Source organism: Haliotis rubra, unplaced genomic scaffold (genome assembly GCF_003918875.1).
Source record: "Haliotis rubra isolate DU_JTF1 unplaced genomic scaffold, ASM391887v1 Scf298, whole genome shotgun sequence".
Lineage (NCBI taxonomy): Eukaryota > Metazoa > Mollusca > Gastropoda > Lepetellida > Haliotidae > Haliotis > Haliotis rubra.
The window spans coordinates 703,612-764,559 of NW_025766966.1; the positions used below are offsets into that span (position 1 = coordinate 703,612).

The following is a 60,948-nucleotide window of genomic DNA, read 5'->3' on the forward strand; positions in this document are numbered from 1 at the left end:
TTTTGTGGATTTCTACTAATCCACAGAAAATACCATCTCTCTCGACAATATTTGCTCTGTGAGTGACTCCTGCTCCACCATGAGATGACCAACTCATCTTCAAGCTTCATGGTTTCATTAAGATATTTCTTCCTAAATCCTGTTTGTATGAAGCAATTTTCACAGCAGACCTATTGTGTTTCCTTAATTGGCCAGAGAATGTTTCAGTTTTCCCAGGACAAGATTGCCAACTCTCTCTAAACTACAAGAATCCTAACAATCTTAAAGTGTAAAGCTCTTGTCAGTGTTCTGGAAATATTTACCGTTAATGTAAAGGAACATTTCTGTGAAAATTAGGAATGAACTTTATGAGGAAAAAATGTGCCACACAAATTTGGCGCTGTGAGACAAAAGGCCAGATTTTCATGTGATGAGTTGTTTTCACTGCTAATTTGCCTGATGTGCCAAGTGGAATTTGTTTTAGGGATAACAGGAGCAGGTTATCCTCTGCTCCTGACATTTTATATTTACTTATATTTATAGTTACACTATCTCGACACTATACAGAGGTATCTACTTTCATGGGTCCTTTTCACTCTCACAAAAACTTGACAATAACGTTGCCGTCTGACAATCCTTCCCTTGTTGGAGGCCTTGACAAGTTTGTTTGAATACAACAGAATCTATAATGTGATTAAAACCTCAAAGGATCTTTAAAATTCTTCAAGGCTTTTAATTTTGTTTTGGTACTGAAAGTCTTTATGAAAAGGGGACATTTAAAACCCATCTACACTTTTCTTCATGATTCTCTGCTGGAACAATACACTGTCTCAAACGAAGATACATCTTCTATTACAGACTTCTTAGTTTTAAAGGATTTTAGCAATGTTTTATGTTGATGATATAATACAAACAAATTCATATCATACAAGGATGATTAGTTTTTTTATCATTTTCAGCAACATTTCAACCACTAAAACATTGATCTGGACCAAACAAACCAGTGATTGATATTGTAAGCAACACTCCATGCAGCTGGGCTACACATAGCTTAGAATATCATTTAAACTACCAAGTGCAATATGTTGCCACTTTCACATTCACACACATACAGAGACACTTTTGCTCTACTCTTCTGATTCAATTTCAAATGATAATATCATAAGTTTAAACAGCTTAGAATATCATTTAAACTACCAAGTGCAATATGTTGCCACTTTCACATTCACATTTAAACTAACAATTTTACGGTCTGCTGTACTGATGTAATCAAATATTAGCTCAGTTCAAATATCAGTCAAGTTCACTTTGCCTATGTATAAACACAAATATTGATGTCATACACTTCAGGCCGTTGTTGATCAATGTTTCCCCTTGCAGTTACAGTTATGTAAATCTCTGTCTAAAAATTACAACATTTTTTAGGTCAACTACATATTTTTAAACATGAAGAACCTTGTGACCTATTGTGAATATGCAGAGAATGAGAATTTCTCATATTTCAGGTTCTCTGTCAGAAAGATATGATAATAGTATTTGACATAACAGGAACGTTTTGAACATTTGAAAACTTTATGTTCTCGTTGTCATAGTTGAGTGGAGAGAATGGACTCAACTGTATTTGAAGTATATCGCAAATGCTGGTGATGTTTGCTCTGTGAAGTCATAAAAGAAATAAACATAATAAAAATGTATTTACAATTGTGTGTTGAGATCATGATGTTAAGTATAGAATAATGCCCTCCCATGTATTAATGGTTTATGTATAAACTAATATTCATATACTGGTCTTAAATTCACAAAGTTTTTACCAGATGAAGATCTGGTTAGAATTTGTCTTCAGAAACACATGCTTGTGTAAGAGGCGAATAACAGGATCGGGTTGGTCAGGCTTGCTGATGTGGTTGACACATGTCATTGAATCCATATTGCATAGTTCGATGCTCATGCTGTTGGTCACCAGATTGTCTGGTCCAGACTCTATTATTTACACACATTGCCATATAGTTGGAATATTGCTGAGTGGAGCATTAAAAAACAACCCACAAACTAATTTACATGACATTGTCATACACATTCCCACAGAACATTCAAGAACAGGGGGAAATTTGTGGGTGTCAACTTCTTCATTGGGATTGATTGATTGATTGATTGATTGATTGTTGTTTAATGCTGCACTCAGCACCAGACAGCAACAGCATGAGCATCAATCTTTGCATGTGGGAACTGATGACATGTGTCAACCAAGTCAGCGAGCCTGACCACCCGATTCCGTTAGTTGCCTCTTATGACAAGCATGGGTTACTGAAGACCAATTCAAACCACGATCTTCTCGGGTTCTTCATTAAGAACACAGTGTTTCAGAGCATTTGCTTATGCCTTCATGAATAACTGAATTATAAACAATAAAGACATAAAATGGTACTGCACAATGTTATCCATCTTTTCAAGTATGCATTCTTTCCCAAGTTAATACATATATGACATATATTTGCAGAAATAATATACATGTATATTCTTGTTAACTAGATAGATGGTGAATTTCAACCCTGTTTGAATCATACATCATGATTTACAACAAAATCCTTGTAATCTTCTGCAAGGAGCCACTAAGAAAAGAAATTGAAGTTCGCATTCCTAAAGCTGCAATGCCCTCCTTGAGGATAATTGAGTTTTGTCATCAGCCAAAATGGGGTGTTACATCTGGCACTGTCCAACAGGAAGTGAAGACGAGACAGGGATTGTGGGTAATTCTTTCATCTGAGAGACACAGAGGGTGCAATGTGCAGTTCTCTCCCAAACTGGTAAAGCCCTGTTACTACTGGTTGCAAATCTTTTAAACACTTCCTATCTGTCTTTAAGCATTAATTAGTTTCAAGTGTAATTGAAACAATTAAGCAGTGATCTGCAGTTTTGAAGTCCTGATTCCCTTAATCACTTGCTAAATCTCCACCCTATCTGTCCAGTTCTAAAATCTGTAGTTTTAAAACTCTGCAAGTTGGTTCAAAGTGATGCTTTTGTCTCGATGGGGATAAAAATCAAAGTGGATGCTTTTGTTGTGATGGGGAATGCAATTTTTTAAAAATGTTTGTGCATTAAAAGCAGAAGGAAAAGCACTGTCCCTTTCATCTGAATGCCACAACAATCTCTCCAATTGTTCACAAATATTTTAAACTCACTGTTTCTCGCTGCACTGTATTAGGTATCAAGTGAGTGAATTTTTATACCACTTTTCACAGCATTTCTGTTACAGCACCTCAGCTTTAAGAGCAAATGAGTGAGTGAGTGAGTGAGTGAGTGAGTGAGTGAGTGAGTGAGTGAGTGAGTGAGTGAGTGAGTGAGTGAGTGAGTGAGTGAGTGAGTGAGTGAGTGAGTGAGTGGTAGCGAGTGAGTGAGTCAATATGTTTTATGCTGCTTATAGCAATCTTCCAGCAAGATCATGGTGGGGACTTCACACATTGTACCCATGTTGGGATTCGAACCTGAGTCTTTAGTGTGATGAGCAAACACTGTAACCACTATGTTACCCCACCACACCTTAAGTGGAAGCAGAATGATGCTTATGAGTTTAGTGTAACATAAGCATATGATACATACCTAGGGATTTGAACCCATTATCATAGAATCCTGGTATACATAAGGGACATAGCTGTGTACAGTAAATAGTGGGGACCGAGACATCCTTCCCAGTTTTCAATGTTTAAACCAAGACAATTCCACAGCAGAAAACCTTTTGAAACTTTAATGCATAATATGACATCTTCTTGGAGTAAATACATTCCATATAAGCATAAAGTTCCAAGCTTCTAGCTGCCTTACAAAGAAACTAAATACACATCCAATAAATGACCTTGACTCTCAATTTGAGCCAATCACAACCTGGATCATTTCCAGTTGAAACATGGGTGTATATGTTCTTATGAACATCTGATATAAACACAGACGGTTGGTTAACTACACAATGCAGAACTACCAGACCATTCCAGAGAAGTTGAATTTCAGTGAAGGTCAGAAGTGAAGCCGTTCAGTAATTCAACCTAAATGAATAATATATACATGTACTCCCTTTTCTGTGGTCTGTGGAGTGCAATTCACTTGAGGGAGATTCCAGTTTGTTACACTCAGATAATCCTGTATAATCCTATGTGGATTATACCATAACTGATCTTTAGTCAACAACTAAAGTCATCTCTTAAAATTGTTTATGAATTTTTACACTCCTTGGTAGGGGACTTACACCATTTATTCCCCCGGGGCAGTTTTGGGGGGCTTCTTGAAGGTCATTGGTTTTTCTCAGAAAATTATATTGGTAAATCCTAAAGGTCAAATTTGAAATCTGCATTCCACAATTAAACATTTTCCGGGTGATAAATATTTGGAGATTTTTCGTTTCCGTTTCTGCATTTTCTGACATAATGCATTATTGCACACAGGTCTGCCAGGCCATTTAGTGTTTGATCGAAAGAGGGGGTGATTTGACCAAAACATATGGTAACCTGAAGGGGAGTTAGGTTTGCATACTTAATTTTTGTCTGAATGTTGAATTTGGAAATTTGCCTGAAGTTGTAGGGGGTGCTGAACTACTGTTAATTTTTGGTGGTAATTTTTCAGTTTATGTGTTTTTGGGTGTGTTTTTTTGTATTGGAACTTGTTGGTCATGTGGGATTATATGCAGCCTAGAAGGTCAGTTTGGATTAGAAATGTACCTAACATTTTCCTGTTATATTAACGGAATATATACTGAAACACTTGTGTCTGAACAACAATCAAATATAACAATCAAACATAACACCTGACAGGTGGGCAGTATTGGCACGTATCACCTGTCACCTGTCAACTTATCCTGCCCTGTTATCACTAATCAGATTGACCACCGCAGGGACTAGCCAAATACTTACAACATGCTACTTACCTACTTGAGATATCTACTGACCAGCGGTATATCACGTGCTTCCCTCCAACATGTGCAAACAAACAGCATGTCCATGTACGTCATCTCTCACTTGAGTGATAACAGTTGGAGATATCTGAAAATATAACTGCAGAGAGGAAATACTTTAACTTCTTAAAAGGTACTTCACATTGATATAACAGACTAAGTAACCTTTATCTGATGACGAAATTTATTGGCTTTACTTTAACACTACAACAGCAGGGTAAACAAATATGCATTTGTAAAGTGCTAAATCCTTTACTGAAATGCATGTCTCCCATATAATTCTCAGCTCCATGGGGACCATACAACTCAGCTTATATAAAGTTGCTGATGCAGGTTTTTCTTTGAAGAAAAAGCAGTCGAGACACTTTGCTTTCACATTTTATATATAGTAGTAGAATGTTTGTGTTCACTTTACTCTTTAATATTTCATACTGCCGGGTACCCATTAAATGCTGGATAATCAAAGGTACAAGGAATAATAGTTATAAAGAAATGAAATGATACATAGAGAAATGACCTTTCAACATTATGTCATCCATGTTATATTTTAGTTGTAAACATATGTTGTGATGATGCTAGTATTAAGAGGACATGACCGTGATAGCTGTCAGAATGTAGGTTTACTGTTTGATTAACACTGACAAGGCTTCAGAGCACTAAGAGTCAGATTTGGTCACGCCACACACATACCTATAGTACTCTGTAACCTGTGTAGCTGTCAAAACTGGAATATTATATAAAGGGCCTGTAGCTCACCTATCTTCGTATTTCAATGATCTCTATAAATCAGATTCCATGTTGTTACTCTATGACATAAAACACTTAAAATGCTATTATTGTAGGGTTAGTACCCTGCTAATATGTACTGATATTGTTTTGTCAACTTTGTACTTTTAATGTATGCTTGTTTTTTTGCATGACCAAAAAAAAAGCAATATTCAAGCTATATTACATAAAAATGAAGAAAGTCTCAGGGGTCCTTATCAATATATTTTATTTTTATTTCTTTGAACTTTCTTTCTGTAAAATATGTTCATTTCAGAGACTAGATGTTAGTCTATATAGTGACAGTAAGTGAATAGTTGAGTCAAGGCAAGATGAACTATGATTGGACAAGCAGTATCCCCCTGTATCAGTATTTTAGCAATATTCCAGCCATATCTCAGCGGGGACGCCAGAAATGGGCTTCACACATTGTACCTGTGTGCAGAATCGAACCCGGGTCTTTGGCTTGATGATCAAATGCTTTAACCACTAGGCTACCCCACCGCCCCTTCAGTATGATGAAACACAATCTGCCAGGTCATTGGGTCTGACCATCCATTCCTCATCCTAATCACCTCCTACAGCTGCCTTTTCTTTCTCAGAATCACCAGGTATGGTGCTGTTAAGAAACTATTCAATGCTGAACTTGGTTTTCCCAAACTCAGATCTGCAGTGGAAATAATTAATGCTTATATTTAATACAGAAACTGCAAAGCTGTTGTACAAAGAGTAACCAGAACCGGGTTGGTCTTCAGCAACCCATGCTTGTCGTAAGAGGCGACTAACGGGAACGGATGGTCAGGCACTTGGTTGACACATGTCATCGTATCCCAAGTGCACAAATTGATGCTCATGATGTTGATCACTGGATTGTTTGGTCCAGGCTCAATTATATACAGACCACCGCCATATAGCTGGAATATTGCTGAGCAGGGCATTCAACAACAAACCAACAAAAAGTAACCAGAATTACTACAAAATCAATCGAATCATAAAGCAGTACATGTTAATTGTCTTACATATTCTCCTGACTCAGAATAATGAAACGAAGAAGATAGGAATCAGCCAAGATCAGGATTCAGTCAACTGGAAACTGAAGTGTGCACCATAAGAGTGATTGCACACACAATGTGTTTCAAGTAGACTTCACTAACACTGCACACATGGTAATATATTTACAGAACTTTCTGACAAAAAAAGTAATATAGACTGACATTGATTGTTTATTATTATTTGTTTATTTTGAAATAAATGCTTGGTCTGAATGACCTCTATGATTGAGAATTAATGTTTTATATAACTGACATAACAAAATAAAGTAAATAGACAGGTGATAAAACCTCCACTCACAAATGACCATGATGTCAGAGTGATGACGAGGTGTTTGTGGAACAGTTGAGTGACCTGCCCATCATGAGTGAAGGTCAAGGTCATGGCACAGGCAGTACGAAAACCTTGGGGCTATTTAGGCAATTTTTGCTGAAGTTAGTAAAACAAAGTAAATTTATATAAAAACCATTGTTAAAGTCAATGTCAGAGATCACCATAAGAAGAGCATTTGTATCCACTTAGGTTTGTGTTTAGCAAGGCACCCAGAAATATAAAAGTTTGATGAGGCCAGACCAATTTTATGTCTTGTTTTACGGATTTATGTCCTCAGAAAACCTAAAGGCAGGAGGGAAAAAAAAAATTAAAATTACCAGTCAAAGTAATATTCCTTTAAATTTTAAAAGTGTTTTAAGTTGTTGTAAGTTTACATTTTTGGCCAATAAAAACATTATGATTCTAATTTTTGAGCGGGGAAATTAATTTAATTTTGTTTATTCTTATTATACAACCGGAGGATCCGTAAAACAAAAAATAAAATTGGTCTGGCCTGATGGTGGTTAACAAACCAGTGATTGATGTTGTGAGGAACATGTTATATTGGACTCATGACATGCAAATCAACAGTCACGGAGTCTTCCCTCTCCTGCCATTCAATTAGCATGGATTGCAAGGGTGTATTAAAAAATGGAAATCCTACTGTGTTTGCCTTTTGTAACCGATCACTTTCATTACTAAACATATTCAATAACACTATTCCATTTCAGAAATATGTTCAGGTTTTTCGTATGACAATACAAAAGGACAGATATGAATACACACTGTCAATATATCCCACCCAACCACCTCCCAAGTAGAAACATGTATCAAAGTGGTTTGACATATGTACCTTGTGACTGTATGGTTCATTCAGTTGGAGCATGTTACATATTCATAATACACCACATATTCAGCATACTTCAAACCAGTGACAAGGCTCTGTAGCTCACCTGTGTAATATTCTTGTTATACACAGAGTGTGGCAATGTTCAAAAGAATATATATTCACAAACACTGACATTCAACTAAAGTCTAAACAAATTACCAGACATTAACCCGATCAGATCTCAGACCTCTTACTTCATATCACAAACTTCAAAACAGAATATCTTTATGTAATAAGGCAATTATGAAATTACCATCAAATTTAACCAATGTTACCCTTAGACATTATGCCAATATAAAATTACAGAATATTCTCATGAAATATAATGACAGGCAGATTAAAGTTTGAAACAACTCAGATGACGTAAATGCATGTACTAAAACATTATGGTACTTAATATATACTTAAGCATCATATAAGGGATTTCAAAATGGCTATCAGAGTAGCCATATTGAATATTTTAGCAGAACAACTGGATTGATCTCTGAGGGTACAACATACTGCACTCAATCAGCCAAGTCCCAGAGGTGGAATGACCACACAATTTTCATCACTTTTACAAGTCTTACAAGCATGAGGTGTTGGAAACCAATATGGAAATGGAACCCCAACAGGTGTTTATATTTAAACAGTTTGTTGATCTTTTGACTTCCAAATGATCTATGTTTTGTCAACAGCTGCTAGGATGGAGACCTGGTATGTGGTAGAGTTGCCGTGTAAGAGCTGGAATTGTATTCTTAAGGCTATGAAATGCTCTTATGTATGTACTTTGACCAAGGTGGTAAATACTATAAGTATCAATTTGTTCATAGGCAGAGCCTATTCAAAAGGTATTCTCACTCTGTCACGTGAAGAAGAGTCTTCACAATGACAGAAATCTTCACAAACAAATCACTGCTGGCCAGGTGTTCACAAAACACTGGTCCTCCCTTCCCTGCTTCACCTATGGAGGTCAAGGTCATTGTGTTGTTGACCCTGGAAATAATCTACTATACTCAAAGTCTGGGTAATATTTGTTCTCTCACATAACTTTATGATGGCAACATTTTGAAAGTGTGACATATGCTGAAGTTGAATAATCTTTGGTGTTGGCGGATGGAAAGAAGACAAGAAAACCAGGGAGACATTTGTACAGGCATTGACATAATTAAGGATGAGTGAGTGAGTGAATTTAGTTTTACACCACTTTTATCAATATTCCAGCAATATCATGGCAGGGGACACCGGAAATGGGCTTCACACATTGTACCCATGTGGGGAATCGAACCTGGGTCTTAACTGTGACGAGCAAATTCTTCTCCATTAGGTTACCCCACTGCCCCATGACATTAAGGGCACAACATTGGATTGATATATCGGTGACCACAAATACCCTTTTGGCGATGTGTAGGACTATGTTGACATCTGTTGTTGTCACCTGTCCAAACAAGCGAGTGTGCCAAGGTACATCTGTGTCCTGTTGTGTCATTATCATGAATAATGCAAGGAACCGACATTGGAGGACTATGGTGTCCCCACATTTCAATAGTATAGTTACAGTAAACCTACCCTCAGTAGTGACAAACAGTTGTCATGCACATTATCATAACACTGGAAGGCATGTTCTCGGAGTCATCAATACACATTCCTTTTGAGAAAGTAATCTTACAGAAGAGTATTTGCCGACTGATCTTGGTATTATCAAATGTTCAGTGTGATTTGAAAGACGTTAGGTGTGGTATACTAAGTACAGTAAGTTAACACAAATCCTATTGACAACACGTGCACCGTGTTGAAAAGTGAGATATCCGTATTATGTAAATGTATGCAGGGTGTTACAGTAGTGTGTTTATATACGTGTACAGTCATTACATGTGTGCAGTCGTTATATATGTGTACAGTCGTTATATATGCGTACAGTCCGACACTAACAGTGATGATGCAGTCCGACACTAACAGTGATGATGCAGTCTGACACTAACAGTGATGATGCAGTCCGACACTAACAGGGATGATGCAGTCTGACACTAACACTGATGATGCAGTCCAACACTAACACTGATGATGCAGTCCGACACTAACAGTGATGATGCAGTCTGACACTAACAGTGATGATGCAGTCCGACACTAACAGGGATGATGCAGTCTGACACTAACACTGATGATGCAGTCTGACACTAACACTGATGATGCAGTCTGACACTAACAGTGATGATGCAGTCTGACACTAACAGTGATGATGCAGTCTGACACTAACACTGATGATGCAGTCCGACACTAACAGTGATGATGCAGTCTGACACTAACACTGATGATGCAGTCTGACACTAACAGTGATGATGCAGTCTGACACTAACAGTGATGATGCAGTCCGACACTAAAGGGATGATGCAGTCTGACACTAACACTTATGATGCAGTCTGACACTAACACTGATGATGCAGTCCGACACTAACAGTGATGATGCAGTCTGACACTAACAGTGATGATGCAGTCTGACACTAACAGCGATGATGCAGTCTGACACTAACAGTGATGATGCAGTCTGACACTAACAGCCATGATGCAGTCCGACACTAACAGTGATGATGTAGTCTGACACTAACACTGATGATACCGTCCCGCACTAACACTGATGATGCAGTCCGACACTAACAGTGATGATGCAGTCTGACACTAACAGCGATGATGCAGTCCGACACTAACACTGATGATGCAGTCTGACACTAACACTGATGATGCAGTCTGACACTAACACTGATGATGCAGTCCGACACTAACAGTGATGATGCAGTCTGACACTAACACTGATGATGCAGTCCGACACTAACAGTGATGATGCAGTCCGACACTAACACTGATGATGCAGTCCGACACTAACACTGATGATGCAGTCTGACACTAACAGTGATGATGCAGTCTGACACTAACACTGATGATGCAGTCTGACACTAACACTGATGATGCAGTCCGACACTAACAGCGATGATGCAGTCTGACACTAACACTGATGATGCAGTCTGACACTAACAGTGATGATGCAGTCTGACACTAACAGTGATGATGCAGTCCGACACTAACACTGATGATGCAGTCTGACACTAACACTGATGATGCAGTCTGACACTAACACTGATGATGCAGTCTGACACTAACAGTGATGATGCAGTCTGACACTAACAGTGATGATGCAGTCTGACACTAACAGCGGTGATGCAGTCCGACACAAGCCAACACTCACTAGGTAACAGAGAGCTATTAACTCTCAGTTTGTGTTCCTGTCTATGGCCAAGACCTGCTGAGTAGCACATCAGGCCAACCATATGTGGTCTCTTTTACTAAATGAAGTCTCCAGTCCTGACACTTCCAGACGACCTAATGCCTGCGGTGGAACTAAACCAGTCGAGCCTCCTCCATATTTCCAGTCTCCTGCTAATCCCAGTTCATTTCACTTATGGTGGTCATCCAGACATCATAATATCTGACCTGAAGGCACCATGGACTTAGTCATGACTCGTCTGGGATGGATCAGATGAAAACTGACCATCATGCATTCGTCTTTACATAGGGTCATGGACATCATATGAAAATTGCCCATTCAATCAGTAACTATAATCTCCAAAGACAAAGAGCTCTTTTTGGTATGACCTGCTAATGAAATCGTCTGAAGGGCAATACCATCCAGCAAATTACTTGTACAATCACCAGAAGGTCAAGCTGAAACAAGATGGCCAACGACCCTTTTAGGTGCTCACTAAGTCTTATACGTGATGAAGAAGCACTTTCCCTAATGGCCTAACACAAACCTTATTACACATGTCAAGGCAAATTACTGGACCTTCCAGGAAGCACCAAGCCATCCAAACCCACTTGACTTGTGGTTAGTGTATAATTGGCAGAATAGCAGACGAGGTTGTCCCAGAAAAGCTAATATGGACATCGACCTCCTGATCCCCCTGGACAGAGCAGCCAGCTAATCAATCAGTTATTGATATTTCCTATATGATACCTTGCTGTTTTCCAAAATCCATTAAATATAGAAGGTATTAAATCATTCAGACATGTTGAAGGGGATATGTGAGCTGCTTGGTATCATGACCTATTGTAAGTGTCTGTAGACTGGTCAGGCAACACTATTGCTACCTGAAACTAGTGTCCATGACAACTTCGTCCATTTTCAGAGCAGTCTTGTAACCCAGTGTTTAATGCATTCCCCATAACTCCAAAGTCCCAGGTTTGATTCTCCACACTGGTGCAATGTTTGAAGTCCATTTCTGGTGTCCCATGCCACGAGTATAGCATTAAGTTAAACAGTGTGCTAATAGATCACTTGGAAAGCTTCAAGCACTAACAATCGGATGATAATCCTCGTGAGATGTAAGACATTATCCAGATGGTAGCTTGTTCAGATAACAACATGAGATTTTGTTTTATATTTTGTTATCTTTCGTTGAAACCAGAGAATCAGGAAATGTTACCATAGTTCCAGTTGTACCTCAGCAGAATCAATTTTATAAAGAAAATCATGATCTTTGTTTCAACATTAAAATCAAATGTCATTTTGGGGTATTGAATGAAGTTGAATAATATTCCTTCATTGTTTCAAACCTATTTAATATTCTCCCATCATTTACTGATTCAGAAATGTAGCCTGTCATAAACCAAATACTAAAAGTTTGGAAAATGGATGCTCATGTATGCAGTTTCTAATAGTGAGTGAGTTTAGTTTTATGCTGCTTTTAGCAATATTCCAGCAATATCAAGGCGGGGGACACCAGGAATGGGCTTCACACATTGTATCCATGTGGGAATCGAACCTGGGTCTTCAGCGTGACGAGCGGACGCTTTAACCACTAGGCTACCCCACCGCCCCTATTTTCTAAGAAAATCGACATACAAATACACATGTTTGCAGTTACATTACACAGCATCACTTTGAACTTTCCCAAAACATATAGTCACATGCTGTGTTCTAACCATGATGGGGCAGTGGGAAAGCCTTGTACGTTGAAAACCTGGGTTCAGTTCCCACATGGGTACTATGCGTAAAGCTCATTTCAGGTGTCCCCCTCTGTGATGCTGGAATAGTTCTAAAAGTGGCATAAAACCATACTCACTCACTCCAACTACAATACTGTTCAAATTCAAAGTCTTAGTGATATATCTAGATATGTTAGAATAACATTGATACATCTTCCAGTTTTCCCAGTACCAGACAGAACAAGGGAAAATATTTGGGAGTATTCCAGGTAATTATAACATCAAAGTCAGTTCATCACACATACCTAAGACAGGTATTTAGATTGACAGGACTGCATAAACAAGTCATTGATAACTTTATCATTTTAAAGAGGAACAATTGTGGGTGTGTTTCATTTCATTTTAAAGCCAGACCAACTTTATTTCTTGTTTTAAGGATTTATGTCCTCAGAAAACCTGAAGGCAGGAGGGAAATATTTTTAAAAAAGGATCACCAGTCAAACCCAAAACCCACAGTTTACATGTTAACTCTTTTGGATTGTTCATATCAACTAAAAATAAGTTGAGTGAGTTTAGGTTTCACACTGATTTCAAGGGGGCAGTGGGGTAGCCTAGCGGTTAAAGCAGTCGCTCGTTATGCCGACGACCCGGGTTCAATTCCCTGCATAGGTACAACATGTGGAGCCCATTTCTGGTGTCCCCTACCATGATATTGCTCGAATATTGCTAAAAGTGGCGTTAAACTAAAGTCACTCACTCACTGATTTCCAGAGTATTTCACTTATACCACATTAACATTAAGATTGTATTTGTTGAGCAAGAAAAATTAATGTTTATTTTTTTCCTTATTCTTTAAAAAATATGACTGGCGGATCCGTAAAACAAGAAATATAATTGGTCCGGTCTAAAATAACGAGGCACAAAGTTGCTAAGGTATTGGTCCTGTTACATCTCATATGCACAGTATCTGTATGTGAGATCCTCAGAATCTGCCAATACCTGAAGAAAGATTTCCTAGAATTTGATACAAAGTGTAATATTATTTGGTAGTAGTTCCTAACACGATTGATTGCTTTCCTCAGAGCCCCAAGGGTATTAAATAGGGAAAATACTTAAACAGTGCTTTTGCATTATTCATGGTGTAGATGATTAGAAGACAACACAAAAAGGTCACACAATTGTCCCTGCTTAATGTAACAGAAGATTTTTTGTGTGTCGCTAGTTTGGAAAATTGATTTTTTTTCTTTAAAAACACTGGTTATATCAAAGAAAAATCTCAACAGCATAATAATCAATATAACAAGCTTTGATTTGTGTTATTGAGAAAGAAATAGATTTGAATAAAAAGCCTCTCCATAATGCAGGAGAAGTCTTAAGAGTTTCTCATGGCGTTTATTGGTCTTTGATTCAGTTTTCATGGACATCCCTGATTGGTCGAAATCCATCATCAGAAGACAGGAGGAAATCTTAAGATCCAAATTTCAATTAACTTTTTATCTGTGCAACATCAAACAAGACACTCTCACCAAATCAGGCTTCGTTGTGATCATAATGATATAAATGGACCAATCAGCCGCCTCTGGCAGTCGACCAATAGGCAAGAAGAACCATCACAAATTGCATTTACGTATATCATGACAAATTACGTACAAAAATCAGTGGAGTGTGCAAGATCTCAGTTCACTTAGTGGTTCAGCGAGATCTGGTAATTGGATCAGATCGACCAATAGTGTTTTACATTCGGAATGAACTGCAGATCATTGTCCACAATCCCGGCTTACAGGGAACTAAATACTGCCCTTATAATGGACAAGGTATCATGCTTTTCTTTCCTGCATGAAGTTACTAAAAACCAACTCTCTATGGAAACATTGGCACTCCACTCTATTCCTCACATTTATTGTGTTTGCCGTCTCATCACTACTTAAATCTAGCAGTACGCATGTTTGGCAGGTCAGTGGGTGCGCACATGAAAGTTTCAGTAGTGACAATAAAATGTAGTGAAATTATTTTCAAAAAATTAGTCCTCTTAGTTTTGAAGTCTGAGAAACTTAGTGTTGGTGTTACAGTTAAATTTATAGAATAATCTTCGGATTTTTGTTTCACTTTTGTTTGTTAACATACTCAACAATATTCCAGCTATATGATGGCAGCTTGTATGTACCAGACAATGCATGGGTTGTTGCAATGAGTGAATGAGCGAGTATGGTTTTACACCATCCAGCAATATAACGATGGGGGACAGCAGAAATGGACTTCACACATTGTACCCATGTGGGGAATCAAACCCGGATTTCAGGACGATGATAGATATTATGAGCAGCAACAGCAACAAAATGCCATAGTTCTCATTAGACCATTCTAGTCACAAGTTACGATGATGATCAATAGAAAACTGAGTCATGATTACTAATGGACACCTTACATTATGGGTCTCGCTTGAACTAAGGAAGTAGCACCAATTCTAATGCTCATGCCGTCATGCAGGTTAGCTACTCATGTAGAAGTGCATCATGACTTCCGAGAATATTTTTACTCCAGCCAAGTTTAGAATTCAAACTAACTTCACACATATAAACTTCCAGCTGCATGGGAGCTGTGTTTAGCATGCTTTTAAATATATTCACACGTCATGCTGAGGTGTTCGATTCCCCACATGGATACAATGCGTGAGGCCTCTTACTCATGTCCCCTGCAAGGACGTTGCAGGAATATTTCTAAAAGCAGTGTAAATCCCAACTCACTCACTCACTCAAGTTGTATGCTTGACGTATCTTCTCTTGTAATACAACTGACCCAAGATGTCAAAGGTAAAACAACAAATTCAACAAACAAATGTATTTTCTATTCTGACATATAACAAATATATGTCTGCACATACATTTCATTTAGGGACAGCCAATGACACATAAGCAGATTCTTTAAACATAAAATGAAATATCAATCAGAAATATGTCCCCTGTTGGCTTCTTGGCGGAAGGGGAGAACTACCGGGGTCAAAGGGGCCATTTCATACAGTCTTATAATCAAGGATCACATCATGATCATGCTGTTTCAACATTTATTTTCACTGTCCTGTCCAAATAGACAACAATTTTTGATAAATAACAGTAAACTCTCCAGAGAGCAGTCTCGATTAAGTGATAAAGGAGCATTTATGGAAGTAAACAGTTTAAAGATTCTGCCCCATCTCAGTGTTTGTCCACAGATGAAATCCACCATCAATTATTGATCGAGGGACAATCAAAGATTTCCTGCCAACACCGAGAGCAAACACACCAATACCAAGCACAAGTGTTGACCCATACAACTAGCTCTTGTCGCTGTCCTACCATAAACTGGGACAACCCTGTAGATATATACAAGATTGTGCATATGTCTCATCCTGTTTCAAAGCCAAACAAACACTGCGTGATCCTCTAACCCATAACTTGCCGTAAACGGAGCATACCTATTGAGAGGGGGCCTCTTCAGCAAACACACTGCTTCACTATTGGTGAAAAGGCTTGTCTATACAGACAGGTTGTATTACTGCAATCAGCCGGCCCTTTCCACTGTTGAATAAAGTGTATGGTAATTACCTGACAAGTTCTTAGAACATACTTTAAATAGGCCGGGAGGTACACGAAGAACTTTTTAAAAATCACGAAGGTTTGTGTGTAAAAAACCCACAAGCTCATGTGGATTTACTGACTCACCTGCGTATGACATGACTTAGTGTGAGTGAGTGGGTTGGTGGGTTGGAGACAAGAGAGGAGAAGAGAGAAAAAGAGACTAAGAGATAGAGACTAAGAGAGAAAAAGACTAAGAGAGGGAGAGAAAGGGAGAGTGAGGAAAAAGAAAGAAAGAAGAAAGAGAGAAGGGGAGGAAAAAGAAAGAAAGAAAGAGAGAGACTAAGAGATAGAGACTAAGAGAGGAGAAAGAGAGAGAGAGGTGGAAAAAGAAAGAAGAACGATAGAGAGGGTGGAGGAAAAAGAAAGATAGATAGAGAGAGGAGAGAGAGAGACAGAGAGATGTGTTGAGGGATGATGTATCGACATGGTTGGCATAACTTGGCAAAGAGGGCTGTGTTGTGTCAGTAGCCCCATAGTCTCTGTCAGTTAGGTGTGATGGGCACGTGTGCAAATATAGTTATTCTATATTGCATAATATGGTTACCATGAGCTATGAGAGAGAGAGAAGGCGATATATGGACACAAACAGACAGACAGACAGACAGACAGACAGACAGACAGGCAGGCAGACACTTGGTACAGCCAGTAAGCATGGATATGATGTTGCTAAACAAGGTCCATCATCTAAGCCCTTCTTGGATCCTGAGACCATATAATAGAGACTTATGTGGTCTCTGTTGGATCTAAGCCTACAAAAGCAGATCCTGGTGCACCTAAAGGCCTCAACTCTGCACATGACTCTTGCACTTGAATCATCATTTTCTTCCACTTGCTCTTTGAGTAAAAGATAAGAAAATCGATGGTTTGTAAGATTTATTGTCAGTATAAGGAAGATGAAAAAATGATAATCATTTACAGAAATCTTTGGATCATTGTTGTTTTACCTGCCATTGTAAGATGTTTCAATGAATATCTCATCCACATTGACATATTCAAAAACATATTCGTCACCTAACATCTCACAACATGACAGCATAACTAACAACACACTTTTTAATACATCTTAGGAACACAGTACTTCCGACCTTCCTGAATTAATTATCGAAGAAGTAGACTCAGTGTGAGGCTGGGTCTCCATGACAACCAGAGAACAATCTCTGCCAACAAGTGAATATCAACATTCACACATGGAGCAAGTTCACACATACTTTAGTTCATTAAGTATTCTACCTTACTACAAAGAAATGGTCTCCTGCCTAATTATCCATCTCTGTCTACACAAAGCCATTTTCACACCCCCTCCAACTCCCATCCACTCATCACAGTCCTAACATTTAGCTACTGACCAAGCAGGGACATCTCAACCTATCTGTGTAGGGTTCCATAAACCCCTAACTCAATACCATTGACTTCCCCTGGTTGTAGAACCTACCCTACGTGTAACCCTTTAACTATAAGACCGATATATAGCTAACACGCTGTATAAAACAAGTCCCAAGTGACTGTGAAAAACTGAACCCATTGTATAACACCAAACCCATATGACAGTTATAAAGTAACTCCACTGTACAGCTCCTGTAAGGCTGACCCACTGTATAACACTGAACTCATATGACTGACTGTGACTCTAGACCCTAGTGTGTAACAATGGACCTATATGACTGTGACTCTAGACCCCAGTGTGTAACTATGGACCTATATGACTGTGACTCTAGACCCTAGTGTGTAACTATGGACCTATATGACTGTGACTCTAGACCCCAGCATGTAACTATGGACCTTTATGACTGTAATATGGCTACCCCAGCATGTAACTATGGTCCTTTATGACTGTAATAAGGCTACCCCAGTGTGTAACTATGGACCTATACGACTGTGATATGGCTACCCCAGCATGTAACTATGGTCCTTTATGACTGTGATATGGCTACCCCAGCATGTAACTATGGTCCTTTATGACTGTAATGGCTACCCCAGCATGTAACTATGGTCCTTTATGACTGTAATATGGCTACCCCAGCATGTAACTATGGTCCTATCTGACTGTATATGGCTACCCCAGCATGTAACTATGGTCCTTTACGACTGTAATATGGCTACCCCAGCATGTAACTATGGACCTTTATGACTGTGATATGGCTACCCCAGCATGTAACTATGGTCCTATATGACTGTGATATGGCTACCCCAGCATGTAACTATGGTCCTATATGACTGTGATATCCCCCAGCATGTAACTATGGTCCTTTATGACTGTATATGGCTACCCCAGCATGTAACTATGGACCTTTATATGACTGTAATATGGCTACCCCAGCATGTAACTATGGTCCTATATGACTGTAATATGGCTACCCCAGCATGTAACTATGGTCCTTTATGACTGTGATATGGCTACCCCAGCATGTAACTATGGTCCTATATGACTGTAATATGGCTACCCCAGCATGTAACTATGGTCCTATACGACTGTAATATGGCTACCCCAGCATGTAACTATGGACCTTTATGACTGTGATATGGCTACCCCAGCATGTAACTATGGTCCTATATGACTGTAATATGGCTACCCCAGCATGTAACTATGGTCCTATAGTATATGACTGTGATATGGCTACCCCAGCATGTAACTATGGTCCTTTATGACTGTAATATGGCTACCCCAGCATGTAACTATGGTCCTTTATGACTGTAATATGGCTACCCCAGCATGTAACTATGGTCCTTTATGACTGTAATATGGCTACCCCAGCATGTAACTATGGTCCTTTATGACTGTAATATGGCTACCCCAGCATGTAACTATGGTCCTTTATGACTGTAATATGGCTACCCCAGCATGTAACTATGGTCCTTTATATGACTGTAATATGGCTACCCCAGCATGTAACTATGGTCCTTTATGACTGTAATATGGCTACCCCAGCATGTAACTATGGTCCTTTATGACTGTAATATGGCTACCCCAGCATGTAACTATGGTCCTATAGTATATGACTGTGATATGGCTACCCCAGTGTGTAACTATGGTCCTTTATGACTGTAATATGGCTACCCCAGCATGTAACTATGGTCCTATAGTATATGACTGTGATATGGCTACCCCAGCATGTAACTATGGTCCTTTATGACTGTGATATGGCTACCCCAGCATGTAACTATGGTCCTTTATGATTGTAATATGGCTACCCCAGCATGTAACTATGGTCCTATATGACTGTAATATGGCTACCCCAGCATGTAACTATGGTCCTATATGACTGCAATATGGCTACCCCAGCATGTAACTATGGTCCTATATATATGACTGTAATATGGCTACCCCAGCATGTAACTATGGTCCTATAGTATATGACTGTAATATGGCTACCCCAGCATGTAACTATGGTCCTATAGTATATGACTGTGATATGGCTACCCCAGCATGTAACTATGGTCCTTTATGACTGTGATATGGCTACCCCAGCATGTAACTATGGTCCTATAGTATATGACTGGAATATGGCTACCCCAGCATGTAACTATGGTCCTTTATGACTGTAATATGGCTACCCCAGCATGTAACTATGGTCCTATAGTATATGACTGTGATATGGCTACCCCAGTGTAACTATGGTCCTTTATGACTGTAATATGGCTACCCCAGCATGTAACTATGGTCCTATAGTATATGACTGGAATATGGCTACCCCATACTCTTTACTTATCAGCACTGGTACACAGTATTTTGGAAGGTCAATGTGTACCATCCCTACACAACATTCCAACTCTGTCATTCTATCACATTACTAATGGAATCAATTGGAGTATTTCATTAATATATTTTCTCCCAAACTCAATCACACTTTTTGTTAATAAATTGGAAAAACATAATCTAGCCTCTGCAATAAGAAAATATCCATGACTTGAGCTGCCACTTAAATCAGTTGGTGACAATTTTCCGCTCAGCTTGTCCAATTCCAATATCGCAGGAGTAACTTATTGCACGTCCATCAGTGGCAGCAGACTGCAACATTGGGACGCGGGTGATAAATACCGATATTGCTGTCTGTGCCTGTCACATGACCCATGTCTGTGTGTCTGCTATGTTCAGCTCAAGCCATCCAGTTGCTTCTGTATAACCTCCAACTGAAAGCAGAAAAACAGTGATGCAGGTAAAATTGAAACAAAATGAAGCGGAACATGGAAGATATGTGCCATGAATTCTCTAGCAATGTCTATGATTTACAGATGATAGAACACAATCATCCAGGTTACACAACACAACCTTCTCCTTCCATTGTTCAAATGCAGTGGTGGATCTTGGGAGGGGGTTTCATAGAGTTGGACAAGATCTTTTCACAAAAATTATGTATGGACCCAATGACACAACACCAGTGAAGGTTAGAATTCATCTACAGAAATCCATGCCTGTCGTAAGAGGTGACAAACGGGATAGGGAGGTAATTCTCACTGAATTGGTTGACACATGACATTGTATCCCAACAGCGTAATTCAATACTCATGATGTTAATCACTGGATTGTCTGGTCCAGACGCAATTATTTACATACCTCTATTGCTGAGCACGATGTTAAATAACAAACAACTAAACAATTGACACAAAGATCCAAACTGCTCTCCAAGATTTCCATCTGACAATATCAGCCATGCAGAGGACTTAATGTTCAAGCTATGAACAAAGGTCTAACCATCATTTGCTTGTTCTGAAAATGAACAGCTTCACCGGTGTAGGTAAAAGAGATGACATATGAGACGTCTTACTGCTGGTGTTGACACAACGTTGTTCAAAGGATTTATAACATTTATTCATTGAAAATGTCAACATTTTGGCAATTACTTTAGTGGGAAGGAGGGGATATGTCTCTAAACTGTCACATCAAACTTTTAAACCCAGTGATACTACTTACTGGGGGCAATATCAGGCGATGATGACAACCTAATCAATTGTGAACAGAACAGAGGAAAACATTACAATAACGATCTGTTCAAAAACTGATCTTATGCAAATCTTGAAAATATTCCTCCTAGAAGATGCCAGAACTGTCAAATCTGTTTGCAAAATTCAATAAATACATGCCATATTGGAATTTCTTCTTTAAAAATAACACCCTGCATATTGTGTCAAGTGTACAACAATTCCTAAAACAAAAATAGAGAAACACAACATTTTTTTTCTAAAAGAGGAGAGGCCAAGATGTCAAAACAGTTCATGTTTGTTCCCTCTAGGAAGAATACAGAGCAACACAGACACAATTATCAGTCATTCCGGTACCACCTCGAAACAATAAAATTCTTGTCAAAATTTCTGAAACCCTCTAAACTCATTCAGCTTAAATTGTTGAAGTTTTAAAAATCCTTTCTGCAGAAAAGGATATGGTAAAAACAGGGTGAGTGTATTGTTCTAATCAATCAGAGGTAACTCCGCCCTACCGCTGACATTGCCTTTTGTTTCACCTCCCGTTAAACAACACATCCTAGCCCTGTCGAGCTATGTCCCCTATTGACTAGACAAACGTGGTAATGGATTCACCATGAGGCTGCAGAGACCCTACACCATCTAGTCCTTGCTTCAAGGATAACTGACAACAGGGATGAAGAAATTTCCGAGCAACGGTCGCCACAAAAAAACTTAAGGGAAGTGTGGTACAACAATGGCATCATACACAACTATTTGTCAGGTGCATGCATTCAAGATCCCTTCCTTTGACACGATCCTGATGGCAGGAGAAAGCAAAAACTCTGAAACATCAACATGGCTCCTATTTTCAGGTTATGTGATACGAGATTGTCTCAAACAGGCTGACTTCTTGACAGGTTAACAATAACAGACAGTGAAGCGACTTTGACAGGGAATGATTAGACATGACACGATTAGGTTGCTGATAGCGGCAAAGAAAAGATTTCATTGATGTATGGATTCTGAGATCGATAATGAACATACACCATGAATGTCTGTCTTTCAGAGGATTCAATTCATGAGGGATTCTTCAAGAAAAACGAAGTGTAAACTTTGGGTGTTTTCTGTGAGTGGAGATGCATTTAGAAGCCCTATACTTCAACTGAAACAACAGGTCTAGTGATTGTTCCGTGATTATTTGATGATATTTTATACAGCTTAATTATGCCCTAAAACATCAGCATTATTTCATACGGACTCGGGGATTGCGAGCACTGTCACATTCTATAATATGACACAAATGTTGCTTATAAACGGCATGTGTTGACATAATGAGAAGAAATAAACAACCCTGTATAATGTTCCATGCCTGTGTGTTGTCAACAGTTAAACAATGTGGGTATTCATAAAGTGCACCAAATCCAGACCCTAAAGCATGCTAAAAATGCAAGGTGATTATATTTTAGTCTGTGCGAAAATATTTCAGCCTACTAGTTAAAAGATGCCAATTCGCCTCATCTCCAACAGATGTTGGACTTGATATATTGCCATTTATTGTCAAATTTAATTGGACTGAAGAACATTTACCAAACCAGGGCTTGCGACTGGTGTCTCAAGTCACAGACAGCTATGGCACTAGATGATGGTATTATCTTGACTACAGGCCAACAGCTTTGGATTCCACCTTTTTTGTCAATCTTTAGGAGCTGGTGATATTTTATATGATTTTTTAAAGAATAAATCATAATATCATTCAGTCCATGTCTCGAGTATATGCTTAAAGTCCACACTGCATTTTATACATTACACATGGATAAGCATAGGGCTGATTGACCTCAACATTTTCCTTTGGTATTACCTTTAGCTGAGTGAGTGAGTGAGTTTAGTTTTATGGTGCTTTTAGCAATATTCCAGCAATATCATGGCAGGGACACATGTGGGGAATCGAACCCGGGTCTTCGCATGACGAACCAACACCTTAACCACTGGGCTACCCCACTGCCCCTATTACCTTTTTAAGCAGAAATCATTTTCCACTGGAACCAAATATAATGCAAACTAATCTGCTGTATAATGAGTAAAATTTACTGTTCAATAATATAGCGAAGAAGATACTGATGAATGAAAATTCACATATGTGTGGCCTTAGCCCTCCATTTGATGAGTGCGTATCCTACTAATTGGGCATCCTGTTGTTTCAGAATTTGAAAAATGGATTTCGGTAGCACCAGCAAAAACATGCCAATCTATATGAGCAAGAATGTCTTGAACAAGTTCATCCTCATCCTTGTTCTTTCATGAATCTATTTCTTTAAAAATTATACAAATTGCCTACTTTTGTCAAAAAGCATTCTCAGGGGAAGGATTAATCATGCCACCTACTGGCATGACGACTGCATGGTGGGATGCTATTTGCCATATGACTCACTTTCAATGCATCTTATAAACCTTAGAATAGGGCTTAGCTAACAGAGTGGCAGGTTGTATAATACTACAGATATTTAAACACAGCTATTTCAAACCCAACCACAGATACCTCATATTCAAAATAAACTTAAAGTAAATTTATTGATTTCAGAAAAATATATAATAGCAACAAAAGAGGTAGTTAAAATATTACTGACAGATAATCAATAAAAATAACTTTTGGCAGATGTCTCATAGAGTTCCTAATGTGGAAACTCAGGGCTATGGAAAAATGCTTCCGTCATTAATGCATTAACCACTGAATACTTTCTTAGAAACATCACCATCATATTCTGGTTCAAACACTTCACGCAAACAATGTACATCAATAGAACTCACTACAAGAGCTCAGTATGAAGAACTTGCTTATATCACAGAAGAACGTTTACCTTAATCAGCACCTGCAGAGACTGAAAACAAATTCTTTCAAGGCATAATTCCTATCTATTACTACGATTTATTCTTAAATACCCTACACAAGACAAATACGTAGAAATAAAAAATACATTCAAACCCTTTTTCGAGTATGCTACAAGAATTTCATCCCATCACAGAGAAGTTTCAATGCATTTAGAAAAGTCTCATAACTTCTTTAACAGATCACACTGAATTCATCTCACAGACACTACAAAGTTGAAAAAATAATTAATTTAAAATCTAATTCAGATCACTTATCAGCAATCAATCAAGACCAATATGCTGGAAGTGGGAGCCCTCATTACAGTCAGCAGCATGTTACAGAGGAGGGCGCCAATTAAAACTGGCCTGAAATGATGCATGTTTTGCCTCATCTTTGACAGGGGACTACGTATTGATCAGAATCAACTCGATTCACATGACGAAAATCTAAAGTGTCGCCAAGGCTGCTCATTTCTGTTGGCAATTCTTTCTGCTGAACCTTCCCTGTCTACCTTCCTGGCCAACCTTCCAGCCCAACCCTCCACTGAACCTTCCCACTGAGCGTTCCTGATGAACCTTCCTGCTGAACCTTTCTTAAAAACCTTCAAATGAGCCTTCCTACTGAACCTCTCCCCTTAACCTTCCAGCTGAAACTCCCCCTGAACCCTTCTAATGAAACTTCCCCCTGAACTTTTCCCTTAACCTTCCTGCAGAAACTTCCCCATGAAACATCACCTGAACCTTCCTGCTGAACCTTCCTGCAGAAACTTTCAAATGAGCCTTCCTACTGAACCTCTCCCTTTAACCTCATGAAACTCCCCCTGAACCCTTCTAATGAAACTCCCCCTGAACATTCAAGAACCTAATCTGACTCAGAATAACCATACATGATTACACATGACATCCTGGGATAATATTCTAACCTGAACAAACAAGAATTGGCAGTTAAACAAGCTAGTGATTGATGGCATGATCAGCAAGCCATGTTGTAACCAATGCAGTCAGTCTGGTAACATCATACAGCCACTTCCACAGTCCTCACGAGTTACATTCGATTTTCACCAAATATTTTCAATACTATACCTTAAAAACAATAAGATACAGGAAAGTTTATTCTGAATCCATACCCAACCGTTAATATCAAGACAGCCATCTTTGATTCAGGATCCAAACATATCTACAATTGTGAACAAGCCCTTTGGCAGACTGGTCCTGTACCACCTCAAGGTAGAGAAGTTGGGACATGGAGGCTGAAGGCACATGGTTTTGTACAACTGACAAGCAATTACCACGGTAACTTGAAATTGCAGACAAATACAAAAATGGCTGCCAAGACGGACATTTGCTCCCTGGAAGCTACAGGACTGACGGTATGCCCTTATTGGAGTGATTGGCAGGACTGCAATCAGCTTTTAAAATTGAAGTTTTATGGTCAACATTGCAATGTCAGTCATGATCGTCCTTCGGTAATAATTGAAAAGCAATGAAAAAAAAGAAAATTATTATTGACTCTGGGTTTTTGTGGATTTTGCTGCACAAGGAAATGACTCAAGTGAAAATTGCCAAATAAGACTGAGTGATGGCATCAGCTGAAAAACAGTGTGACATATTGGCCTTTTATGGTTTAATGTGGTACCAGGTGAGCCAGATGGTTTCATCTGGTCACAGTAAAGAACAAGGGTTCTGACTGTCTATGACAAATCATGTCCAACTAAAACACACATGAAGTCCCCTGACTGGAATGTTTAAATTACATACATGTATGTCAAACATGGCTTTGTTGGTTTGTTAGTTGCTTAATGTAGTACTTGACAATAATTCCAGCAATATGACATCGGTCTGTGAATAATCGAGTCGGGACCAGACAGCCCAGTTATTGACCTTGTTAGCACTGATAGACACACTTGGGTGAGTGAGTGAGTGAGTGAGCGTGTGTGTATTGTATAACGCCACTTTTAGCAGTATTCCAGCAATATCACGAAACCTTTCTCTAAACCAAAATCTCGACACATTTTACCTGTTCAACATTACATATACACATATATAATATTTTCATCCTCAGCATTTTGGAAACATCATCTACAAAAAATAATGCTCCTAAATTTCAAGAGTATTAGACAGATATCTGCCACTATAATCTAAGTGTAGAATAATAATCTAGCTATTTTTACCAAAATATCAATAACTCTAAATCTAAACTCTATATCCTAGACCTATTCTATTAAGTTTCTGAACTAATCGGGGGGTTTTTAAGTTTCAATTTTCCAACACCACCATATTAGCATAAAAGCCACAAAAATATATCACTTTATAAAGTGCTAAAGATTACAAAAATAACAGCCTAAATACCTAAAAATATGAAATTACTATTTAATGTAGATTGAACCTAGCTACACCAGATGTGTTATCATGTTTTTCGTACACTGCTTCCACAATAAACAGGTCATTCAGTTGTAGTTCTTTTACTAAACCGTCTATTACTGCCATACAAAGGGCAAACGAAGAGGTGTCATAAAAATCACTTCCGCTCAAAAACAGCAATTTCATTCCAAGGAATTAAAAGCTCTCAGAAGTTTTATTTACGCCTGACAAGGCTTCACACCTGGCTTCACAATAACCAGATCTCAAGATGGCAGCATGCAACACATTTTACCATATGAACACACAGCACTTGACAAGAAATTAATCTTGTTACAAAAAGTAACTTTTTCAACCTGAGTGAATTTGACTCAGGAATATTGGCTCCAGTTTCCAAAGAGGCCGTATCTGTCCTCTTTCGCACTTACGTTTCCACTTGCGCTGGCAAAAAACAGCATTTTAATCGGGGAACTATGCTTCAGCACCATCCATCATGGCCAAGCATGTCAATAACATGAGCCTGGAACTTCCTCTACATTATCTCACTCTTAGGTAAATTAACTGTCATCCCCTACTTGATCAATTCACCAACATGGTGATTTATCATGGAAAACTCTGTCCAATCACCATCACAAACGATACAGAAATGCTTCATGGTCACAGTACGATGTAGTTCTGATTTGTCTACTTAAAGAGCTTTCAGTGTTATTGATGCGACTTAACTTTTGATTAGAATATCCACTGATTCCAGTTGGAGACTGAAAGTCATTGATTACTGGGATATGTTGTCATACCAATAGTATTCATGAAATATTATTGAACTCATACCACCTCAGCTTCATTTTTAAGGCACAAAATCAATGTAAGTACATAAAAGATAATAAAAAGTTGTTCTGTGAGTCATGTAAGTATATTTCAGTATGGTAGTTGATGGAGAACAAGTGTAGTAACATTCTGATATTAGCTTCGAGTTGATAGGTCTGTCGAAAATAGGATATCATATTTCTGCACTGTTGAGACTGGAACAATATGATCTCAAGTGTTGACCATCACATTGACAATAACTTGTGTACCAGCAACAATTGAATAAAAACATTTTTTTAGCAATTTGGATGTTTTACACAATTGTTTCTCTGAAAATGATAACAGGTTACATACATCTATTCAAAATTCAGTTTAACGGATTATCTGTCCTGTGAATGTTTTAAGATTTCCCATAATTTTGGACCAATACATCATTCATTCCTCGATGACATCATCTGTTACTTTCTTGAAAGGTGCTAATTCTCTAAACACCAATTAATAGTTGCTTCTTATTACAGCTGTATACAGAACCATCCCTGCTAACTCTGCTTTGGTTCACCAGTAATGTTTCTGTAAGACCACTTGCTGATTCTGCCCAGCAAATCATAGACACTTTGGTGTACGTAACCTAGCAAGTTTGTATTGTAATAGGTCCCTCAAGAATGGCTCATTTCCTTCAAAACGCTAATGACATAACACTACACTGATAGAATGCATCGTATTCGCCACAGCACCCAGCCCTAGATCGTGGCTTTTGACCAATTTCCGGTCCAGTCTTCACCAAGACAAAAAATTAAATGGCATCTCAATATTTTCCTCGTGTATGTTACATATTTTGTTCATTAAACAGTGAGTGAGTGAGTGAGTGAGTGAGTGAGTGAGTGGGTGAGTGAGTGAGTGAGTGAGTGAGTGAGTGAGTGAGTGAGTGAGTGAGTGAGTGAGTGAGTGAGTGAGTGAGTGAGTGAGTGAGTGAGTGAGTGAGTGAGTGGAGCTTTAAATAACTATGAAGATTATTTCAGTTATGGCATGTCAATCTTGTTGTTGGAGGAAAGATGAAGTGTAGCATGTCAAGTTTACCATAGAAAACGACAGAGAAGAATATAATTTCCAACCACCAACCATCGAAATGGTTTAAGTTTCATTTACATTTGAACTATGGTTGTTCATTACCACTTCCTTTCTGTGTATGACTTTAATAGTCACACTCTTTATCGATTATGTAACTGCCTGGGGCTTATATAATGGCAAATTCAGTATGCTAGAAAGTGCACAAAATTATTTATGATTATTTTCATTAATGTTTCATGTCTGTGCTCACAAGATACATCCATTAAATCTTAAGCACCATTTGTGCTCACAAAATGTTATATGTTGTGAAAAAATAACAAGATTTTGTCACCATAAAATAAGAACACACTCGTAAGAAACAAGTCAAACTGTCATTACAATGGTTCCAGCTGTTGCACTGAGATGAAAATTCATCTGACTAGAACTTGCCATTATTCTAGGGTCATGATAAAATATTGTGCCATGATGCCAGATGTAATCCCCACTGGCTAGCAAAATTTTTTGACATTTGTGTTTGTAAAGTATGATATGAAGCAGCACACTTTTGTACAGACCACGATCTCCAATCACCTAATGGTATTCACCTTTGACACTTTAAATTTCCAAACCAACAACATGTGTTTATTGTGACATACATCAGTATCAGTTAAGCACAGTGTTGAAAACCAAAGGATCATAATCAGACTGAATCTGGGATCCAAACTCAGAATCACTGGATCCTGTCAGTTCCATTATATCTGACAACTGTGCCACCCTATTCTCTCTAGCTCTTTAGACAGCTGGTGAATTACCATGAGTGTCAAACCTAACATACATTCAAAAATAGTATATACATACCGTACAATATGCCCTCAAATATTGTAATACACCCCTGGAAACCACTCCTTCAGAAATGCAAATTATTTTTATAACGATAAATAATTTGAATAGACATCCAGTTTTCATGGTTTTAAGAGGCATTTAGCATCGCTGATAATCTACTCAGCGTAACTGCAAGCTTTATGGAACCAGTTAAATTCTATGTGCCTAATAGAAAATACCAACAATCGATACCACGTCTATCACTTCCGTTTGTCTATCAGCTGGCATCATTTCTGCTGGTTAGTTAGCTATTCACCTCTTCAAAGAGAGGACCGTTCTATATTACATTATACACTAAGGCCATATGTACAGCTTCTTTCAAATAGCCAGCCTCCCAGGCAGTGTTTGAGGATCAATATTAATTGCTGCTATTACACCTCACTTAAATGTCATTTAAACCAATCAGACTAGGTCTTCACACATGGGCTAATTGGATTACCTAGTCATGCCAATCAAACAGAAAAAGGATGAGCAGCTTCACATTAGAAATTCTACTGATAGGAGATTAACATTTCTTTTCTCATATGGTAACTTTTGAAGCAAAGGCCATCAATGAATACAAGGAACCAACAAAACATGTACATTTACATTCTTTAACTACTAATCCATAAAAAGGCTCCAGAAATCAGATCTGTCTGCACATGAATATTGATTTTATCAGGCCAGTTATGAGATAATCAATTACTCATCTTCATCCCTGAGACAACAGTCTCACACTTAGCCTGCCATGCGATCATAAATATACAGACCACCATATGCTGGACTAACAGTGTTGCTCTTAGATTTCATTTCCAGGCCCCTTACCAAAGTTAATTGATTTTTGCAGCTATGCACATTCCATTCAGTTTCTGAAATGCATTGTCAGAAGCCAGCAAGATTGAGGGATTAATTCCCCCTGACTGGCATGGTCAATTTCATAAACAATCAGCTTTTTTTTCTAATTATGTTTATCACTTTTTGAAATCACTATCTAATAACCAATTAATTGACATCTTACCTAAACATATTAATTGTACAGATACGATGCTGGATGGTGGCTTTTGACTAAGATTGTGATCCACTGCCCATTACAAACGCTAATGAGGAACACATCATTACGTGTATGTCATTAGTGAGCTTACCAGTGGAAAATCAATGTGCAATGCTACATAATGGAAAAGAACATCAAAGTGCTGTCAAAATACAGATCACAACAGGGGAGTATGATAAACTGTATGCTGTGAGTCAGAGTAAACTGTTGGCGATCAGAGTAAACTGTAGTCTGTCAGAGTAAACTGTAGGTGATCAGAGTAAACTGTAGGTGATCAGAGTAAACTGTAGTCAATCAGAGTAAACTGTAGTCAATCAGAGTAAACTGTAGGTGATCAGAGTAAACTGTAGGTGATCAGAGTAAACTGTAGGTGATCAGAGTAAACTGTAGGTGATCAGAGTAAACTGTAGGTGATCAGAGTAAACTGTAGGTGATCAGAGTAAACTGTAGTCAATCAGAGTAAACTGTAGTCAATCAGAGTAAACTGTAGTCAATCAGAGTAAACTGTAGGTGATCAGAGTAAACTGTAGTAAACTGTAGTCAATCAGAGTAAACTGTAGGTGATCAGAGTAAACTGTAGGTGATCAGAGTAAACTGTAGTCAATCAGAGTAAACTGTAGGTGATCAGAGTAAACTGTAGGTGATCAGAGTAAACTGTAGTCAATCAGAGTAAACTGTAGGTGAATCAGAGTAAACTGTAGGTGATCAGAGTAAACTGTAGTCGATCAGAGTAAACTGTAGTCAATCAGATAAACAGAGTAAACTGTAGGTGATCAGAGTAAACTGTAGGCAATCAGAGTAAACTGTAATCAATCAGAGAGTAAACTGTAGGTGATCAGAGTAAACTGTAAGGTAAACTGTAGGCAATCAGTAGAGTGATCAGAGTAAACTGTAGTCAATCAGAGTAAACTGTAGTCAATCAGAGTAAACTGTAATAAATCAATCAGAGTAAACTGTAGGCAATCAGAGTAAACTGTAGGCAATCAGAGTAAACTGTAGTCAATCAGAGTCAATCAGAGTAAACTGTAGGCAATCAGAGTAAACTGTAGTCAATCAGAGTAAACTGTAGTCAATCAGAGTAAACTGTAGGCAATCAGAGTAAATTGTAGTCAATCAGAGTAAATTGTAGGCAATCAGAGTAAACTGTAGTCAATCAGAGTAAACTGTAGTCAATCAGAGAGTAAACTGTAGAGTAATCAATCACAGTAAACTAGTCAATCAGAGTAAACAAAGTAAACTGTAGTAAATCAGAGTAAACTGTAGTCAATCAGAGTAAACTGTAGGCAATCAGAGTAAACTGTAGGCAATCAGAGTAAACTGTAGTCAATCAGAGTAAACTGTAGTCAATCAGAGTAAACTGTAGTCAATCAGAGTAAACTGTAGTCAATCAGAGTAAACTGTAGTCAATCAGAGTAAACTGTAGTCAATCAGAGTAAGGTGATCAGAGTAAACTGTAGTCAATCAAGAATCAGAGTAAACTGTAGTCAATCAGAGTAAACTGTAGTCAATCAGAGTAAATTGTAGGCAATCAGAGTAAATTGTAGGCAATCAGAGTAAACTGTAGGCAATCAGAGTAAACTGTAGTCAATCACAGTAAACTGTAGTCAATCACAGTAAACTGTAGGCAATCAGAGTAAACTGTAGGCAATCAGAGTAAACTGTAGGCAATCAGAGTAAACTGTAGTCAATCAGAGTAAACTGTAGGCAATCAGAGTAAACTGTAGGCAATCAGAGTAAACTGTAGGCAATCAGAGTAAACTGTAGGCAATCAGAGTAAACTGTAGTCAATCAGAGTAAACTGTAAAGTGTAGTAAACAATCAGATTAAACTGTAGTCAATCAGAGTAAACTGTAGTCATCAGAGTAGTCAATCAGAGTAAACTGTATGTAGTTATTGAAAGTAAACTGCAGTCAATCTGAACAAGCTGCGGGCAATCTGAGCGAACAACTGCGGATCACACCTGACTGTGATCAGTCAGACTAAACTGCTCCCCTACAATACTATGTCAAAGGCTAATTAGATATACTGACACTAAAGTAATTTCTACTTTGTCTCAAATTCCAAAATTCACTGATATCAGATCAAAAGAGTGTTAGATGCAGATTTTCACATTCATTTTGGATACAATGTCATAACATTTCAACATTCTGAACCATACATATTATTTGAGAAATCTTTTTTAAAATAATTTTCAAATATTGCGTCCATAAGGACACACTGGATTTTCGTTTGGGGGTCCTTCATCAAATTTCTGCGTCCAATACGCAGGAATCCCGCTTCCCGTAAACCCTGCATTCAGTAATCTCACCCACTGCTAGCTAAAAGCACCACATAGCTAAAAGCACAGGAATTGGACACCTACTGATGAAGCATTATCTCCCATTAAAGGTTACAAAAAATGGCATGATTCAAAACATTTGATAAACAAAAACAGCTGAATTCTGAATCCATGTCTTCAACCCTTCCCTGACAAGTCCTGGCAAGAATTGCAAATGATATCAAGTCATGTGTCGTAGCATGACAAGCCCTTTCCAACCAGCAGTCAACACTTTGTCGGAGAGTAGTCCTCAGATGCACATCACCAACAACCTCACACAAGATTGATGGCCTCGTCCAGTAGGATGTGACACCACAAAATTACACCTTTCCCTTTCTAGTGATCTTTTTCCTTACAATTTCACTGATTGCTGTGTCAACTTCTCTATAGTGTGGCGTCACTATGACAATCGACAATTGATGAAAATCCCCAAACTGGCTCTGGCTGGTAAATTATACTGTCATGAGCTCTGCTAATCATTCAATGCAGTTACATTCAGTTTCACAACAAGTTCTTAATGTCTGCCTCTTAACCTGCCTGATGCCATCATGGTCAGACTATCGAAAATTAATGTCAGGGCTTCGGCCAATTGAGGCAGCATTCAAACGTAACTCCTTTTGAAAGGCCATTTTTTTATAGTTCTAACAGAGCACATAACTCCAAATCATTACTTCAAAGAAATTCACAATGTCTTTAAGAATTAAATCAATCCACATGATTCAACCATGTCATCACTTACCAAACATTGTTCAGATATTTTGCTTTCACATCCTACGTTCTGTCACATACACTTTGGTCAGAGTATTACCAGGGTGACCTGAGTGCTAACAGATGTATCATAGTCCCTGTTGCATCCCAGCCCGGTCCCTGTTGCATCCCAGCCCCTGTCCCTGTTGCATCCCAGCCCCTGTCCCTGTTGCATCCCAGCCCCTGTCCCTGTTGCATCCCAGCCCCTGTCCCTGTTGCATCCCAGCCCCTGTCACATCCTAGTCCCAGTTGCATCTCAAGTCCCTATTGCATCCCAGTCCCTATCTCTGTTGAATGCCAGATTCTGTTGCATTCAAGCCCGGTCCCTGTTGCATCCCAGCCCCTGTCCCAGTTGCATCCCAGTTCCTATCTCTGTTACATCCCAGTCCCTATCTCTGTTGCATCCCAGTCCCTGTCACATCCTAGTCCCAGTTGCATCTCAAGTCCCTATTGCATCCCAGTCCCTATCTCTGTTGAATGCCAGATTCTGTTGTATCCCTGTCCCTATCTCTGTTGCATCCCTGTCCCTATCTCTGTTGTATCCCTGTCCCTATCTCTGTTGCATCCCAGTCCCTATCTCTGTTGTATCCCAGTCCCGTATCTCCCTGTTGTATCCCTGTCCCTATCTCTGTTGCATGCCAGTCCCTATCCTGTTGCATGTCCGTTGTATCCCTGTCCCTATCTCTGTTGCATCCCTGTCCCTATCTCTGTTGCATCCCTGTCCCTATCTCTGTTGTATCCCTGTCCCTATCTCTGTTGCATCCCTGTCCCTATCTCTGTTGCATCCCTGTCCCTATCTCTGTTGTATCCCTGTCCCTATCTCTGTTGCATCCCTGTCCCTATCTCTGTTGCATCCCTGTCCCTATCTCTGTTGTATCCCTGTCCCTATCTCTGTTGTATCCCTGTCCCTATCTCTGTTGTATCCCTGTCCCTATCTCTGTTGCATCCCTGTCCCTATCTCTGTTGCATCCTTGTCGTTGTATCCCAGTCCCTATCTCTGTTGCCATCCCAGTCCAGATCTCTGTTGTATCCCTGTCCTATCTCTGTTGCATCCCTGTCCCTATCTCTGTTGCATCCCTGTCCCTATCTCTGTTGCATCCCTGTCCCTATCTCTGTTGCATCCCTGTCCCTATCTCTGTTGCATCCCATGTCCCTATCTCTGTTGCATCCCAGTCCCTATCTCTGTTGCATCCCTGTCCCTATCTCTGTTGTATCCCTGTCCCTATCTCTGTGTTGTATCCCTGTCCCTATCTCTGTTGTATCCCCCTATCTCTGTCCCTATCTCTGTTGTATCCCTGTCCCTATCTCTGTTGAATCCCTGTCCCTATCTCTGTTGTATCCCTGTCCCTATCTCTGTTGTATCCCTGTCCCTATCTCTGTTGTATCCCTGTCCCTATCTCTGTTGTATCCCTGTCCCTATCTCTGTTGAATGCCAGATTCTGTTGTATCCCTGTCCCTATCTCTGTTGCATCCCAGTCTCAGTCCCTGTTGAATGCCAGTCCCTGGGTACATTGGTAGTGCTCATGATGCTGATCACCGGATTGTCTGGTCCGGGCTCGACTACATACAGAACACCATCATATAGTTGGTATATTGCTGAGTGAGGTGTTAAACAACAATCAGATCAGATGAATAATGGATAGCAACTATTACATGGAGACCTATCCACTCCTAGCCATAGCAACTTGCTTGGCAGAACCAGTAACCACAAATCAAATATTGCCTCATTCTGTTTAGTGTCCATGTTGACTTTCCTACTTGGCAATGCAACACATCTCTCTCAGTCTCTCTCTCACTACCATACCTTCCCTGAGTGGCATCAAGAAGTTGGTTTGATGGACAAAGACAAGTTCTCATGGATAAACAACTTATTTAACACAAAATAAGTGACGTGGAAAGACAGCACACTTAAAATTGCCTCAACTGTAATAAAGAAGTCGTTTATCCATAAGTAACTGTATGCAGCTCAGTATTGTGTGTTGCTGCTCAACTCTGCCAAATGATGCTTTGCTAAAAAGTAGATCATGCTTCACATTGTGACAAAACCTACACAATATGAAGTGTGAGGATCTTGGTGGGTGTCACCGGAGTAAGGCTGTGAGTTGGCTTCTAGTGACTTTGTTCAAGAGGCATTTAAACGGAGACATGGCTCTGGACATTTAGCCCAAAGAGTGAGTAAGTGAGTTTAGTTTTACACCGAATTCACCAATATTCCAGCTATATGGCGGAGGTCTGTAAATAATCGAGTCTGGACCAGACAATCCAGTGATCAACAGCACGAGCATCGATCTACACAATTGGGATATGATAACATGCATCAACTAAATCGGCTAGCCTGACCACCTGATCCTGTTAGTTGCCTCTTATGACAAGCATGGGTTGCTGAAGTCCAATTCTAGCCCGGACCTAAATGGGTTAGGGGCTTGCCACTCTCTGGACAGACCCCTGTCCACTAGACCACAATGGCAGTCTGTCTGGCTGTAGATGTGACATAGACAGCAGAGCAATGTCTCAATGTCAAACGCAGCCCTAATTATAACACCTAGCTCTGGACTGATATAGAAGTCTGTGGTCCACAGATTCCCTTTCACAGAGCTAATGATATCCTAAACAACTGATTTGATGCAATTACCTTTCTTTCATATCGATGTGAGCAAACTTCAATACAAGCTGTCATTTCACTGACATTATTCATTCGCTGATCCACCTCAAGAGAAAAACTCCAAATTGAATTAACTTTAATAAGATAAAACATGAACAAATACCATTTCTTCTAAATAACCTTAGTGCTTTAATTTGCTTTGCCATGTTTTAAAATAATTAATATTTTCAATTTCTACAGCAGGATGAAGAAATGCTCAAACCACTGTGATTTCCTGAATAGGATCAAAAGCAACAAGCCAATTTACATCCAATCTCAGCTGATCTTTTCCCAGCTTATCAAAAGCCCCGAAGGCTCCAGTGATTGCTGCAGTTCCATACAGGTGTGCAAATGCCAATTATGTAATCATTCATCATATTCCCAGAAGCACTGATTACGTTTCTCTAGACTGAAAGAAAAGGGGTCTTTCATTCCACTGGATCTGAGGGAGTTGGTGCACAAATTATCACAGCAATATCTCAGATATCTGACAGGCAGATATCAATTTCATCATATCATTATCCTACAACACAATATGTATCTGAACAGGTAATATTTTTCTTTCCCACCTAATGTCCTAAATTGTTCAGACAACATCTTCCAGAATTCAAATTATCCTGGAAATTGCTGGCTTACAATATGTTCTGTTCTGTTTCAGAATGAGGCCATGTTTAACAGGGTAACAATGTTGTGATGTCAAATTTCAATCTGCAGAGAGCCAAATGTGCCTTGCTGCCATGACCAGATATTGATTTCTGGATGGTATCTAACAAATATGTAAATCATTAAGTGATATTAGTATTTCAGATGTATGATATCACTATACAAGCTATTTCTTGTATCTTATCTTGATCAACACATCTGATACATCATATATACATCCCTTTTTCAGCTACATGATATCAGTATATCACCCAAACCATATAAATATTTATGCTATATGATATTGATATCTCAGGTACATATCAATATCTCAGTTTTATGAGGTAAATATCTCAGCCTTATAATATTGATATTAAATGTTAAATGTTATCAGTATATCAGTTATATCTTATTATCTCAGTTCTATTACATTAATATTACAGTTATATGATATAAAAATCTAATGTATATAACATATCAATGTCTCATCAATTTCATATCGGAATCTCAGGTAATCTCAGGTATATCATATGAAAATTTCAGCTATGTGATATGAATATCTGTGCTCTAACATATTAATATCTCAGTTTTATCATATAAATATTACAGCAATTAACAGTAACTAGTGTTGGAATCCATATCATATCATTATATAACTTTATCATATCAGCACGTGGCTTACCATACCAATATATGTGGTACATCATACCTATGTGTGAGCTGTGGCATACCTATGTCTGAGCTTTATCATACCTACATCTGAGCTATATCAAACCTATGTCTAAGCGATGTCATACCTATGTCTGAGCTATATCATACCTATATCTGGGCTATATCATACCTATGTCTGAGCTATATCATACCTATGTCTGAGCTATATCATACCTATGTCTGAGCTATATCATGTCTAAACTATATCATACCTATGTCTAAAGCTAAATCATACCTATGTCTAAGCTAAATCATACCTATGCTAAAAATCATACCTATGTCTGTCTCATAGTCTAAGCTAAATCATACCTATGTCTGAGCTAAATCATACCTATGTCTGAGCTAAATCATACCTATGTCTGAGCTATATCATACCTATGTCTAAGCTAAATCATACCTATGTCTGAGCTAAATCATACCTATGTCTGAGCTATATCATACCTATGTCTGAGCTAAATCATACCTATGTCTGAGCTAAATCATACCTATGTCTAAGCTAAATCATACCTATGTCTAAGCTAAATCATGTCTGAGGCTATGTCATACCCTATGTCTGGCTAAATCATACCTATGTCTAGGCTAAATCATACTAAATCATACCTATATCTAAGCTATATCATACCTATGTCTAAGCTAAATCATACCTATGTCTAAGCTAAATCATACCTATGTCTAAGCTAAATCATACCTATGTCTGAGCTATATCATACCTATGTCTAAGCTAAATCATACCTATGTCTGAGCTAAATCATACCTATGTCTGAGCTAAATCATACCTATGTCTAAGCTAAATCATACCTATGTCTAAGCTAAATCATGCCTATGTCTGCTGGCTATCATACCTATGTCTAAGCTAAATCATACCTATGTCTAAGCTAAATCATGCCTATGTCTGAGGCTAAATCATACCTATCATACCTATGTCTAAAGCTAAATCATACCTATGTCTAAGCTGGAAGCTAAATCATACCTATGTCTGAGCTATGTCATACCTATGTCTAAATCATTTTCTATGTCTATAATCTAAAGCTTCATATCATCCTATGTCTGGCTATATCATGCCTATGTCTAAGCTAAATCATACCTATGTCTGAGCTATATCATACCTATGTCTAAGCTAAATCATGCCTTATCATATATGTCTGAAGCTATATCATACCTATGTCTGAGCTATATCATACCTATGTCTAAACTATAGCATACCTATGTCTGAGCTATATCAAACCTATGTCTAAGCTAAATCATACCTATGTCTGAACTATAGCATACCTATGTCTGAGCTATATCATACCTATATCTGAGCTGTATCATACCTGTGTCTAAACTACATCATGTCTGAGCTATATCATACCTATATCTGAGCTATATCATACCTGTGTCTAAGCTACATCATGTCTAAGCTGATATCATCCTGTGTCTAATACATCATGTCTGAGCTATAGGGCCTGTTGGTCTCAATGTCTATCGCTATTTCTGGTACAAAGCTGGTTCCCATGTCTAAGCTATCCTTTAAGCGCTGGCAACTTGGTCGATATGCGCTAGATGGAGCGTAGCTTACATCCGGATGGATGCGTACCAGATTTCCGGTGACAAGTGTATGTTCAAGAACCAGTTCTGGTTCCAAATTGCACGACCACCAAATAGGACTTTACTAGACCAAGTGTACAACCATGCTTAGCTGTCACAGCTGTTGACAGTCATAATAGTTGGCTAATTTGGGGATGGTTAGATCAGAAATTTGTATCACTGCAAGGATTATCGGTCAACTGACAACCATGAGACCATTCGAAAGGTATGAAACGTTGTTTGTCACTGGAAGTAGTAAGGTCTCACGAAGTGCAGTGACCTACTTGCAGGCCCTATATGGTATCAGTATCTCAACTGTATCAAATCAATACGCCTGATTACTATTTCAGGCATAACTCTTCCATCGAGCAGTGTTTGCATGGATGCGGAAACTGGTTAACACAGTCACTGTGCAGTGTTTGTGTGGATGAGTGTACAATGACAGCTTACTGATAAAACAGACAAGTAAAAACTGTAGTTTGATCACAATCAGCTTCCAGACTGTCAGACATTATTCCCTTTCAACATTCAGTGGCTAATTCACATTATCAGGAAGAGTTAAATTGATTCGAAACCTGTCAAAAGCAGCTTTCTGGAAGAATATATCTTTTTAGATGATTTGTATATTGTCACAATATAATATTGCCACTTACAACATATTTTCAATAGCAGAAGATGCTTGGTACTTTGTCTACACAGAAAGTATACATTTCTTTTTCTGTTTGCTATAAATGTACAATATTGGTCTAAGGGAGGTAACTCTCCCATGAAAGCTTTAAAGGAGCACTGTTGTGCTTTCATAAATCTAAAAGCTAACCTTTTGGATTGACTCTCATAGCAAGTACATACAACACCTATTCACAATATTTCATTATGTAAGAAACAATAGAAAGATATAAATAAATTTTAGTTTCACATGTTTCAAACAGTGTTTAGAAATATCATCTTTATTACCTTACCTTACTGTTCAGTGTCACCCTCAGCTATATTTGAGCTATATTACAAAAGTCTGTCAAAAGTCTGGACCAGACAAACCAGTGATTGATATTATGAGTACCTATTGAGTATCAAGTACATTTTGACATGCTCACAACCAAGTTGGTGCCTGACGACTTGATTCTTTAAGTTGCCTCGAATATATGTGTCAGTGGCTTGTGACCTGAGGTGTGTTCAGACAGGTGTGTTCAGAACTGCGAGTGCCCGCGCTACTGCTTCCCATGAGTGCTCGCATTGGCCCTGAACGGACGCGAGCGCTTGGTTACACTAAACCATTTGTGACCAACTCGTGTTATTCCGGGACAAGCCGAATAGCTTCTTGTCTTCTTGTTAGAGGTTACGGAAAGGGGCGAGTGTTGGCGAATGACATTAAACATGGTCGCCATTTTGGTTCGCTTGGCGAGGCAGCTGTAAGGATGGTTCGCGTGAGCGCGGGTGCTCGAACGGGGACAGGCGTTCAGGATCAAGTGCTCGCTAGCGTTCATGGGCACTCGCGGTTCTGAACATGCTTCTGGTCTCCCCATGGGGCTGGAGCATATTCACCCCATTTTGTACCATGGCAACATTTTATGAGAGGCAAATGTAGAGTTGTACAACTGAGATAGAAGTGGACTGTGAATGACTGTTGTAAGTGAGCACACAACATATTGATGCCTCATGCATGAGTAACTAAGTTCAAGTCTGGATAATGTACACAATATCAGGATAACCTAATCAATGTTTATTTCGTCATTAACCTTCCCACAAAATGTTGAATCTTAGTTGGACAACAAACAGAACATACCTGACTGTAGAACTTGTAAAGTTCATCATGGGAAAATTCTATTCGGATCTTTTCTTTTTCCTGAAATTCAAGCATTCATAATGTTATTCTTGAAATAAACAAATGTTTGAGTTACAGAAATAACAAAACTTGTTAAAATAAAATAAAAAAAACAACAGACAGAAATAAATGATAATTTTGAAAACATATCTACATTTTCTTGCTTATTCTCCCATTCACAATATGTTATCTTATTCACAATATTTCACTTATATTATGGCATATAAGTTTAGAAAAGGAGGAACCCTTGAAATGACTCAGGTTACTTTGGCACACATTTAATGAAACCCATTACCTTGATGCTGCCAACAAACCAAGTATATTCTTCAGTGCAAATATATGTTTCAAACAAATGAGCATAATTAAGCGGAACAAGTCAGTACATCTTATATGAGTTAGCCACCCACTCCTCTGTGAATTATGTTATAGTTCTATCTTTCAGAGATGCTGTGAGGCTACCATCATGGGTTTTAAGATGGTCACATACCGTATATTACCGTAAATAAGCCAACCCTAACTTGACCCTTAAAATCAGTGTCAAAGCGTATGTTTTCGGTGTTAAGCTATCGCGCACGCGCCGCGCGCGAGCATATGCCTTGCGCGACGCGCGCGCCGCGCCGCGCCGCGCCGCGATGCTTGCGCGCGCCCACGCACACACGCCACACACACACACGCACGCCGCGATGGGATCCTAATCGCGGCACGCTCTGACGCACAAGACAACGACGCGCCTGTTACGCGACGCACGCCGGATGTTGACCACAAGAAACAGGCAGTTACCGTCCTGGTTAAACGTATATGTTTGGTGAAAATAGTATCTAATAAAGATTTTACTGACCCATAACGTAGGAACCTGTGTTTGTTTTCTTTTTAATATCATGACGATCACTGATGGTATCAACAACGAGACGGTAATTTTACTCTTAATGTTAAAAATATATTATATTAACTGCAGTGAAATCGTATCCCTCTGATATTTATAACTTCGGCCCACATTATTCACAGCAATCACTTACATACTGCATCTAGCTACTCACTCACGGTACCTACTTGTGAAATGGATCAAGGAATTCTCACAGATTTATGTTACAGATTTAAGGGTAGGTGTAAATATAAGGACATACTATTATTACTTGGTGTCTGACATTGTCATCATCAAAGTAAAAAGATGACAAATAAAGAGCCACTGAAGGATGTGGTTAAGGGTTTTTAAGTTTGAAAATAAAGTCTATTTAAGATCAAGTAAAATTTCATTTTTAAAACTGAATATGGCAAAATAACCAAAATTAACAAAGCTGTATTGAAGTTGTTGAGTACAAGAACTGAAACAAAACAAAATCCAGTCAAAGGGAGATAACTCCTCTTCACACCTTACCTCAGTTGCCTCATCACCAACTTTAAGTTCAAATAAAGCATTTGGTGACTTTAATTTAGTTTTATTTGACTGCGCCATCTGCAAGTTTAGTCGCCAGTTAACAGCCTCAAGCTGAAATGAGACCAAATGAACATTTAAGATACACACATATACCAATTCTATACCAATACCAATCTAATGTATCTAAATATGGGATATTCTTCCCTTGGCAAAAAATGAAGACATAATGTATATCAAATTGACATAGTTACAGATGGCCTCGCACCTGTTTAGGCACCAGAGTTCTCTCCCTTAGCTTCTGTACGGTCTCTTTGGCACAACTTGTCCACTTCTCTACAATGGCCTGAACCTGTAACAAACAGCTCAATGTAATCGCACAGGGTAACCCAGAGGTTAATGATGAAGGCCCAGTTTTGATCAATAGCACAGGTACAATGTGAAGCCCATTTCTGGTGTCCCTTTCCATCATATTGAATTAATATTGTTAAAAGCGTCACTATAGTCAAAGTCAGTCACTCTGATTGGGACATTGTCCATCTCCATGTCCATTTTCCAGAAAGGTGGAGGGGTGCAAACGATGACTTTTTGAGACATATATCAAGCATTTTCCACATTTGGAAGCTATTATGGTGTTTTGGAAACTAAATTTAAACATACTAACAACACTACTTTTTCAAGAAACATACACGACAACTCTAGTAAATCTGCCAAAAACACCCTCTTCATTAACCATTACTAGCAGGGGATTCAAGGAACATGTACATAGGTATTTTAATCAATCATCAGATCTCACCTTGTCATCATCTATCTCCAGCTGCTGCAGCTGGCTTGTGAGGACTGCTGGTTTTGCCGTGTGGTACGCAGCCTGCAAATCAGGAGACACCAATGTTAGAAACAGACACAAGAAAATGATATTTGTTGGTAAAATATCAAAACAATTGTCATGACTGAATCAAACACTGGCTAGATGATCACTGGTGATACTAACATGTATGACATGTGAGCAGTTACTTTGAGACAAACATGCCTTAAGCTTGGTTTGACTGTCTCAAGGGTTTTGTCTTACATGGTTTCAATTTTGGGTAACATTACATTGCCTCATTCGGTGACTGGGAGTAAACGTTTCTTCAGGCGGCTATGGACTCATATTTGCCATTACTAAGACCAGTATGGACCATTTGCTTACCTATATCAGCCTTGGATAATTGCAGGGGCCATAAATACAACATAGCTTAAAAATAACTGAAGATGGGTTACACATGCTATCCTTCATAAGCTTAATCTTGAACTTCAATAACATTTATCATCGATGTCATATCTTCACTCCAAAAATGTCACAGTTGAGGTTTTTCAGTTACTATTTCTTCTGATCATTTTGGGGCATTTTTTCACTGAATCACCAATAAACATGATAAACAGGTAGAAAATGTGTTCACAACTGATTGTTGTGTAAAGCTTAGTAAACAAGACAATGTGATATTAATGTTGTGATTTACCAGTCAATGTAATCTTGGTGGTCCAGGTAGGAAAACTACTGTGCATACAGGCCCTTTACAGTATTTTGTTATGTCCAAAATTGAAAATTATGTATGAACTTTTCTTGAATTTCCCAATCACTGTATGTAAATAATAATCAAATTTCCTTCTAATAAGGTAAAACACATTTGTATTTCAATAACATATGGTTACACTAAAATTTCCTTTATGCTTGATTGATATCAAACAAAATCAATTTTGAGAAGTTTCAATCGATCCATATAATTACAACAGTTCTGAATTTGATGAACAAAGCCTATTTCATTCATCTACATGAGGTTCCATGCTCTTCCTGTTGTAACCATGCATGCAACACAGTTCTAGACCTGTGAAGACCTGGGTTAGAATAGGTCTTCAGTAACACATGCTTATCATAAGACGCAACTAACAGGATTGGGTGGTCAGGATTGCTGACTTGGTTGACACGTCATCTTATACCAATTGCGTAGAGCGATGCTCATGCTGTTGATCAATGGATTGACTGGTCCAGACTTGGTAATTTACAGATCACCGCCATATAGCTAGTATATTGCTCAGTGCAGCGTAAACAACAAGCAATCCAAAATCTTACAGTTTTATGGATTTATTGCTGAGAACAGTTGTCAATGGTCTTGTAAAACATTATAAGGAGTCATGAACATGTCACTTACAGTTTCACTTGCTAGGTCGAAGGGTATCCAAATCACAATGGCAAAAATCTGACATATGGCACTGCATCATGTCCTTTTTATCATAACATGTGCTCTTTTCCTCATCAGTTAAGAAGGGATGCATACCACTAACAATAAAATATACATTGCAGTATCGTAATACTAACATGTAAATCATCCATCATTCAATCAACAAACACTACAATATAAGTTTAAGCTCACCTGTTGTAATATAAATTCAAGTGTTTCTAAAACAAGTTCAAGATCAGGGGCAGACAACTCAAATGTTGACTGGAGTTTTTCTTCTTCTTCTTCACTGAATGTTCTCTCATCCTGGAATCATACAAAATGTCAATCACTTGTCATTAAGTGGAATCATTAGGTTTATTTTTCACTCCTTACTTGTCACGTAGCAATATATGCAGAAGCATGACTGGAATTGTGCAGATAAAAGTGTTCAGTTTCTGTCGTCTCTCATGAATTCCAAAAGGAAGGATGACAAGGATTACATTGATAGTGATCTCATTTAGGTATACACACAAACCTTCAAGTGCAGCTTCTGTAAGATGCGGTTTAAGAGCAATGGAAATTTCGATGAAGCCAAATCATTTATGATCCCAACTGCTTTCTTGATGCTGCAAGAGAGTGTGCAAATAATAAATAATATGAAATTCAAGTGAAAAACTGATCAACCTGAGAGAGGGTGGGGGTGGGGTGGTGGGGGGGGGTGATGATGATGATTTTAAGGGGGTGGGGGTGAGGTGTCACCCATTTTGTTCTGAGGAGGTAGGGGTCATCAATTTTGTACACATGTACTAGGGGGGTGGTAATTGATTTTGTACATGATATGCAGGGGGGTCACTTACTTTGTACATAAATACTAGGGGGTCATTCACATTGTATAAATGCTTCTCCATAAAAATCATCATCACCACCCCACCCACCAACCCCAATACATAAATTATGAACGGTCCCCGAGAGCCAAGCTTGTTCCAGGATATTTTTGATAATAGAATTGAGACTTTTGAAAACTGATGAACCTAATGTGGATAGCAAATTGAGAGGTGATCATAATATGCTCTGTGAGTGTAATGGGATAGGGATGTCATCTTAGACATCGATCATTTTAGGATTTAATAATACAGTGTTTTAGCGTGATTGTAACACAAATATAGATTCCCTCATATTACGGCACTGTCCCACTGATTACAATGTACAAAACATCTACTGCAATTTAAGAGACACGCCCCTTTTGCGTCCCTACCTCGCTGTTGCAGTGAACATAAGCGCCATGTTGAACAGCACGTGATCAAAACAACCAACGCGATGCACACAGTTAATAGATCCGATTTACCAATTTTTCCTTTTCAAACAAATATGTTATATACCTTGTTAAAAAGATATACTTAATTACAGTTCGAATTACATATAATTGAAATAAGTCGCCTTACATCTTCGAAAAATTGTAACATTTCATTTTGAATAACAAATGTGCATCGCGTGATCAAAGAACATGGCGGCGCCCACAGATTTCAACAATTGTTCTTCGCATCGCAAATGGTGATGACAATGTCACAGCTCCATATCGTCAGCTGACATTTCGTTTGTATGTCGCCCTGTAAGCTATAAAGGTTTTGGATACCGGTTTCGGCAGCAATTTATGGCAGTTGGCCATGTAAGCATGTTTTGTTTTTTCTCAACTCGATCACGAATCACATCAATGTCACTGTGTTGTAGACGTCCCCAGTGAGCTCCTCATACTTGTCATACAGGGAGTCAGAAATGACTCAGCATTAGTGATGTGCTGTCATAATTTGGAAATCACAAGCTTCAAATGAGAGTTTTTTTATCCAAAGTTTTCTAGCAAACATTTTTTTGTGCTTCTGCACTAATGCAAAAACATCGAGACGAAAATGAGCCCTAAAAAATAGTTTTCGTTCATGACAGCACCCATCCACCGTATGTCCACCGGTCGTCTGCATTTGTAACTGCTAACGCTAAAAGGTCATGATCCCAGTAGGTGGGGTGTGGCCCGGGAAAAATAACTATGGAAGCACATTTCAGACACAATCCTTATAACTTTACAACAAAATTTTCATGAAAAGTTGCCAAGTAAAAGCAATTATGACGACTTTGTAAGATGAAATTAAATAGTTATAGTTAATGAATTACGAAACTATGCTTGTGTTTGTTCAGTAAATGTCTCCAAAGTGATGAAGAATGTTTTTGTAACTTTTATTCAAGGTTACAGGAACATTTACTTGTTTAAAAGCGTTTTGTTTATTAAGACATACAAAAGTAGACAAATTCTGAATATTTCTTGACAAAAACTTTCTTATCAGCATTGTGAGACATGAACTTCAATGTTACATCGTTATCAGCTGTTGGCGTAAACTATTCGCCATACTGTTTGTCCGGATATTAGCCATCATGAATATTGATGACGTAGCGCACAACTGACCTTGATACTGTTGTGTGCATGATGGCTTCGTCACGCTACGATAGCGAAGTGTCAAAGGCTGAAACTTATGTTTTTATAAACATTTATATTGATAAAGGTTTGTATAATTGTTGATTTTCACGTGCCTTGTTAATTCCACATACCGCACCGAAACGTGTTAGGTGCGCAAATACTGATAACACGAGGTTACATGTCAATGCACTGCAAAATTGATACCAATAAGCCATTTTTTGGGGTGTTCCTGATCTGTTAAACAATGTGGGCATCACCTTCTTTAATCACATCCTCAGCACTGACACGACCAACCAATTAGTATGTCTCCATATGAAACTAAATCAGCACTTGTGGTTTGGTATTAAAGGTCACCTAAACCCTAGGGGTACAAATACATAAATCACTAACTGGCATCGTTATAAAATGAAACTCCGTCATTAAAACTACTCATTTCGACCTTTAATTGACTTAAATCGACCTTTTTTGACAACAGTGCACAATTCTCACCCATGAGAGCGAAATTTCAACCAATCAGAGCCGATGGCGTCTGTGACGTCATATGAGGAATAGCTTTGAGGGCGATGCAGAATTCATCTACATTTTAGGGGTTAAATTATCTTGTTTACAGGCTTGTATAAACCTGAAACCGTGACAATTGTTGTGGAAAATGAAAGCTATATGTTCTCACAATCTACTGTCATTTAATTTTGTCTCCTGCTTTGCCTAGTTTCCGAGTTACAACTTGTTTTCATAGACGATTCTGTCAAAATCGATTGGTGTCGTCAACTAAGGCCCTATTTGTATAATGACTGATCCAAATTGATCCCATTTCTGTGTTTTTTTCCTCGATATTTAATCATGTCATGTAAAAATCTGTTTGTATTCTCAAAACAGTGTCGGCCCATAAGTTTTCACATGCAATACAGCAATTAATACTCCCTTGTTGTTATTTGTCATCATTCACTTGATGGTCAGTTAATGAATTTATAACAGGTATAATTAGTGGTAACACACTTAGATTACCCGACAAAGGTTCCCATTTGGCATTTCTTGTGTCTGGAGTAAATATTCAACATTATAAACATCGATCAAAGGATTAACCGATAACACGCTGATTGATTAATTACTTTTATCTTAAACAGCGGAATTATCAAAAGGTAGTGTTTATGTATGTAGATTTACTAATCTATACTGAATACACTCTGTCGTGTCGGTGTCATGCGTAAAAACAACGTCCTTCTTTCAAAGGATTAACCGGCAATAGATTGATTGATTGCCCATTATTGGCTAACTAAATTACTGTTTTAAAGAAAGGCGGACATTATGCAATTAGTTGCCAGGTGTGCTATCTTGGGTGACCAATGAGACTATACACCAATACCTGAAAAGATTTATCACTTTTCAGATATTAAACTGTTAAAAGACACATCATTTGGAACAGTTTTGAGGATATTGATGGATACATTCCTCGAACAAGGTAATGGCCTGATATTGTTCCTATAACTTTAATCTGTTTTAATTTTTAATATTTGCATTTTGTTTTATTCATTTGTCGTAGCATTCAACAGAATCATTGTTTTAGCCGTGAAGTGTAATGAGACAGACAACATGCACTAGAATTATGTGTGCGAATTATGATTCACATTGGAAAACTATAAAATGTCTAGATATTACAGTTCTGTTATAAATTAACTATAAGTATCAGCAGATCGTCTGCTTTTTATTTAGTTTCAAAATGCATACAAGTATGATAATAAACTAATTAGGATTATAAGACCAAATATAAAGACGCACATTGACTAGTATCTACATACTGGTGAGTGGACATTAACCATGGGAATGTAGCAAGAAATTTATCGGCGCGAGTATTGTGACTTCGACCCCCACCTGCGCTTCCGTGGAAGAAATCGTTATGTTATAAGTTGTGTCATGCAAAATCCGTTTGGTTATGATTCCATTACATATTTAACTACGGTAGAAAGTAGTCTTGATTTTCTAACTTGATGAAAACAAACTATAATCTCATTAATTCTAACAGATTTTTTATTTTTAAAATGGCGAACCCATGTCGGAACATCCGCCAGTCTGAGGATAAATGGTATTTAGGTTTGTTTTCTGACGAGTTAAATCAAAACTACTTTCTACTTGTAGTAAAATATGTATTTTATTGATGGCCAATAGGAGTTTGCATGACATAGCATTATAACATAACAATTTCTCGTGGCGAGAGGTGGTGTCAATATAATACTACCTACAATATTATTGTTACTTCGACAACAACCTCATTTCGAGGAAAAATCGTTATGTTACAAGTTGTGCCATAGAAAATCTTTATGGTCATCAATCATATGCATATTTTACTACAACTAGTAAGTAGTTTTGATTCTTTAACTTCCGTGGAAGCGATCTGAACACACAAGTAAGATATCGTTTCAGGCTTCCACAACGCCAAGCCGCACTCACAAACATAACCCATTTAGCACCTAACTGCGGGGAGTCCTGTGGAAATCTGTGCATGGGGACACCATCGCCCGACCCTAGGAGCAATTGGCGACAAAGCAAAGCGATTCGGCATGTAAAATTAGGTTGATGTCGAGAAATCATCAAAATGATGAGCGTGCTACACATTTTCTATACAAATAACTGAAAATCGTTCCTCATATGGCGTCACTGCAGTGCTCTGGCGACAGAGTTACGTAACCTGTCTGTGGTTTCGACATGGCTTAGAGGGAAGCAGGCTTACTTTTTGGCCACTTTTAATCAAACCGGTATTAATTAACCACAAGTTTTTAAAGAATAAATTTGATGTTCCTCATAAGACTAACCACAAATCTTTCATATGTAATGGTTAAACGAGTAACAAAAACAAAGTTTAGTGGTTCTTTAAGAAAACTGCTGGTATTGTCTAGCAGTGTACAAACTACAATGATGCACTCAGCACAAAACAAATTATTCATCATTTAAAGTTGTATTTTATTTATTTACAGGAACTGAAGTATAAATGAAACATTAGCCTAATCATCTGATCAAAACTGTATCACCATGCCATGGGGACAAGTTGTCATTGGCCCTCCAGGGTCTGGGAAAACAACATATTGTACTGGCATGTCAGAATTTCTAACTGGTCTTGGCAGAGAGGTTGCAGTGGTAAATCTGGATCCAGCTAATGACACACTGCCTTACAAATGTGCTGTGGACATATCTGATCTGATCACACTGAGTGATGTCATGGACAACTTGAAGCTCGGACCAAATGGAGGACTGATTTACTGCATGGAATATCTGGAAAAGAATTTTGATTGGTTGAAAGAACAACTGGAGAAGGTCAAGGTGAATTACATATTGTTTGATTTCCCAGGTCAAGTGGAACTGTATACACATCACAACTCTGTCCGTAATGTGTTGGCGGAACTACAGAAGTGCAGCTACAACTTAGTAGCTGTGCATCTTGTGGACTCACACTACTGCAACGAAGCAGGCAAATTTGTGTCAGTGTTGCTCACGTCGCTGTCAACAATGCTGCAGATGGAGTTGCCGCATGTCAATGTGTTATCAAAGGCAGACTTGATAGAGAAGTATGGAAAGTTGGCATTCAACCTTGACTTCTACACAGAGGTGCTTGATCTCAACTATCTACTGGACCATCTGCAGGTGAGGGATAAGGGAGGTAATCATGTGTGACTGATTCAAGTTTGCAGTCATTATAGATCTAATGGAGTTGTTTTGGTCTTTCTATTTTTTTAAAAAAACATAAAACTATGTCTCTGCTTATTAAGAGATTTGTTTATGATCTTTTAGTTAAAAGGCTCAGTTAATAATCAGATTCCATATGTACACAGTCTGCTTAAATTAATTGTTTTCAGGGATTGAAATAGTGCTAAATCTGCTTGACATGGCACATTAAATTGTAATGGCACAGATGAAATATTTGAACCAGTGCTAAACTAATAAACAATACATACATCAATGACATGTCTTTGTCATCAACTTGGAATATTTAAATGTACTCTGGAACATGTTTTGTTGGACATGATTACTGAGGATGAAACTCCTTGTCTTCTATTCAGGATGACCCAGTGTTCCAGAAGTACAAGAAGTTAAACGAGGCCCTGATTGGTGTGATCCAGGACTACAGTCTGGTCTCCTTCGTCATGCTCAACATACAGGTACTGCTGCTCACCATAATACTCAATGGAGGACATCTTAAAGTTCAGATTTGAAATTTTGCTTTGATGAAAAATAGCCAAGATATGAGTTTGATAAACCAGAGGTGAGGTGAAATTGGGTTTAATGTCGTTCTTGAGAATATTTCGCTCATATGACGACGTGCATTCATGTGTATGTGTATGTGCGGCTGCTTGTACTAGCCCAGACTGAAGCTGGTTTTATAGTGCTAGCCCACTGAGATACCATGCCCCAGTGAAGCATGAATACCCCACTCACACACATTATACTGACTCCGAGCCGACCAGCCCTTGTTGTACCCATAAATGCCGAGCGGATCGAACCCGCGACCTTCCGCTCTCTGGGCAGACGCTCTTACCACTACACCAAGGAGGCGGTCTTGATAAACCAGATATACTGATAGAAGGAAACTAATGGATCAGTGTGTGAGGAAAGTGTTTTTGGCCATGAGCTGGTGTGAGTAACTGTGTTGGTTGGTTGGCATTTAGCAATGTTCAAGTTGTATAATGACTGTCTCTAAATAATGAAGTCTTCTCCAGACGATCCATTGATTGACATCATGATCAACAATCTGTGCAATTGGGATACAATGACAAGTCATGTGCTAAAGGGTCTTCAGTTTCACCATGTTTGATAGGTCTGTCATGTTTTTATGCATTAAGATCAACCATTATTGTTAGTCTGTCACATTATCTGGAATTATATGATTTATTACAAAATATGTAACCTCTGCTAAAAATGTTCACATTTAAATGTAATCAACCAGAATGGATGATTTCCTTGGTTAGAAATCCCGATAAAATCTTCTATATTGGATGAAGTCTGCAGACACGACATGGAACACCAATGGAAAGATATCAATATACCAAGTACAGGCTGAAAATGATGAACTTCTTTTCTGCTGTGTGATATGATGTATTTCTTAAAGAAAGATCCCTCTTAGCAGTTCCCTCACTTTCTCATATGGAAGAGTCAACTTACAGGATGAGATCTGCAGACTCACTGACTCGGTTGATGCAAGTCATTGTATTCTAGTTGTACAGATCAATACACATGATGTCAGTCACTGGATTGTTTGGTCCAGACTTTATTATACAGACTGAAATGTTGCTGATTGTGGCATGAAACAATAAACTTGCAGGAGTACTAAGTCAGTACCAATTGTTTGATCAGCATTCTAGAAGTTGGTTTGTCAGTTTTAGCTTGAAAACGGTGTAGGAATCTTCACCAAAATGTTCCCTTATGCAATAAACAAGAAGTTGTTATCCATAAATTTGTATGATTTATTATTGAAATTAGTACCAGTTTCCCCACCAGACGTTGAAGCATGTTTCTATTTGACCAGGACAAGGAGAGCATGCTGCGTGTGATGAAGTCTGTGGACAAGGCTAATGGCTATGTGTTCGGGGACACAGAGGAGAGGAGCATCCAGTCTCTGCTGTCGTGTGCGGTTGGGGCCGAGTTTGAATACGACAAGATCAAGGATGTTAGGGAAAAGTACATGGACACTGATGCCGTTACAGAAGATCAAGATGACTTTCCATGATGATAGAACTAGTTAATGACTATGTTGTTGTACACAGGTGGACCTAGGATTTGTTAAAAATGTAACTTGTTAACTTTAGTATGCGTGTGTCAAGTTTGTTCAAAGTTCCCTCTCTCTCCTCCCCTTAAAAATTCCTGGATCCGCCAATGATCTGAGTATGATTTTGGTACTCTTGGCCTTTTACAAATTTCCACCTATTATCAGGCTGTTTTCCTACTTCATTCAGTTCTTGAACAGCTGGTGTCATCCATGGATGATCTCATTTATATTGATGTGAATGTAGATCTATAACTATAAGGACGTGTTTCTCTTCTGGAGTATCCTTGTACTAGGATAAGGGAGGGTATGAATTAAATTGTACATTAATGGTCTTGATTTGTATGTCATTGTGGTTGACATGTGAATGGGAAAGTGTGTCAGCCATGGGCTCTAATTCTGAAGCCATTCTCCTATTGACCTAATAGGTTGGTCCAGTTTGGCACAGTTTAATTCTTATTTTTGAGAACTTTTATATGAACAATTTATATATGTAATAAATATTTCAAAACTCTTTTGTGAATTTGTTTCTTTTTTTTATTTGATCAAGTGGCAACATGAAGTGTGACAAAACAACACACAGTTCAACAACACCAATTAGGTAACCTTGGTAACAAGTTGGAATACTTACAACTTTTCAGATTGTAAAAAAGTGCAAATATGAAACCATTCTGTACTATTCTTTGTGAAGAATGTACAAGAATATACACTGATGTATTACAATCATAATAAAGTAGAGTTTTACAACGTTAAACATTTTCTGAACAACAAAGAAGTCATGATATTAAAATATACTATCCAAATAAACCAGGGAATATTTTGTTGTTCGGTGTGACTTGAACAAATATCAGTGTCTGGCAAGGAAAGTAAGTGATTTATGAGGCAACAATATTTCTGAAGAAATCCTGCTCCATAACACAACGCTGATGGCCATGAAGCATGTAACACCGTAAAGCACTGTGAGGGGTGGTATACCACATTTACCAGCGTCTCAGACACAGATGTGAGCAGGGACGGTGGGGTAGCCTTTTGTTAAAAGCATTTGCTGGTCACGTGGAAGACCCGGGTTAGATTTCCCACATGGGTTCAATGTATGAAGCTCATTTCTGGTGTCCTCCAGAGTGCTGGAATATTGCTATATGCAGCATAAAACTATACTCACTCATTTGTAAGCAGATACACATTATTTTTTGGGAATCCAACACTGAAAGACACATTATTTAACACATTTAATTATTAGGGAAGTATCAGTATTGTTCATACAACGTTCTGAACACCCTGAGGTTGGGTTGGAGGTGGGCACATGACAGAAGGTCCACACAATGCAAAGACAACGTTGATGATGGACGCCACTCTCGACGGCGAAGGCCAAAAATATCAGCCCAGGACATATTCAGAACCATGACATGAGGAAATCGGTTGCCAACTGGCACTCAGATAAGGGACCATTTGGAACAGGCAACGGGTGGAGGGGTACATGCCGAGAGTGCGCGATATCGTCATCACAGATGGCACCACATCCTCCTGTCATCCCATAAGGTACTGCACGTCATTTGAATATCAAGCACCAGTGGTGTAGGAGCGTTAACACTGTAATAACACTGGGCTAAAGTCGTTGTTTTCTAACGTGACGAATCGAGTTTTGAGACGTCCTAATAAACGTTTTATGAAGGTAAACGCCATACAGCTTACCATTTTGTGTGGATCCATAATGGTATGTTTGGTATCACAATTACTGGCCACTTTGCCGTCCCAGTTACAGGTCTATACCATCGGGACATCACTGCACCACTTGCTGGCCAAAGTTCCATCTTTGATCATGATAATGCACGTGTTCACCATACCAGGATTGTGACCCAACTCTTCCAACGGCAAAACATCCATGCCACGACAAGCACTCAGTCCTGACCTTTATTTGGCTGACACATTTGGGGCGTACAGATGTGTACGTCAACATCAAAATCTATCCCTAATCTCAGTGAACTCGGTGCTGCTCTTACTGATGAGTGTAAAACATGAGTCAAGATGGCATTGATCGACTGATCAGTAGCATGTCTTTAAGATCTCGTGCTTGTCTTGCCAATAGAAGTTTGTTAATTGGTGTCAGTGACGTTGACTGCAGAATGCTAATTATGAATTTAACCCCCGACCTGTTATAGTGATGATCTAATCACAACAACCATTAGAACACATTGGATCTGATCGCCTATCCCCAGCAGATATGATCATGTCTTCTCCATTTGCTAATACCATACGGATCAGGAAATACGTCTTGATAATTCCTAATAACCCTTATTATATATGCATAAATGTAACGAACCGCTGACTACAAATATTACACATATGTAAATGACAGATTGAAAATAACGTGGTAGTTTTTTCCGAAACCAAAGGATAAATCACAGTGATTACAGCACATGACATAAAATATTCCTTGATGATGTTGTTGGTAAGTATCTCTAAATGCACAGAAATGTCAACCTCATTCCACGTAATTAAGGCTTCTAACATAATCACAGATATATTACACGTCTTCCCAGTGAATATATTTTAATGTAAGATATATCATAATACTACTCAAAAGAACACCCCTCAGTTACCATAGTAATTCTTTCATGCCAATGCAATAAATACACCTGATGTTCTCATGTAGCTGTAGTTAATCATGTTAAGTCAGGAATATACAGTCTTCTTTAACTTCACGCGAGTAGTATACATGCAGGTCAGCCACAACACAGACACTTGAGGGCCTGACGGATCTCTCTACAGCAGAGCCAGCAGACTGGGACCAGGAAGGACTTGGCAAGGATAAGCCACATTGCCACCTGACTAACCACGTGCAGCTGGCTGCACTTCCGGTGGGTAGGGCAGGGGTAGGCGATGGTGGCGAACTCCAGGACGAAGTATGGCGTGTACAAGGCAATAGTGATGAAGATGGACGAAATGGCGTCAATAGGTACCTGGATGTGCTCACCATAGAACAAGAGATTCCGGGACAGGTATCCTGGAAGATGGACGTACACCACCAGAATGGCTGATGCTAAAATACATAACAGTTGTGGAAAGTAACTGAAAATTACGTACAGGTTGGCCGATGTTTCATCACTCACTACCCTCGTACATGCAAGCACAAATGATGAGTTACGGGGTGATGTTGCGCCAAAGTACAGCGGTACCAGTGTAATAATCGACAGTAGCCAGATAACGAATCCCAGAACCATCGGCATGATGACCTCAGCTTTGTTGGGAGCGTAGAGATGATGTGACGTTATTCTGTGGATGTAGAAGACGTTGACGAGGAAGAGGCCGAGACAGGTGACTGACGGAACCAGGGACGTCCGGAACAGCACCAGCGTGTTGTAGGTATGGCAGGAGAAGATCCACTCCTGTCTGATGGAGACGTCCAGAAGAAGCGGACACACTAGAACCCCCATGAGGAGGTCTCCCACAGCAACATTCAGGATGAGGAGGTGTTTTGTGGACTGCCTGAGGACAGGGGAGGTGGTGATGAGGAGTATCAACAGCACGTTGAAAGTAATAATGAGCAAGGTGAACAGCAAGAGAAGTCCTTGACCTTCATGCCTCTCAGTGCCCCCCCAACAGCATCTGCAACCACAAAATTCATATTACGCCAGATTTTTCTTAAAACCCGGTTCATTTACCTTCTAAAACAAATGTGAAACAAAGCTAGAAAAATAAACACATTATTTAAAATACTGATAACATACCGTTTTAAAAGTACTTTTCTTACAAACTTCAAAACATGAGATATAACAGATCGCGACAGTAAATGACCAACCGAGATTAAATTTAATTTATTTCTCTAACCTTCATATTTGTGGACTTCAGTTTTGGATTTAAAAATGTGTAAATGGAGTCACCCACACTTTTTCTGTGCGGGGTGCGGGAATGAACCTAGATAGCTATTTAGCAATGTTAGGGCGGTGGGGTAGCCTAGTGGTCAAAGCGTTGGCTCGTCACGCCGAAGACCCGGGTTCGAATCCCCACATGGGTAAAATGTGTGAAGCCCATTTCTGGTGTCCCCCGCCGTGATGTTGCTGGAATATTGCTAAAAGCAAAAACTCAGTCAGTCAGCAATGTTACGTATTCATTCGCAATGTTACTATTTCATTGTTGTTGTTGTTTTTAAATGACTGATTTCATGAATAATATACTATAAAACGATGACCGACCATACACTTTGGCATCTGATGATGTTCTGTCGATGGTGTAATTTGCGTTTTATCACCCGTAGCCTCGTAACCCGAATCCAGCCCTCTCACCGTTCGAATACCACGTGAGGAATTGTGAGCACATTTATGCCTCTACCGCTTGTATTACAAAGGGCGACAGTTCCCACAAACACATACCAAGTCTGCCAACTATGGCAATCAGTGCCAAGAATTCTGGAGAATGCCATCTCCACTGTATGGGGTTGACGATCCACGTCAACGCTGATGAATGTTACCGTATGTTACAACGCCTGATCCCTGTCAGGGGTGCTTGATCCCAGTATTGCTCTCCATGTTGTTGACAATTGGATGTTATCCAAATATTATCAACGAAGATTGTTGACCCCGAATTATGGCTTATTGTTATTTTGACGTGTGTGTTTTGAACTTTACGAATATAAAGTTTTGAAACTTACGCGTATGAAGGATTACACATTCTTTGATTCTTTCAAACGCTTCATACGTAAGTTTCATAATTCTAGGTTTTGATTTACTACTTTCTGTTAATAAATATATCTTAATGAAATGTATTAATAGATAAGAACGCGTTACCGTTATAAAATCTGACTTTATTGGTCCGAGAGTTCGTGAAACATGACGTAGACACCCAGAGTTGCATCTTGGCCCAGGTTTATGATCTTGGCACAAGACTCGTGCCCGTGGGTTAACACAGTGGGAAAGGTAACCTACATCTCCCGGGTACGCATTCCTCGTCAACATACACCTGAGCCATTAGACGGGGACCATTAGTCTCTCTGACATTTCCTGAACCATATTATATACCTTCCGACAAGTCCACACTGTCAGGATACAGTTATCAAGTCTATATTTTCCACAGGTTTTGAATCTTCGCTCTCAGTGGACCTCCTTTTCAGTTTAATTTCAGTGTATTTTTTTAAAATAAAAATTATATATTTTCAGACGCTTAGCGTTTGTCTACGCTTGAGTCATTCCGCATTCAACGTTCACCACGTCCAAAATCTAAATGCCGCTCTAACTAGAAATAACCTATAACTTCAAAGCACAGTTTTAAGATCTACATCGGAAGTGGAAGACTGATTCAATTAACATGTATCAGTATTCAGCAGCTTCTAGAGGTTAGATCTTCCTTCTAACTGTTATAGGAGCGGTGGGGTAGCCTGGTTAAAGACCCGGGTTCGATTCCTCACATGGGTACATTGTGTGAAGCCTATTTTGGTGTCCCCTGACGTGATCTTGTGGGGAAATTGCTACAAGCGGAAAAAAACATACTCACTCACTCACTCTAATTGTTATAGAGGCGGTGGGATAGCCTAGTGGATCGATTCCCCACATGGGTACAATGTGTGAAGCCCATTCCTGGTGTCCCCGCCGTGCTGTTGCTGGAATATTGCTAAAAGCGGCATCAAACCATACTCACTCACTCTAATTGTTATAGAGGCGGTAGGGTTGCCAAGTAGATAAAGACCCGGGTTCGATTCCTCACATGGGTACAATGTGTGCAGCCTATTTTTGGTGTTCCCTGACGCTTGACGTGATGTTGCTGGAATATTGCTAAAAGCGGCGTAAAACCGTTCTAATTGCTATATAACCTTTACCAAGAATTTTGATTTTGCCTTGAAGTTAGACAGTGCTGTATTTCGAGCTTTGAAGATGCTGTGTTTCCTTTACAGCATGGCGTGTCAGATAGAGGTTGGAGAAGAGCCGAAAAATTCGCATGTTTTTGACACACGAATACGGCAAAATATGGGTGACGAGATCTCCCAGATTTACACACAGGAATTTGAACCAATGCGCCAGTGTAGATAGGGGACGCATATCCTGCTACAGCGTCTGTAAATACCTCTGAGCCACTGTTCCATGATGCATACAGTGTTGTGTAACAGGAAGTGACTACACTATTGATAGCGGTCATTGTCCGCTCGAGACAAACGCACGTGCATATTATACACTGCCAAGTAGATCTTGGAAGGATTCCCTGGCCACTCAAAAAACGCAGTTATCTCTTTCGACAGTGCTTCCATACACAGTGAAAACATTGGTATCTATGTGTTTTTGAGTATCTCATAGACACTTGCGACTGTCTCAAAACAGCTGATATGTCAGTCTGTGACGTGTTTAATTATTTAGTGCAGTTCTGGTCGTACTCGTGGAAAGCGATATTTCAGCTGGTTTTTAGCGTTGATGCGTTCACTAGCCCAGAATACGACTGCTTTCTGTTGACAGTCGCAGTGTTTGGATAGACCATATTTGCTAGTTTTAACAATATCAATACGTATAAGCAACATTAATATGAGCAAAGAGGCGACAAACGGGATCGGGTGGTCAGATTCGCTAACTTGGTTGACACATGTCAACTGGGACTCCCTGGGACTCATACTCTTAATTTTCAGGGGTCCTGGACTACAAAATGGGGGTCCCAGACACTTAAATACTATTATTAATACTATGTTTTAATATGAGGTGAGTGAGTGATTTTAGTTTTACGCCGCACTCAGCAATATTCCAGCTATATGGCGGCGGTCTGTAAATAATCGAGTCTGGACCAGACAATCCAGTGATCAACACCATGAGCATCGATCTGCGCAATTGGGAACCGATGACATGTGTCAACCAAGTCAGCGAGCCTGACCACCCGATCCCGTTAGTCGCCTCTTATGACAAGCATGGGTTACTGAAGATCAATATTCTAACCCGGACCTTCACGGGTCTGTTTTAATATGACAACGTATGGTATGGATTTACAACTTCTTTAATATTTACAACACGATGTTTCTGGGCTACTTCTTGCCCCTTCATCTAAATCCATACCATACCAGAACAGAATAGACCTTCAGAACCCCGTGACATCAGCAGGAACAGACTAAACATATAATATGGGGGATAAAGCGTGGAATGGATCAGTGCTCATGCTATCAACCGCTGACCATATTGTCGACTAATTATATCGATGTGTAACGCTGCATTCAGCAATATTCCAGCTGCATGACGACAATCAGTAAATAATCATGAAAACATGTGCATTGCCATTGGTCTACATAACTGGGTAGGTCACGTCCATCGAGATGACGAATTAGTGATACTGAGCTCTTCCCGTTCAGCTTTATAATCAGTTCGCAGTGTGTTTATAATAGTGAAGTTTCCATGTTTTCATGGAACGTATAATACCGAGTATTTACTCTTCATCCCATTTTATTTGTACAATGTTACCCGTGAAGATCGGGAATTGGTCTTCAGTAACCCATGCTTGTCGCAGTAGTCGACTAATGGGATAAGGTGGTCAGGCTCGCTGACTTGGTTGACATGTCATCGTTTCCCAACTTCGTAGATCGATGCTAATGCTGTTAATCACTGGATTGTCTGGTACAGACTCAATTATTTACATACCGCCGCCATATAGCTGGAATAGTGCGGCGTTAAACAAAAACCCAAATATATGTTGAATGTTTATATATCCCGCGAGCTTTGAATTATTCTCCAGAAACACATGTAAGTCAAAAGAGACGACTCATGGAAACGGGTGAGGAGTGTCGGTGACTTGATCTATGCATTTTATCAATTCCCAATTGATTAGATCAATGCTCATGATGTCACTGGCCCAAGTCCATTATTTGCAGACCGACAGCTGAATATTGTTGAGTGCGGCGTTAAAATGTGTATAATGTTATTCATCAATTTTCCAACATATGTTGCTATTTGTACATCCTTACCTGAGAGGATGCACTGTACAGTATATATTCTGATACTGTTTCCGGAAGGAAAATAGGTGAGTCAGCGTTCTGTTTTACTGTAGAAATAGTGTCCACCTACCTGTTGGTACTGAGGGCCCCCTGGGTGAGACACAAACATATCTAGGTGAGCCGGAGACAACATGTCGGTGCTTCTCTACAGCCGCCAGTCAAGGAGTATCTGACTGAAGTAAGCGATGGTGTCGTGACGCGACACCAGCCGTCTGTGAGAGCGGGGACAGCAGTGTGGCAGCCAGCCGGAAGCAGCGCTCTGCCATCGTAGAAATGCCTGAGAGTTGTCTGGTTTCTTCCTTTGTTATTGCAGGAATAACCCAACAATGCAAATAAAACAAATGGACACATGAACATATTGCAGAAAATGGTTACAGAG

General features: G+C 39.0%; 3 protein-coding genes and 1 long non-coding RNA gene across 5 annotated transcripts; 1 reads left to right on the forward strand and 3 right to left on the reverse strand.

Annotated features, from left to right (window-relative positions):
* Positions 1-17,365: 17,365 nt before the first annotated feature.
* On the reverse strand, positions 17,366-18,540 carry LOC124282306. The gene is made up of 2 exons (XR_006900123.1): positions 18,373-18,540; positions 17,366-18,244 (listed from the first exon to the last, which is right to left on the reverse strand). It is a non-coding gene; the product is annotated as an uncharacterized LOC124282306 (long non-coding RNA).
* Positions 18,541-19,884: 1,344 nt separating this feature from the next.
* LOC124282305 (COMM domain-containing protein 10-like) lies at positions 19,885-45,706 on the reverse strand. The gene is made up of 8 exons (XM_046718265.1): positions 45,661-45,706; positions 44,941-45,031; positions 44,619-44,729; positions 43,004-43,075; positions 42,476-42,559; positions 42,211-42,321; positions 40,797-40,856; positions 19,885-20,635 (listed from the first exon to the last, which is right to left on the reverse strand). Exons 1-8 carry the CDS (start codon positions 45,687-45,689, stop codon positions 20,597-20,599), a joined length of 597 nt encoding a protein of 198 aa, XP_046574221.1. The 5' UTR covers positions 45,690-45,706; the 3' UTR covers positions 19,885-20,596.
* Positions 38,720-60,724, reverse strand: LOC124282304. The gene is made up of 3 exons (XM_046718264.1): positions 60,640-60,724; positions 54,251-56,224; positions 38,720-38,730 (listed from the first exon to the last, which is right to left on the reverse strand). Exon 2 carries the CDS (start codon positions 56,050-56,052, stop codon positions 55,342-55,344), a length of 711 nt encoding a protein of 236 aa, XP_046574220.1. The 5' UTR covers positions 56,053-56,224; positions 60,640-60,724; the 3' UTR covers positions 38,720-38,730; positions 54,251-55,341.
* Positions 45,900-52,593, forward strand: LOC124282303 (GPN-loop GTPase 2-like). 2 transcript variants are annotated; one of them, XM_046718262.1, is made up of 4 exons: positions 45,900-46,071; positions 49,839-50,502; positions 50,919-51,017; positions 52,382-52,593. In XM_046718262.1, the coding sequence occupies exons 2-4, from the start codon at positions 49,894-49,896 to the stop codon at positions 52,580-52,582; spliced, it is 909 nt and encodes a 302-aa protein (XP_046574218.1). In that variant the 5' UTR covers positions 45,900-46,071; positions 49,839-49,893; the 3' UTR covers positions 52,583-52,593. The 2 variants fall into 2 exon arrangements, with proteins under 2 accessions (XP_046574218.1, XP_046574219.1); XM_046718263.1 differs by having other exon boundaries at positions 45,900-46,002.
* Positions 60,725-60,948: the final 224 nt, after the last annotated feature.

Bases quoted from the DNA above. Each gene is read 5' to 3' on its own strand.
- LOC124282305 (XM_046718265.1), bottom strand. From the start codon at position 45,689: ATGGCGCTTATGTTCACTGCAACAGCGAG. The intron at 45,032-45,660 runs GTAGGGACGCAA...ACTCTCTTGCAG, and splicing joins ATGTTCACTGCAACAGCGAG to CATCAAGAAAGCAGTTGGGA. The intron at 40,857-42,210 runs GTAAGGTGTGAA...CTTGAATTTCAG, and splicing joins TTGGTGATGAGGCAACTGAG to GAAAAAGAAAAGATCCGAAT.
- LOC124282303 (XM_046718262.1), top strand. From the start codon at position 49,894: ATGCCATGGGGACAAGTTGTCATTGGCCCTCCAGGGTCTGGGAAAACA. The intron at 50,503-50,918 runs GTGAGGGATAAG...TCTTCTATTCAG, and splicing joins ATCTACTGGACCATCTGCAG to GATGACCCAGTGTTCCAGAA. The intron at 51,018-52,381 runs GTACTGCTGCTC...CTATTTGACCAG, and splicing joins TCGTCATGCTCAACATACAG to GACAAGGAGAGCATGCTGCG.
- LOC124282304 (XM_046718264.1), bottom strand. From the start codon at position 56,052: ATGGGGGTTCTAGTGTGTCCGCTTCTTCTGGACGTCTCCATCAGACAG.